General features: G+C 44.8%; 1 protein-coding gene across 1 annotated transcript; it reads left to right on the forward strand.

The window, feature by feature from the left end:
• The first annotated feature begins 8,279 nt into the window (after window positions 1-8,279).
• Ythdf2 (YTH N6-methyladenosine RNA binding protein 2) lies at window positions 8,280-33,772 on the forward strand. Its single transcript, XM_032896831.1, is given in 14 exon segments — window positions 8,280-8,634; window positions 9,071-9,095; window positions 9,702-9,781; window positions 14,762-15,043; window positions 15,046-15,330; window positions 15,332-15,432; window positions 15,434-15,456; window positions 15,459-15,526; window positions 15,529-15,793; window positions 15,796-15,837; window positions 15,840-15,860; window positions 15,863-15,886; window positions 15,889-16,340; window positions 32,884-33,772. Coding segments are annotated over 14 exon segments (1,719 nt in total). The 5' UTR covers window positions 8,280-8,607; the 3' UTR covers window positions 32,908-33,772.
• The last annotated feature ends 38,317 nt before the right edge of the window (window positions 33,773-72,089 follow it).

The raw sequence follows: 72,089 nt of genomic DNA on the forward strand, positions 1-72,089 counted from the left end.
CACACTTCTGCATCATCTTTTCTCCTCAGCTCCTAAAAAGCCATAGTTTGATTCTTGTGCTTTGCCACATTAGTAACTCTGCCTGCCCACCTTGGTTTATTAATATATTTTTTAAGATTCATGTATTCCTATATTTTATGTATATAGGTTTTTATCTGCCTATGCATCTGCACACCAGAAGAAGGCATTGGCTCACATGTGCCTAAAGTTATTGATGGCTGTGAGCCACCATGTGGGTGCTGGGAATTGAACTCAGAACCCCTGGAAGAGCAGCCAGTGCTCTTAACCACTGAACCATCTCTCCGGCCCCTTTTCTTTTCTTTTTTTAATTATTACTTTTATTTTACGCGTGTGAGTGTTTTGTTTGCCTGCATATGGGCATACTCACTTTGCAAGTGCCTGATGCCCTCACAAGTCAAAACACAGTGCCTTAACTCCTGGGACTGAAGTTAAGGACTGTTGTAAGCTGGCGTACGGGTGCTGGAAACTAAACCTGGGTCTTAGATTTGAGCAAGTGCTCTAAACCGTTGAGCCATCTCTTCAGCTCCACTTGTCCACTTTATTATTTATTATTTTTTTAAAATATTTTTGCCAGGTGGTGATGGTGCACACCTTTTTTTTTTTTTCTTGGTTCTTTTTTTTGGAGCTGGGGACCGAACCCAGGGCCTTAGTGCTTCCTAGGCAAGCGCTCTACCACTGAGCTAAATCACCAACCCCGATGGTGCACACCTCCTTTAATCCCAGCACTTGGGAAGCAGAGGCAGGAGGATCTCTCTGAGTTAGAGACCTGGTTTACAGAGTGAGCTCCAGGACAGCCAAGACTACACAGAGAAACCCTGTCTCAAAACAAACAAACAAACAAGCAAAAACAAAGTGAGAGAGAGAGAGAGAGAGAGAGAGAGAGAGGTTTTTTTTTTTTTTTTTGGTTTTTTTTTTTTGAGCTGGGGACCAAACCCAGGTCCTTGCGCTTGCTAGGCAAACGCTCTACCACTAAGCTAAATCCCCAACCCCGAGAGATTTATTTTAAGATAATGTATTTAATGCATACGAGAGATTTATTTTTTGTGTATGAGTTTTCTGTCTGCATGTGTAGATTATACTCACTTTGTGAGTACCTGGCACCCTCAGAGGCCAAAAAAGAACATCAGGTCCCCTGGATCTTCAGGTACAGACAGGTATGAGTGTAGGTGCTAGGGATTGAACCTGCGCCCTCTAAAACAGTAGTCAATGCTCCTACACTGATAGCTGTCTCCCCAGCCTGCATATTTGACATTTTGAAGCAATCTTTTTTTTTTCTTTTTTTTTTTAAACTTAAGGCACTGTCAGGACTCCAACATATCAGTATACATTCACACAGTATCAGCTTCACTGGCTGAAAGGCAGTCTAACGCCACTGGTCACTGAACTAAGTGCGTTGTTGTTGTTGTTGTTGTTGTTGTTGTTGTTGTTGTTGTTATATGGTGCAGTATTTGGGGATTGAACCTAGGGCCTGGAATGTGATAGGGTAAACCATTTACTACTGCGCTATAGCCCCAGGTCTCTGGTCTCTTTTTATGCATCTTTTTTCCTTTGTGTGTGTGTGTGTGTGTGTGTGTGTAGAAGGAGCACAGCACATTAGTGACATTAGAGGACAACTTCTGGATGTCTATTCTTTGATAAGACAATGTGGTTTCTTTTCTTTTTTTTCTTTAAAGATTTATTTATTTATTATATGTGAATACACTGTAGCTGTCTTCAGACACACCAGAAGAGGGCATCGGATCCCATTACAGATGGTTGTGAGCCACCATGTGGTTGCTGGGATTTGAACTCAGGACCTTTGGAATAGCAATTAGTGCTCTTAACCGCTGAGCCATCTCTCCAGCCCCCTGCAATGTGGTTTCTAAGAATTGAACTCAGATTGTTATGGTTGACAAGAGCCATTTTACTGACTCCAGACCTCTTTTTGAGAGAGAGAGAGAGAGAGAGAGAGAGAGAGAGAGAGAGAGAGAGAGAGGGAGGCAGAGAGACAGAGACAGAGAGAGACAGAGAGAGAGCAATAGAAAGACAGAGACAGAGTCAGAGGCAGAGACAGAGACAGAGAGAAATCACTTAAGTTGTCCAGGCTGGTTTCGAACTTCCTTTCTCAGATTCCTAAGAAGCAGTGATGACCAGTCTGTACTACCAGATCTGAAACACCTTTTGTCATGTACTGTGTACACAACATTAGTTTTCCAGGATACACAGACTCTAAGAGCGTATCTGGGTCCAGGAGATGGCTCACTGGGTTAGAGTACTTTCTGTGTAAGCTCGAGGACTTCAGTTTGAATCCCAGCATCTGTGCCAAGAGCTTGATGTGTCCTTGTGCACACAGATAACCCACTGCTGTGTGGGCAGAACCGGAAGTGTTGGTAGCCTGTGAGTCTAGCTCCAGGTTCAGTGAGAGACCCAGTCTCAAGAAAATAAGGTGAGGAGGGATAGAACAGAACACCTGACATCTTCCTCAGACTTCCATACGTGCATGTGATATGCATACCTGCATATACATGTGTCCCTGCATACATAAATGTGTGTATCTTTATATACATGTATGCTTGCATATATATCCATATATATGTATACCTACACATATACAAATATGGATCACACACACACACACACACACACACCTATAAAGCCTATCTTTTACACCTGCTTCCTTCTCTACCTAGGATCACAATTACCTGAAATTCCTATTATGTCTGGTAAGCTGCTCAACTGTAATAGAGCTCTGCCTTGGAGAATTGCCCTGGGTTCTCACACATCTCTAGTCTCCCGATAGCTACAGCTTAGCACATGTTGTGCGTGGCTCTGTCACTAGTGTGAGAACCGGAAGGCCAATGCGTTTGAATATGTATAAACTAATAAAGGTAGCTGGCAATGGTGGCCTACACCTGCAATCCCGACTAAGACCCGTTCCCAGAAATCCAAACTGAAAGTCAGCTGCAGATCCAGCACTCAGGTGGCCAAGGAGGGACCTGAACCTCAAAGATAGTGCTGGCTACATACGGAGTCGGAGGCTAGCCAGGTCTGTGTGAGCCCCTGCTTCAAACAGAAACAAACGCAACTGCTACCAGAAGTTCTGATAACAGTGTTTCCTCACAGAGCCCTTGAGACATGACTTACCTGGCCTCTTCATAGACCTCAGCTGCCTATAGCCAACCGTATCTCCTGATGTTGGCACTGTATGGTTTTGCTTCCGCAGTCTCTTACGTCACCCCACAGATAGCCGCCCAGCTCCTCTCCTCACTCTTTTCAGTCTCTGCTCACATGTTGTCTCGTTAGAGAAGACAACCTGCCCTATGACAAATGGCCACTTCCTCCTGCCCCTTGTTCTCTGCTTCCTGTTCTCATTCATTCTGCTTCGCTTTATTTCTCTGTTTGTTGTTGTTTTGTTTTGAGACAGGTCTCTCTATGTAGCTCTGGCTGTCCTAGAACTGGCTATAGAGACCTGGGGGCCTTCAACTCAGAGATGTGCCTGCCCCTACCTCCCATGTAACCCTAGATCTGACCCAGGCTACACTAAAAAGAGAGAGAGAGAATGGACCATGAGCCGGGCATGATGGTGCATAGCTTTAATCCCAGCTTGGCAGCAGGGCTGGGTGTATTTAAGCCAACCTGGGTGGTATAGCAAAACCTTGGCTATAAATAAATGTTTTCCTCAGTATAAAGGTGCGTACCTTTATTTCCAGCACTCGAGCAATAGAGACTGGTGGATGAGTAAGTCAAAGCCAGCTATAGCTGCATAGGAAGTTTTACCAGCCAGGGCTACATAGTGAGATACTTCCTTAAAGGAAACTAAAAGAAACGAAATGATAAAGTAAAATAAACTTTGAGATTAGGTTGACCTTGCCTCTCCCTTAATCTTGGTTCTGTCTCCCAAGTCCTCAGACTATGCCCACGCACCGCCACAGGCCGCTATGAAGATTGGTTCCTCTCTTTTACTTCCTTCTTCCAGATTCCTTTTTTGGATCCAAGACTTTTCTTTTTAAGATTTATTTATTGGAGTTGAGGATTTAGCTCAGTGGTAGAGCGCTTGCCTAGTAAGCGCAAGGCCCTGGGTTCGGTCCCCAGCTCCGAAAAAAAAAATAAAATAAAAAAAAAGATTTATTTATTATATGTAGGTGAGTTCACTGTCTCTGTCTTCAGACACACCAGAAGAGGGCATCAGATCCCATTACAGATGGTTGTGAGCCACCATGTGGTTGCTGGGAATTGAACTCAGGACCTCTGGAAGAGCAGTCGGACCTCTTAACCACTGAGCCATCTCCCCAGCCCCCAAAAAAAAATCTTAAAAAAAAAAAAAAAAAAAGAACTGGGGATGTGACTGTGGTAGAACACTGCCTACCATGTGTTGGTCCCTGGGATTCTATCCCCAACAGCACTGAAGGAAAACAACATAGAGAAGCAAGTCAGATATAAACGGCCTGTAACTCTGTCTGTTTGGGAGCCTGAGGCAAGAGGATCATAAAGTCAAGGTCTACTTGGGCTACTGAATAAATTCAATGGCTAGGCACAGTATCGCACACCTTTGATCCTAGCGCTTCAGAGGCAGAGGCAGGCAGATCTCCGGGAGTTCAAGGCCAGCCTGATCTTCAGAGTAAAGATCCAGGATAGTCATATGTTCCAGGACAACATACATATGTTCCAAAAAACAAACCAAAGGAATTAATAAATTAGTTAAAATGTACTTCATTTTTAGCAGAGTGTGGTGGTGCAGGCCTTTTAATCCCAGCACTCAGGAGGCCGCAGAGGCAGATGTATCTTTATGAATTTGAGGCCAGCCTGGTCTACATAGAGTGAGCCTCTCTCGAAAAACAAAGAGGTTTTATGTATTTGAGTGTTTTATATGTATATATGTAAATAAATACACCAGAAGCCATACACACACACACCATAGCCCCTGGATTTAGAGTTAACAGATGGTTGTAGCCTCTGTATGGTGCTGGAGGTCAAACCTAGGGCTTTGTAAGAGCAACAAATGCTCTTAAAGGCTGAGCCATCTTTCTACCTCCAACTGAGGTTTTTTTTAAAAAATAGTTTATTATTTTAAAGTTTATTTATTTCTTCTTTTTGTTTTTTGTTTTGTTTTTCTAGACGGGGTTTCTCTACATAGTCCTGGCTGTCCTAGAACTCACTGTGTAGATCAGGCTGTCCTTGAACTCACAGATTTAAGGATATGGTGGTGTGCCACCACACTTGGCAAATTTTATTTTGTTTTTATTTGTGTATGTGTGTGTATGGAGACCAGATTCTCTCCAGTCACTGTGGATTTTAGAGAGACTCTCATGCAGGCAAGGCTGCCCCTGAAGGATCCTGCCTCTCCCTCCTGAGGACGGTGTTATAGGCATGGCCCACCATGGCTGGTTAGATTTCTACTGTGCCTACAAGTTAGTCTACACTGAATTTGCTGCCGTTATTTTTGGCCTAGATTTAGTGTCATGATCTTTTAATCCCTAATCCCTCTTTTCCCACAGTGCACTGGGACTTAGTATACTTTTAACCTCTTACTGGCTAATCAAAATTCGTAGCAAAAGAATGAGGTCCTTGTGGCTTTTCTGCTTAAATTCTCCACCCACCCTCTCGTGATGAGCCAGCCATGGCAACCTCCTATCAGCCCTGCTGCTGCCTGCCTCTTCCTCATTTAGGGTCTTTGCACATCGTGTCTCCTTGCTAGTTTCCTTCCTTGTCTGGCCAATAACTCTTGGTCCTTCAAGTCTGCCTTATAGCTCACTCCTCGGTGAGAACTTCCATGCTCTTCTCAAGAGGCCATTTGCCTGCACTTCCTCATTGCACTTTGCACAGCTATAATTGAGTCACTTTGAATAACTATTTGCATGGTCTCAATGTCCTTAACTAGTCTATAAACGCCAAGGGAAAGTGAATCGTAAGCCTTTCTCCCTAGCACGTTGCTTAGCGCTCAGTGGATGCTGTTAAAACGCTTCAGTGGGGAGCCTGCACTAGAACCTAAACTCAGTTCCCGTGTCATAGTCTCCAAGCCCTAAAAATACTACCAACCACTCCAGCCTTCCCTTCCTGCTTCTCAGGGATTAAACATATCGGTTTGGTATGTTTATTTAGGAGTCTGAGAAACCAATCTGCTAAACAAACCCAGGGTTAGCATTACTCTACCCACAAGGAGGTTTTAGCGTTTAACCCAGGAGCTCCTGCAGAAGAGGTGCTCTCACAGGAGCTAATCAAGGTTCCCTGTACCCGAAGAAGCTGTCAGAAGCACTCCCACCCCCACACAAAAGGAACCTACAGCATACCTGACATTTTCAAATGTTTTCAACTTATTCATTTACTTTTGCTTTCAATTTTTTTTAACCTTTATTTTTTTGGGACAAACTTGGTGGGCAGGAGGTATTATCTTCTTTCTTAAAGGGGGGAATCTGGGACAGGTGTAATAATTTTCCTAGTGTTGTAGTGTCGGGAGACCAGTGTTTACACTCTCTCTTGCTCTCAGGGGATGATTTCCAGTCTAATTCTCTTTTTGCAAAACCATGCTGCCTCCAAGCGTAAGCTATTGCTGATACAGTTTATATACAAATCTGGGCCGGGAGGTGACCCGCTACTTATCGTTCATAAAAAGCATTAGGCTTCTCTCATTCAATTAGCGGGATCTCCACTCTGAGATGGGACATTTTACTAAGAGTTCTTCAACTTCGGTGCCTGATGGAGTTCACTTAAGCCGTAAATGTGAGTATCAGCAGAAAAGAAATGCTTTTGCACTCTGAGTGACTTATGAAGTAAAATCCAAGAATCTTGGCCTTTTCCTCCTGAGTCTGTCAAATCAAAACCTTCTCTATCTAGCGAGCAGATGGTGTTAGGTTAACAATATCGCATTGCTCAGGTGTCTGCTATTTGCAATAACAAAACCTACTATTAAATATCCCTGTACAGTGATGATGATGATGATGATGATGATGATGATGATGATTAAGAGTTCATTTAGGGGGCTGGAGAGATGGTTCAGTGGTTAAGAGCACTGACTGCTCTTCCAGAGGTCCTGAGTCAATTCCCAGCAACCACATGGTGGCTCACAATCATCTGTAATGAGATCCGATGCCCTCTTCTGGTGTGTCTGAAGACAGCTACAGTGTTCTCATATAAATAAAATAAATGTTTGTTTTTTTTTTTTTTTTAAAGTGCATTTGGATGGTGCATGCCTTTGATAACAGCATTTCGGAGGCAAGGGCAGGCAGAAATATGAGTTCAAGGCTAGCCTGGTCTATCTAGTGAGTTCGAGGACACCTAGAGGCACCCTGTCTCAAAAAACAAACCAAAACCCCCTACAAACAAAAAATCTTTGCTCATCCTTTGGATCTCTTCTGGATCTTAGTTCACGAATAGATGATTTCTTTTTGAACTGTTGTACGGTGACATTATGTTCTTCTTCGCGTCAAAAGCAGGGATCTATTTAATAGCTTGGTAACTTCCACAGCATGCTTAATCTCGATCTCCCCAGCTCTAACACCGGTTGGTAGCCACTTTGAACTTGTTGAGAGTCTCTAAGTTTAATGTGTCAGAAAGCACTTAATGGCAAAGCCCTGCACACAGCACGTCCTGGAATAGTGTTCATTTTCCTGTCCTCAGATCAAGAATATTTCCTTAGGGTCCGACAAACTCCGTGGAAGTATGTGCAACATTGTGTGCACACGTGTGAGGTGTCTTTTTCTTGGAAATAAAGTCCAGAGTTTACTAGATTATTTTGGGGTCACTGACTGCTCTGCAAAGGGACTATTTTTTTTCCCCTCAAATGCCAAAGGAGTAAATATCTTGTGTACAGGGCAATGACGGCGGGCTTTTTAATATTTAGTGGAAGTGCTGCTCCTGGGTGCTTTTTTCAAGTCCCTGAGGAAGAAAGGTGACAAAAGTCCTAAGGAAGGGCGCTGGTGTCTTCTGAGCGGACCTCCGTGAAGTTTTCTCGGTGAGCTCTTAGGATCTCCCTCCTGGTTCCTTTTCAAATTGGGGGAGAGTTAGCAAATGCAGTTATGAATTAGGGCTCAAGTCTCGAAAGTAGCAGAAGCCTCTGCAACATTAAGAAACGCGCTTCTGCGTGTTTTCTTAAGACAAAGCAATTTTCCTCTGCACGTTTCTTAAAAAACTCCAGTCGCGACCCCGGCCACTCAGGGCTCATAGGCCCAAAACAGCGGCGGTGGGGGCGGGGAGACCGCGCGCGCCGCTTCCGCTCCTCCAGCCCACCAGAGGGCGTCACGGGCACGGTTCTACCTTCCCGAGATGCTCCGCGCCGGGCCCCTTCCGCGTGGGTTAGTGAATGTGAGAGTCAGCGCTCGCGCCGCGCGCGCCGCCCGTCTCTGCCGCTCGGCTCCCACATCCTGGCTGTGAGAGGCGGGCGCGCGCGCCAGAGCATAGAGACGGGCGTTGAGCTGTCCGGCTAGAGCGTCGCTGAATCGGAGCCGGAGCCCGAGCCGCGCGCTGTGTCTCCGCTGCGTCCGCCGAGGCTCCGAGTGTCAGGGACAAAAGCCGCCGCCGCGCCCTCTGCTCCTGCCGCCGGGGCTCATCCGCCGCCGCCGCCGTGCTGACGAGGAGTCCGCCACCGACGTTACCAGTGAGGATCCGAGAGCCATGTCGGCCAGCAGCCTCTTGGAGCAGGTACAGGCCCAGCCCGCATGTCTCGGCCATTGTGTGAGGCGAGATGGGGCCCGACTAGGCCCGGGCCCGCCGCTCCGGGCCGAGCCGCGGCGTCGCCTCTCGCGGGTCGGGATTCGGGCCTCAGGCCGGCCGCGCCCTGAGCCTCCCCGCCTGGCCCGCTCTTCCCGCTCCTCCCCAGGCCTCGCTCGCCGCGCCGCGCTCCGTCCCATTAGCGGCCAGGGCTTCCCTTCCTCGTTTCCTTCTCCTTCCCTCGTGTCGCTGCCGGCGCTGCCCGGCTGACTTGCCGGGCCTAGCGCTCTTCCCCCGCCTTCCCTCACCACGCGTGCCCCCAGGCCTGTTCCTTTCTTCCCGGCTCGGGCCCTGCTTTCATTTGTCTTTCCCTTTCCGTTTTCTTCCCGGACGACTTGCTGCTCGGCGACGTCCCCTCCTCTCGCAGAGACCAAAAGGTCAAGGAAACAAAGGTAAGCCCCGCTCCGCCGGTGACCGCCGGCCGGGATGGTGGGGGGGGTACGCCGGGCAGTGGGGGCGGTGTCTCGGGGACGCGCCCCGGGGAAAGGACCATTCCGAAGCCGCTCAGTTCGCAGGTGCCTCGCGCGGGTTGTTCGACCCTTTTGGTGTGTTCCTGCAGCTGGCGTGTAGCTTTTTCGTTAACAACGAGTAATTCATGAGCGGGTGGGGGTGGAATGCATTTTGAAAAGCACCAGGTCCTTAGTTTCCCGTAGGTCTTAGGAGGCCTTTGTTTTTCCTCCTTGTGGATCACTTTCTGGAAGTAACTCACATGTGAAAGGGGGTAGAGAAAGCCGGAGGGAATTGAAATTCGAAGGAGCCAATAAACTGACCTTTTAAAAAGATCGGCTTGCTCTGGGGTGGAGAGACTTTTTACTGTTGAGTCTTGCTTCAGCCTTGGCGCCCATCGTTATCTGTCCGTTCCCCCCCACTCCCCCGGAGCTTCAAACTAAGTGGCTCTCTGAACTAGCATAGTTTCTTCTTGGGGAGGATGTAAATTGATGGATTTGGAAGGGAGTTTGTCGGACCAGGGCATTACTAATTTGACTTTTCCCCTCTAGTACAAAATGGTTCTGTGCATCAAAAAGATGGTCTAAATGATGATGATTTCGAACCTTACTTGAGCCCACAGGCAAGGCCGGTGAGTAGTTGATCTTTATTATCTGAGGATCTGAGGGGACAGTGTACTGTTAGACATTCTCTGCCCTATCAGTAAGTCTCACTATTGTGTTGGGGGGTGGTTGACTCTCCTAATATAACTTACTAATTTGTTATATGGAACATTTATTGGAAGCATACGCTGTGTGGTCAAGAAAGCGTGTGCTCTGAAACCGTAGTACTGATAACATTCGTTGTATAAGAGTGATAACACTGGCATGAGTAATTGCCCCTAGTTTGCCAGGAATGGATCAGTGCAGAACTTAAGAATGTTGACCAGTGTTTAGCTTGAGCTCTAAAGAAAACAAAACCTTGTTTTTTTTTTTTTTTAGGAAAACTGGGATGATAATGGGAGGAAAATCTAGTGAATTATCACTTGAACTTCACCTATACAAAACTACCATCCCTTTGGTCTCTAATTAGGCTCTTTGTGTATTAAAACTATTTCATATGAGACAGTATGATGCTTGCTCGTTTGTTTGTTTGTTTGTTTTGTTATTTAGTGTCCATAGAGAACAACCTCGTTCCTAGCTCTCTTGGCTGATGTATTTAGGAAATGGAGTTCAAGGAGGTTAAAACACTGTCGAACTGTTGACACTTAGACCAATAATGATAGCAGTTGCAGGTAGGGGTCAATGGTAGAGGGTTTTTGCATCAGTGTGTCCTTTAGCATAGTCCCCATTGCCACCAAGAAAAGTTTGAGACACATTTATTATTTTTGATGGGAAGATTAGTTGCATATGTATTTAGATACTCCTGATATGAACTGTAGGTATTGAAATAGATTCACCAACTTTGTTTCTCCATCTCAAGACAGCCACAAAATTTTAGTTAACATTAAGTCTATAGATAAATGTATCCAAAAGAATTGAAGATTTTGATTTTAAGATGCTACAGCATAGATTAAGAAGTTCAAGGAGGGGTTGGGGATTTAGCTCAGTGGTAGAGCGCTTGCTAGACAAGCTCAAGGTCCTGAGTTCTGTCCTCAGCTCTGGAAAAAAAAGTTCAAGGAGTGGAACGTTTACATACAAATTTTAACCTATTCTGTAGGAAAGAAATGTAGCTGGTTTTTAGTAACTTGACATTGTGTATGTGTTCAGATTTGGACCTGATTGTTTGGTAAGATTTTTGAGCCTATCTAAGATTTTCACGTTGAGAGTACAAAAACTATCTAGGAAGTGATTGGCAAGAGTTTCCACACTGGCCAAACAGCCAGTCAAAAAAAGCAGAGACAGAAGTAGAGGAATGAAATATTAATAGTTGCTACTAATGGTGTAGTTTGCTTTCCTAATCATTGTTACTGAGTGGGAGCATTTAGAACCCATTCTAGGTAGTTCTTATAAAGTGTTGTGTAATTCAGATTTTTGAGCTCTGTGGCGTGTGTGAACTTGCTACTTTGGGTATAGCCATTCACCTATGTCTTGGCATAATCTGTGCTAGTAAGAACATTTTGTTTTTCTTAGAGAAGCTGAAGCTTAATGACTTTTTAAAAATTTAGTTTTAAAATAATGTGTGGTTATAGACCTTGAAGAAGTGTGGCTGTGTTTTGTGTTCTTGTGTTATATTATTAAGACTAATTCACATAGCTGGGTATTGTGCCTCATGCTTTTAATTCAAGGACTAGGGAGACAGAAATAAGTGGATCTTTTGAGTTTCAGGCCAGTTTGGTCTTAAGAATTCTACCAGTTCCTCTCTCTGCCCCAAGGCCAATTTCTCTCTTCCTCCCTAACTCTCCCTTCCCCATGGCTACTTCTCTGGCCTTGGTCCTTAGGGCCAGTGAACCTGCCCCCGGAAGAGCAGCTTCCCAATAAACCTGCCTTTAATATTAAAACATTCTGGGCCAGCTTGTGCATGGTGATGTAAATCTTTAGTCTCCCAGCATTTGGTGGGTAGAGGAAGGGGGTGGTCTCTAGTTTCAGGGCAGCTAGTACTGTTACACAGAGGTTTAAATTATGTCTTAAAACAAAACAAAACAAAAAAATATTCCAAAGAATTCTAGGCTAGCCATGACTATATTTGTAAAACCCTATCTCAAAATTAAAAAAGTAATTTATGAGGGTTTCTGTGTTTTTTAATTGAATATGTATACTGTGTCCAATATTTAGCCTCATGCTAAATATTTTCTTTTTTCTTTTTTTTTTTGAGAGTCTCTATGTAGACTAGCCTCATACTGAGATCTGTTTGCCTCTGTCTCCTGAATCCTAGGACTAAAGGTATAAGGCACTATACTTGGCCTTATCACTCCATTAGTTGAAAATTTTTTTATGTAGATGTATTTAGAGCTAAATAATACAGTTTATATTGTTTCCTGGCCTTGGTAACACAAGTTTAAGTACTAAAGTATTTAGTTTTCCAAGTTTCTTCAGGTCATATCTGCCTGTTGGTAGCTAATGGATTGGTAAAGAATGAGTGCCTTACATTACTGGAACTATTACAACTAAGGCAGACTACTTTGAAGATATACTTTGAAATACTATGTATTATGGGGATCAAGGTTATATACCTCTTGGTTTTCACTTGATTATTCTGTACACTGTAGGTTTGTTGAGTTTTCAGATAGGGTTTTAGCAGTCTTGCCCGGGCTGACTTGGAACTATGTCAATGTAGGCCAAGTTGTCTTCCAATTGCTAGACATTTACCTGCCTCTGCCTCTGCCTCTCCAGTGCTGTTCTGTAGGAAGTTTTTTGCAATGCAGAACAAAACAAAACAAAAAACCCCAAAACAAAATTATCACAAACTAAGATCAAAAATGATTAAGGCTTTCAAAGAATAATAATCTGTATCCCTGATATGGAGAGCAATTGTACATAATGGGAGTCTGAATTTCAGATGGTAGCCATTTATTTTATAAGTGAAATGAAATGGGAGTTACACTCCTCTGAATTTTAAGTCCTTTGGAAGCCACTATTTCCCTTCCAGATTATTGTACAGTTTACTTAGTGAACAGTGTTAGTTTATGGGGGAAGAATGCTTAAACTAGACATTTGGACTAGAACTTCAAATTTCTAGTTCTTTTTGTTTTGTTTTTTTTTCTCCAAAATTTTCTTACATGCATATATGTATATATATGCGTGCTCGCGTGCACACACACACACACACACACACACACACACACACACGAAACTTGGCATGCATGTGCCACCTACAGATATGAAGGGCAGAGAACAGTTGGCAGAAGTTGGCTTTCTCTGTTCACAATGTGGGTTCCAGGGATCAAACTCAGGTCCTTGAGCCTGGCTACTACTGAGCCATCTCAGCAAGCTTTGTTTCTTACTTATCTCCTCATGTGGGTGTGGGCCTGCTGTGACATGTGTGTACAAGTCAGAGGACAACTTGACAGTGCCAGTTCTCAGCACCATATGAGTGCTGGTGATGGAACTCCAGATATCAAGCGTGACAGCAGATATCTTGATTGACCCTTGGAGCCATCTTTTGACTTTCATTTTTAGGATTTATTAGTTTTATGTTTTAAGTGTTTTGCCTGTGTATATGTATGTGCAGCACATGTGTGCCTGGTGCATGTGGAGGTCAGAAGGGGACATCAGGTTCTTGTTGGACATATTATCTGGTTTTATTATGTTTTAAACTTACTGTATAACAAAGAAAGACCTTGAATTCTACCTTCATGCTTGTACCCCTTCCCCACTTCCCCTAACTGCTAGGATTATAGGCATGTGCCATGAAGTCTGGCTCTTTCCTAGAAATCTTGAACACTGATCTTCCATACCCCCCCCCCTTTTGTTGTTGTTTTTGTTTTTCCAGATAGGATTTTTCTGTGTAGCCTTGGGTGTTCTTGTGTGGTTCTGTAGACCAGGCTGGCCTAACTCATAAAGATCTGCCTGCTTCTACCTCTCAAGTGCTGAGATCAAAGGTGTATGCCACCACCATCCAGCAAAATTCCCACTTTTTAAATCCAAAACTAAGTAGTTTCCATAAAGACATCATCTCCACTGGACCTGGATTAGCAGGAGTTAGAAGATGCCCCACCTCTTTGGGATATAGAGTAAAATCCTATTAGGGAAATTAAAAGCCGGGCATGGTGATACAAGCCTTTAATTCTAGCTCTTGGGAGGCAGAGGCTAGAAGATCTCTGGGGGCATAGGGCCAGCCTGGTTTGCCAGCTACATAGTGAGAACTTACCTAAGCAACAACTTAAGCAACAGCTGGCAGGCGTGGTGGCACATTTTATATATATATATATATATATATATATATATATATATATGTATGTATGTATGTATGTATGTATGTATATGTATGTATGTATATGTATATGCATGTATGTATGTATCTATTTGTATGGATGATTTGTTTGCAGGTATGTCATGTACCTACCACATATGTGCATTGCTTACAGAAGGGACCATCAAATCCCTTGGGACTGGAGTAACATATGTTTGTTAGCTGCCATGGGTGTGCTGGGAACCAAACCTGGATCTTCTGGAAGTACTGAAATGCTATTAACTGTTGAGCCATCTGTCTGGTCCCAGTGGCACACTCCTTTAATCCCACCCTGGTCTATACAGAAATTTTTAGAATAGCCAAAACTACATAGTTAGACTGTCTAACCCCCAAAATTTATATTTACTATATGTGTCATATGTGTCAGCTTGACTTATGTTTACGCAGAATCTCAGATGTGGTGTGACACACATATAATCCCAACACTTAGAGCTGAGGCAGGAGGCTTGCCTTAATATTAAAGTTTGAGGCCAGTTAGACTACATAGCATGTGAAAACCAGCAGCCAAAAGGGTTAAGCAGTTCAGTTATCACATCAAATTCCATATAGTTGAAAATGCTAGAAAGTTTACAGAAAGATCACGTGAATGGGCTACTCCCTTTTGTAGTGATGGCTCAAATCTTTGAGTTGTGATTGATGTGGAAGGAAAAGTCCTGCTATTTACATATATTATTTATATATATATGTTGTTTTGATGTATCTGCCTTTTTTCCTTCCACAGAATAATGCATATACTGCCATGTCAGACTCCTACTTACCCAGTTACTACAGCCCCTCTATTGGCTTTTCCTATTCTTTGGGTGAAGCTGCTTGGTCTACTGGAGGTGACACAGCCATGCCCTATCTAACTTCTTATGGACAACTGAGCAAACGGAGAGCCCACTTTCTACCAGATGCAATGTTTGGGCAACCAGGAGCCCTAGGTAGCACTCCATTTCTTGGTCAGCATGGTTTTAATTTTTTTTTTCCCAGTGGGATTGACTTCTCAGCATGGGGAAATAATACAGTTCTCAGGGACAGTCTACTCAAAGCTCTGGATATAGTAGCAATTATGCTTATGCACCCAGCTCCTTAGGTGGAGCCATGATTGATGGACAGTCAGCTTTTGCCAATGAGACCCTCAATAAAGCTCCTGGCATGAATACTATAGACCAAGGGATGGCAGCACTGAAACTAGGTAGCACAGAAGTTGCAAGCAGTGTTCCCAAAGTTGTAGGCTCTGCTGTTGGTAGTGGGTCCATCACTAGTAACATTGTGGCTTCTAGCAGTTTGCCTCCAGCTACTATTGCTCCCTCCAAAACCAGCATCTTGGGCTGATATTGCTAGCAAACCTGCAAAACAACAACCTAAGCTGAAGACCAAGAATGGCATTGCAGGATCAAGTCTTCCACCTTCCAATAAAGCATAACATGGATATTGAACTTGGGATAACAAGGGTCCTGTGGCAAAAAGCCCCTCACAGGCTTTGGTTCAAAATATAGGTCAGCCAACCAGGGATCTCCTCAGCCTGTGGGACAGCAGGCCAATAATAGCCCACCAGTGGCTCAGACATCAGTAGGGCAACAGACACAGCCATTGCCTCCACCTCCACCACAGCCTGCTCAGCTCTCAGTCCAGCAGCAGGCAGCTCAGCTAACTGGCTGGGTAGCACCTCGGAACCGTGGCAGTGGGTTCGGTCATAATGGGGTGGATGGTAATGGAGTAGGACAGTCTCAGGCGGGTTCTGGATCTACTCCTTCAGAGCCTCACCCAGTGTTGAGAAACTTCGGTCCATTAATAACTATAACCCTAAAGATTTCACTGGAATCTGAAACACGGCCGGTTTTCATCATTAAGAGCTACTCTGAGGCGATATCCACCGCTCCATTAAGTATAATATCTGGTGCAGCACAGAGCATGGTAACAAGAGACTGGATGCTTATCGTTCCATGAACAGGAAGGGTCCCGTGTACTTACTTTTCAGTGTCACCGGCAGTGGACACTTCTGTGGAGTTGCAGAGATGAAATCTGCTGTGGACTACAACACATGTGCAGGTGTGTGGTCCCAGGACAAATGGAAGGGTCGTTTTTACGCAGATGGATTTTTGTGAAGGACGTTCCCCCAATAGCCAACTGGACACATTAGCCTAGAGAACAACGAGAATAAACCAGTGACCAACTCTAGGGACACTCAGGAAGTGCCTCTGGAAAAAGCTAAGCAGGTGTTGAAAATCATAGCCAGCTACAAGCACACCACTTCCATTTTTGATGACTTCTCACACTATGAGAAACGCCAAGAGGAAGAAGAAAGTGTTAAAAAGGTAAAGGGGGGACGTTAGAAAGGATAAGAAAGGCATTGTAGTGACTTGAATGGTTAATAAAAGCTGGGTAAATAATGGTGTCACTTAGCAGCTTAAGGCTTTATGGGAGTATAATTGGTCTTTTGAACCCTAGTGTGAAGGAATGTGAGCATTAGTGGAGAGCAGAAACAATACAGTGTGAACTTAACTGGTGTGGACAGGTAATTGTAAAGATACAACGGGGTAATTGAAGTGATGGTGTGATGGAAAGGGGATGTAATTACAGAAAAGAATGAAAGTTCTGTGTTGGAGTTTGTGTCTTTGGTCTTTTTTTTTTTTTCTTTCAAGAATTGGTGTGTTTCTGCCCTGAAATCAGCCTGCTTCTGACAGTTGACAATATTATCTGTCAGAACTTTATTTTCCTCTTTGTAATCCTCATTTTATTTTCTCTTTTCCTTTTTAGTTATAGGAAATGAACCAAGTATACACTAGGTGAGCCCTCTGTCAATGAAGCACACCCCCAGCTGTAAGAAAGTTACTGTTTGTTATGTAAAACCTTAAAAGCAGCATTAGAGAGGCTGGAGAGATGGCGCAGCAGTTAAAAAGCACTAGCTGTTCTTGCAGAGCATCAGTTCAGTTCCTGTCACCCACATGGTGGCTCCTAAACACCTATAACCACAGTTCCAGGGGAACCAGCAGGCTCGCATGTGCGCCACATCCATTCTTAACAAAAATCCATACACATAAAAATCTTTAAAAACCCAAAAAAACTGAATGTTAGAAAAGCTATCTATTGGCTTTAACATTTTATTACACAGTCACTTTCTCTTGCTTTTTCTTTACCAAGTGGAAAGAGTGATAGAAAATGGATCCCAACTAGACTAATTTATTTGAAACAGATAGGCTCGCTCTGGGAGTAGTAGGTATCTGTAAATTTTAGGGCTACAGTGGGGGTGTTTGTCTTGTGTTTTTTTGTTTGTTTGGTATCTTAGTTAGGGTTTTACTACTGTGAACAGACATTATGACCAAGACAACTCTTAAGTTATAAACAACATTTTATTGGGACCAGCTTACAGATTCAGAGTTCATTATCAAGGTGGGAACCTGGCAGTGTCCAGACAGGCCTGGTGCAGGCAGAGCTGAGAGTTCTGCATCTTCATCTGAACACTGCTAGACGAGGGTATTAAAGCCCATACACACAGTGACACACCTACTCCAACGAGGCTACACCTAATATTGCCACTCCTGGGCCAAACATTCAAACTATCACAGTTGACTTTTCAAGGGTTTCTCTGGCTGTGTATCCTTGGCTGTCCTAGAACTCAATCTGTAGACCAGGTTGGCCTCCAACTCACAGAGATCTGCCTGTCTCTGGCTTCTTTTTTTTTTTTTTTTTTTTTTTTTTTGGTTCTTTTTTTGAGCTGGGACCCGAACCACTGTCTCTGGCTTCTTAAGTGCTAGGATTAAAGACGTGCCCCACCCCGCCTTCAGTCATTTGTTTTTAAGATTTATTTTTTACTTCATGTGTATGGGCCTGCATTTATGCATGTGCAACACATGCATACTTGCCGAGTCCAGAAGAGGTATTAGGTGTCCTAGAAATTGAAGTTACAGGTAGTTGTAAGCTCTGCCTTGTAGGTCTTGAAGTTGAACCCAGTTTCCAAGCACAGGCAGCAAGTGATCTTAACAACTGACTCATCTTTCCAGCTTGTTTGCTACTTACTCATATTTTATTAACTTTTATGTGTACAGGTGTTTTGCGTGTATGTATGTATACATACTACACAGGGTCTCGCTGTGTAGTCCTCTGTGGTCAGGAATTTACTTTGTAGACCAGGCTGGCCTTGAACTCACAGAGATCTATTTGCCTCTGCTGGGATTAAAGACATTCAGCAACATACCCAGTGCTAAAATTAATATATTTTTTAATATATTAGTTTATTTAAAAAAATTTTTTAGATTTATGTATAAGTATTTTGCTCCTATGCATGTCTGTGTACCACAGTGTTATAACAGTTGTGAGCTGCCTTCTGAGTGCAGGGACTTGAACCCTGATCCTTTGCAAAACCAAAGCTCTTAACTGCTGGGCTCTCTCTCTAGCCCCATAAATAACATAGCCCAGGCTGGCCTTGAACTTGTGATCCTCCTGCCTGTTTATCCTTCAGCAGATAGTACCAGTATGAGCTACCACAACCGTCTTTTTAAGGCTTGATTGTGTGTATGTGTGTGTGGTGTGTCTGGGTCTACATGGGCTTAGGGTATACAGAACACAGTTCTTTCTCACTCTCTACCTTTACTTCATATGTGTTCGTGGGCTCAAACTAGGTATTCTGTTTTTTTTGTGGCCAGAACCTTTACCCATTGAACTAGAGTTTCTAATACTCGTATCTCCACTTTCCAAGTGCTGGTATTTTAGATACCACCATTTTAGATGTCACCATGTCCTGTTTACATTGCTTGGGATTGAACTAAAGACTTTATTCACACTGAGTTAGAGCTCTACTGAGTCAGGCTTAGTTCTGATAATAACCTCATAATATAGTTAGATGTAGGATTCTTATCTTAGAATTGGCCAGCCTTTTCCTAGAATGAATATTGAAAGCTGTTAAATAGTTCCTATTTAACTCTGGTAGAATGTTTGAGGAGCATGAACCAAACCTTGGGTTCTATCCCCAGCAACCTCCTCCTTTAAATAAAGAGGTAATGGTTCATCTCCAACACTGTTTGTAAAGACAGAGATCGATTGAGTATCCTGATTGTTCTTAGACTGGTGAACAGAACACCTGGTTATACTTGTGTCCCGTTGCCCTTTGATGTTCTGTGGGAAGAGACTGTGGACTTTGAAGAAGACTCACTGCCAGCTGTCAGCGTTGCCTGCTCTATTGGTTGCTTCTCCTGTCCATGCATAACTGGCTGTAATCTCTTAATAGTTTATTAGGCTTCCAAGAAGGTTTCATGAGAATGGAACTCAGCTCATCGAGGCTCTTGTTTAGGGGTGTGCCTGTGTTAGTTACCGAGTGGCTGAAGACTTGATGACAAGGAAGGCAGGAATGCAGTACTCAGGAAGCACTCAAACTCACGGGGAGGATCTGTCAGAGCTGCTGTAAAGGCCCACGGTCAGATTTGTACCTGGCAGACCACACCGAGTATAGATCGCTGTTATCGCCAGTCATTGTAGAGTCATTCTGTCACCTGAGGTAATTCAGTACTCTGAAACCTTCAAACATTGCATCTGTCTAGCTTATATCTCCAGTAATTTTTAGTGAATCTTTGCATCTTTTGGGTTTCTCACTCCACCTAACCCCTGCAACCCCCTTGTCTCTAGCCCAGCTGGCCTTGAACTTCTGATCCTCTTCCCTACACCTGAATGCTGGGATTACAGGCCAGCTATGTCTTGGTTTGTAACTTTTTTTTTAACTTTGTATTTAGAACATTTTTAATTGTGTGTGTGAGAGAGAGTTGAATGAGAGAGAGCAAGCACACCCCAATGTATGAAAGTGGAGGCTAGAGGCAACTTTTAGGGGTTGATTCTCTACTGTGTAGGTAGGTCTCTGGGTTGCCTTTACCCATTGAGCCATCTCACTGGCTTGGTTTAGAACAACTCTTTCAGTGGCTTTGTAATCTGTTAAAACATTGATTTTACTCTTTGAGTCAGCCTGACTGTAGCTCAGGCTGGTCTCAAACCCTCATAAGTTTTTCTAGTGAATCCTCTCAGGTGTTAGGATCGCAGGTGAGAGATATTGCATACAGGTTCTATATTCATTCTTATTAAATGATTAGGGTAGAAATAACCATACTTGCCCAGCATGGTGGCAAATGCCTTTACACAGAGGCAGGTGGATCGAGTGAGTTTGAGGCCAGCCTGGTCTCCTTGGTGACTTCCAGGGCTACACAATGAAGCTTTGTCTTAAAAAAAGAAAAGAGGAGTTGGGGATTTAGCTCAGTGGTAGAGCACTTGCCTAGCAAGCGCAAGGCCCTGGGTTCAGTCCCCAGCTCCAAAAAAAAGAAAAAAGAAAAAAAAAAAGAAAAGAGAAAAACCATACTTATTGTTGTATTCCTTCAACACTTTGAAGTTCCCTCTTCAGACCCACTGTGAGTGTATTTGTATCCTCAACATGTGTGGAAGTCAAAAAACAGCTTGTGGGAGCTGGTTCTCTTTTTCCACTGTCTAGGAGTATAGCTCTGTTGGTAAAATGCTTGCTCAGACTGCACAAAATCTGGGTTCAGCTCCTAGCCCTGCATAACGGAGTGGCCCATACCTCTAATTCCAGCATTGGACGGGTGGAGGCAGGAGGATTAGAAGTTCAGAGTTACCTCAGGCTATCCAGGGAGGGAAAGGAGGAATGCGAGTGAAAATTCTGCAGGTTCAGCATCTTTGTTACTTTTGTTGGGTTGTTTCGTGGGGGTTGGGCAGAGGTCTAGATGTCCTTGTCAAGGGACTGTGTGATAAAGGACTTTCCTATAGCTCTTTTATTTTGTTGTCCTTTATTTTGTGTTTGTGTACACATGTTGTTTGCGTGAGCCACAGTGCGCATGTGTAGATCAGGGCAGTCTGCTGTAGTTCTCTGATACTGTTGTGGTTCCCTGGGATCATACTCAAGTCAGTAGGCTTGATGGCAAGCACCTTTACTTGCTGAGCCATTGTTGTTGATCTGATTTGTCACTCAAAAAAAAAAAAAACTAGTGACAAGGCAAGTAGAGCCGATGCCTCTCTTTTTTTAACCCCGTATTCACTGTTGACCCCAAAGTTTGCAGACTGAGCCAAGAAGCACACTGAGTGTGGCAGTTTAGATGGTTCCTTTGCCAGAGGTTGACAGTAAAGTTGTTGCTGCCCCCTTCTGGACATAATTATAGCGCCAAGAGAGGTAGTGCAAGTGTCTGGGTAAAGTCTGCACCCTGCTGAGTAAACAAGTCTCAACAGACCTGATGTTAAAGGATAATTAGAACATGAGGTCACCTGCAATGCTACAGAATAGCGTATGCTAAAATGCTGACACTGGGCCAACAAGATGGCACGGTGGGTAAAGTGCTGTGTGGGCCTGGCAACTTGAGTTCAATCCCTAGATCCCATGTTTGTGGTGGTGTTTTTTTTTAAAGGGTGGAACAGAATAACTGCGGGGATGGCTCGGCAGTTAAGAGCATGTCCTGCACTGTCCTGTACTATACTGCACAGCCAAGGACCTGAGTTCACGCTGGGGGGCTGGCAAATGCCAATAACTTCAGCTCAAGGAGATCAGTGCCTCTGGTCTCTGAGGGCACCTGCACTCACTTGCATAGACACACACATAATTAAAAATAATCTTTTATTAAAAAGTGGAGTGTGAGGGGGCAGGAGAGATGGCTCAATGGTAATGAGCGCTGACTGCTCTTCCAGAGCAATTCCCAACAACCACATGGTGGCTCACAACCATCTGTTATGAGATCTGATGCCCTCTTCTGGTGTGTCTGAGGACAGCTACAGTGACTCATAAACATAAAATAAAAGTGCAGTGTGGTAGAGGAAGACACTTGATGTCAACCTCCAGCAGAGACAAGCACACGTACAACACACTCAGCTGTTCATGGGCATAAAACAAAAAACGAGGGAACTAACTACCTTTAAAATTTTCCCCTGAGGGACTAGAAAGATGGCTCAGGGCTTAAGTTCAATTCTGAGTTCAATTCCCAGTACCCACATGGTAGCTCACAACTATTAGATCTGTAATGGGATCTGATGGCTTCTTCTGGTGTATCTGAAGGCAGCAACAGTGTACTCACATATATTAAAAATACTTTTTTAAAAAAGTCTAATCCAGGGGTTGGGGATTTAGCTCAGTGGTAGAGCGCTTGCCTAGGAAGCGCAAGGCCCCTGGGTTCAGTCCCCAGCTCTGAAAAAAAAAAAAAGAAAAAAAAAAAAAAAAAGTCTAATCCAAATTTGAGTTGTTGGTAGAGGAAACTGTTCTTTTCAACTTATTTGCACTTAGTCTGCTCTCTAGCTGTGGTTTCTGCCTGTGTCCATTCAGCTGACAGATTAGAAATATGTAAGGTTTGTAGTCTAACTCTAGAGTACTTAGTACAGAGAAGGCCTGAGGTAAGTTTCCTTCACTTACATATAAACAGTATAGTATAGCAGTTACTTAGAAGGCATTTACACTTGATAATATATGATTTAGGAGTGATTTAAAGTGTATCAGGGTACATTGCTTAGTGGTAAATGTTGGCAGAGAATTTTCCAAGTCTACTGTTCTATCTTCAGCATCACACAAGAAAAATTGTGTTGGTTGTATGCAAACACTACCGTTTTCTTTATTATTATTGGCTATTATACTGTGTTATTTTCTGTGAAGTACTGAGTATCTCTGGATTTTTTTTTTTTTTTTTTTTTTAAGACAATGGACCTACCCTATGGACTTTCAGGCTTTAATTTTTATTTAATTTTTGAGATAGGCTCTCATATATCCCAGAACTTGATAATATGGGCAAGGATGACCTTGAACCTGTTGTGCTTCTGTGTTCTGGATGCTGGGATTGTAGGCCTCTGCTACGGTATCTGATTCTATATGGTGTTGGAGCTTGAACCCAGCACTGTGTGCATACACAGTGAATCCCACCAGCATGGTTTACATCCCCAGTCCTCTTGTGGGCCTTAACAAACATCAGAAACTGCTTGCTAAATATACAAATTCAATCCTTTCACTTTTTTCATATAAGATTTGACTTTATATGAATTTATTCATTTATCTATTTTGGAGACAGTCTCACTATTTAGCTAAAACTCTGTGTAAATCAGGCCCTCTTCAAACTCACAGGGCTGCCTCATTAGCGCTGGGTTAAAGGTGTGGGCCACTGCGTCCTACATGAACTTTAAAGAAAATATGAAACTGGAAAGATGGCCCAAAAGATTTAAGAGCAGGCAAGCCAGGTTCAATTCCCATCATTTCCACGGGACATGGCACAAAAGTAAAGAGTACTTTAAAGAGACTTAGTTTTATGTGTATGTGAGCCTGGATGTGACTGCTTCATGTATGTGGGAACCTGAAGCAGTCAGAAGAGGGGTCAGAGCTCTTGGAATTAGTCCATTTGATGAGGGTTTCAAGGTTTGTGATTTAATAGGCAGCAAGAATAAAAAAGAATAAGCCTGAGTGGGAGGCTGTAATTAGATCACAGACAAGTTCTTGGGTAATTTATATCAAAAAATTACTTAAGGTCCATCCAGCAGAGGTGGGCACTGGGTAGATGTCAAGAGAGCATCACAGTATAAATCCTTCCCATCCCCTACAGATACTGACTTAAGATTTTTTTTTTTCTTTTTTTTCGGAGCTGGGGACCGAACCCAGGGCCTTGCGCTTGCTAGGCAAGCGCTCTACCACTGAGCTAAATCCCCAACCCAAGATTTTTTTTTAATTTGAAAAAAACATGGATGTGGGTGTGGGAGGAATATACTACAGCACAGGTACAGGTCGGAGAACAAGCTTTTGAAGTTGCCTCTTCCTCCACTTTGACGTAGGCTTTGGAGATTGAATTTGCTTGTCAGGCTTTGTTTTGTTTTTCTGTGTAAATCATCAGGCTGAACTGGGATTTAGAGGTTCACCTGCCTCTGCCTCCCGAGTGCTGAGATTAAAGGTGTGTGCCACCATGCCCAGCAGTTCTCAGAGGTTTCTGAAGCATGGACCTTCACTTACGGGTCCTCTTCTGTGCGCTTAACCTTTATTTCTATTTTATGTGTATGAATGTGCTGCCTGTGTGTACGTCTGTGCACCAAGTATGTGCGGTGCCTGTAGAGAATAGAAGAGGGTTTTAGTCTCCTATGGTTGTGAGCTGCTATGTGTCGAACCCAGGTCCTCTGGAAGAGTAGCCATAGCCAGTGTTCTTATCTGCTGAGGAATATCCGCCCCCCACACACCTCGGGGTTAGATTATGTAGTCCTGGAACTCACTGGCCAGATCCCTCTGCCTCTTGAGCTCTGGGAAAAGGTGTGTCTTTCACCATAACTGACTCTTGTTACCTTTGAGACTGTTTTTTATTTATTTATTTATTTTTTAGGATAACCTATGCTGGAATTACAACCCAGGATAACATTTGAGTTGTTTGAAAGGGTTTAAAGCTATTTCTATAGCTAGGTTCTACCCCGAGTTCTTTAAGTTTTATCAGAGAAGCATTCTAGGCATTTCTTATATAAATGAAGAGCCATGTGCAGTGATCTATACCTGTAGTTCCTTTTACTTCAGTGACTGAGATGCAGGTAGAAGGCCTGGGGTCAGTGTTTGAGGCAAGCATGGAGAGAGTTAATTGTCTTTCCTCTCTCTCTCCCATTGTGTTGTCTAGGCTGGTCTCAGATCATCCTGCTTCAGTCTCCAGAACAATTGAGGCTATTTGTGGGTGGTGCCATTGCCTCTGGCTCTGAACTGTCTTTTAACTAAAAATTTTTATTTTTTTTCTTTTCTTTTTTTCGGAGCTGGGGACCGAACCCAGGGCCTTGCGCTTGCTAGGCAAGCGCTCTACCACTGAGCTAAATCCCCAACCCCTAAAATTTTTTTAAGATTTATTTATTTCATGTTTATGACTACACTGTTACTGTCTTCAAACACACTAGAAGAAGGCATTGGATCCCATTACAAATGGTTGTAAGCTACCATATGGTTGCTGGGATTTGAACTCAGAACCTCTGGGAGAGCAGTCAATGCTCTTAACTGCTGAGCCATCTCTCTCTCCAGCCCCTTAATTGTTTTCCTTTTTTAAAAATATTTATTATACATATATCGTATAGCTTTCTGCCAGCATGTATGCCTGCAGGCCAGAAGAGGGCACCAGATCTGATTATAGATGGTTGTGAGCCACCGTGTGGTTGCTGGGATTTGAACTCAGGACCTCTGGAAGAGCAGTCAGTGATCTTAACCTCTGAGCCATCTCTCCAGCCCTTCTTTAAAGTGTGTCTGTGTGAGAGATTATATGCCACATGTGTATGAGTGCCTGAAGAAGCCAAAGGAAGTGTTAGATCTGGAACTGGATTTATAAACAGTTGTAAGCCACCTTATAGATAGTCCCTCCCATTTGTAAGTTGTTTTTTTTTTTTTTTTTTTTTGTTTAAAGATTTATTTCTTATATATAAGTACACTGTAGCTGTCCTTAGACACACCAGAAGAGGGCATCAGATCTCATTACAGATGGCTGTGAGCCACCATGTGGTTGCTGGGATTTGAACTCAGAACCTCTGGAAGAGCAGTCAGTGCTCTTAACCACTAAGCCATCTCTCCAGCCCCATTTGTAAGTTTTAAACTTGAAAATTGAGTGCCCCTTGATACCCTGAATTCTCTATAAGTTACTTTAAATGTTGTAGGGGTGTTCCTTTGCTTGAGAAAGGGTTTACTCTAGCTCAGCCTAACTTTTAATTCACTTTATAGTTTAAGAACATAAATGATCTTGCCTCTACTTCCCAACTACTGGGATCACAGACTTGTGCCGTTGTACCTTGCCTGATAGAATGGTTTGTGAAATTGTTGTGGTTCACACGTAGCTCTTGTTGGTAGAGGATCATGTCACAATTCTGAGAGTAGTCAAGCGTGGCAAGCAGTTTTCTTCAGTTTAGAAACAGCACTAAATTTCTACCTTTTGTTCCACTTAAAAAGTTCCACTTTATCATACAGCTGAGAAATTGTTACGTTTACTCAGGGATGGGGACAGATTTTGGGCTTTTAAGCTGGTTCCAATTAATTGTATACAGGACTAGGCTACCAAATACTAGTCTTGGAAAATAATGAGCCAGTAGGAAAGTGAGGGAGTTTATGTGTATATTTTTGTTCTGGCTATGTTGTTTAGCACAGGCTGGCCTTGAACTCAGCATTTTTTTCTTGCCTTAGCCTCAGAATGCTGGGATTATAGGTTGAGCTAGCATGCTGTAAATGAAATTTATTAATGAATGTGTTTATTTCATCCTGGTGTTACCAGGACTTTAGCCAGTTACATGACTAAAGAGGGGATGGGAAGGTAAAAGGTATTTTTTTATAAGCTATTTCAGCCTTCTTTTAAAGCCGGAAACTGATAAAGTGGCACTCCTTGGCCTGTAGTAGTCTGGACATGCTGTTAGAGTCATCCAGTCAGCACTGTTTGGCTTCTTCATTCATAACACTTGAGTACAAATTGATTACTATTCATAACTATTCAGATTTTTTGTGGGGGGTGAATAATTACATTTTTAGCGTTAATAAAATTATATTCAATGGATGTGGATATGACTCAGTTGTGTTTTATGAACACTTAGCAGTAGAAAGAGGCCTGGGGAGTATAGATTAGTGGTAGAGCTTGTCTAGCATGCACAAAGCTTTGGGCTCAATCTCTAGTACCACAAAAAGAAAAAGAAAAAAGTAGAAGAAGAAAGAATAAACAAATACAGAATTTGGAAAGGTAGCACACTATCTAGGAGTTTGAAACTCTCAGCCTGTGTCACCAACACTGTCTTTAAAATAAAATCTGGGACTGGAGAGATGTCTTAGCATTAGCTTTTCTTGCAGATGACTGGAATTTGGTTACTAGTAAAAATGTCAGGCTGCTGACAACTGGTTGCCGGTAATTCTAATTTGTGGGATCATCCAATGTCCTTGGGCTCCAGGGGCACTTGCATGCATATTTAAAATAATATGAAAACTAAAAAGTGAGAAGAGAGCTTGGAGAGATGGCTCTGTGGTTAAGAGAACGACTGATCCAGGCTCAGCCAGCATCCACATGGCAGTTCATAATTCTGTGTAACTCTTCTTCCAGGTGATCCAGTGCTCTCTTCTGGGCTCTGAAGGCACATAACACACAGATAAGCAGGCAGATAAAACACCACACAAAGCAAAGACTAAAGGGTTTGCATGGGTTGGCTTGCTTGCATGTGTACGTTGTCAGGTGTCTACCTCTGTTGATCTGCAGCTTACTTTTGAGAATTCATTTCTCACTGGACCTGGAGTTTAACTGGCTGGTCAGTGAGAGCTTTCTGAGATTTGCTTGTCTGTCCTGACTTTTCTTTCCCTCTAGTATTATAGATTTGCACATCCTTGTTGGCTTTTACAATGAGTCTTCTGATTTGAGCTCAGATCTCCATGCTTGTAGATCTCCCTGCTTATACAGAACTCCATCTGTAGACCAGGCTGGCCTTGAACTCATAAATGCCCACCTGTCTTTGTCTCCCAAAGGCTGGAAAGGATTTTATTTTATTTTTTTATTTTTTTATTTATTTATTTATTTATTTTTTTCTTTTTTTCGGAGCTGGGGACTGAACCCAGGGCCTTGCACTTGCTAGGCAAGCGCTCTACCACTGAGCTAAATCCCCAACCCCAAGGATTTTATTTTTAAAGAATTATTTTATGTATATGAGTACACTGTAGCTGTCTTCAGACAGACCAGAAGAGGGCACTGGTTCCCATTACAGATGGTTGTGAGCCACCATGTGGTTGCCAGGATTGGAACTCAGGACTTCTGGAAAAGCAGTCAGTGTTCTTAACCGCTGAGCCGTCTCTCCAGCCTGTGGAAAGGATATCTTTAAAGAAGAAAGGGTACTAAATTAGAGGCAAAAGTGTTGGCCAATCGTCTAATCCCAGCCTTTAGGAAGCTAAGGCAAAGAGATTTCAGCCATTTTGATGCTAACCTAGATTGCAAATTATATTTGTGCAGGCAAAACGAGTGTGTGTCTGTGTCTGTCTGTCTGTGCCTGCCAGTGTCATAGTTGGGCCTGAGCTGCTATTTGAGGCATCTGTTGAGGGTAAGGAGCAGGAGAGTTGAGTCTATGTGTTTGTACTTTGAGATTTTTTTTTTTTTGGAGCTGGGGACCGAACCCAGGGCCTTGTGCTTGCTAGGCAAGCGCTCTACCACTGAGCTAAATCCCCAGCCCCGTACTTTGAGATTTTATAGAGTAGAGTCAAGCCACTTGGAGGTTTTTAGGATCCCTCCACTCAGGAGGCAGAGAGACAAAAGATTCCTGAAGCAAGCTGGCTTTTACATAGCCAGTGTTATCCAAATCAGGAAATTCTATATTGGTAATAGATTTATTACCTGCACACAGCTTTTTGCACTTGTCTGGCCTTACTTGGTTACCTTACTGTGGTTACCATGCTAGCTGAGAACACCTTGGTTCAAGTGCGCCCAACGAGTAAATGGCACCATAGATGCTTGCCACAGTGCCTGTTTCTTTTTTTTTTTTTTTTTTTTTTTTTGGTTCTTTTTTTCAGAGCTGGGGACCCAACCCAGGGCCTTGCGCTTCCTAGGTAAGCGCTCTACCACTGAGCTAAATCCCCAGCCCCTACAGTGCCTGTTTCTTACTGTCACATAGCAATCTTCTTTTGTCCAGGATTATTTGGTTTCATGTGCTTTAATTTTAGTGATTTCAAGAGAGTTTATGCCATTATTGGGAATGTTAATTTTGATCATTTCATATAAGGTATAACCTTCCAGGGTTTCCACTTTACTATTAGTACATGTGATGGTGTGCACCTGTAATTTTAGCACATGGGAGACCGAGGTGACAGTTGTAATTTCAAGGCACATTGGGTTACATAAAACCCTGTTACTATCTGTAAAACCCTATTGGAGAGATGGCTCAGCAGTTAAGAGAACTTGCTGAACTTTTTCAGAGGACCTGAGTTGAGTTCCCAGCACCTGTGTTGGGCAGGTCACAACATCCTATAGTTCTGGCTCCTGGAGATCTGACATCCTTTTCTGGTCTCCACAGGCATTCGAGCATGCGTGTGTGCGTGCGCGCGCGCGCGTGCGCGCACACACACACACACACGCACACACGCACACAAATTAAAATCTTAAAAATTGTATTAAAATCCTGGGGTTTTTGTTTTGTTTTCTATAAGCATTCGAGCACGCGCGTGCGCACGCACACACACACACACACACGCACACAAATTAAAATCTTAAAAATTGTATTAAAATCCTGGGGTTTTTGTTTTGTTTTCTATAAGCAAACTATGAATATTTTGTTCTTTATCAGAGTTTCACCTTTAAAAACTTATAAATCGGGCTGGAGAGATGGCTCAGCGGTTTAGAGCTCTTCCAGAGGTCATGAGTTCAATTCCCAGCAACCACATGGTGGCTCACAACCATCTGTAAAGAGATCCGATGCCCTCTTCTGGTGTATCTGAAGACAGCTACAGTGTGTACTTATATATAATAAATAAATAAATCTTTAAAAAAAAACTTATAAATCTTGCCTTGCTCAGATAATAATTAGCTTTGTTAATTTGCGTGTGTGTATGTGTTGCCTGGATGTGTTTGTGTGTACCATGTGTATATTCTGACCTACAGAGGTCAAAAGAGGATGTTGGGTTGGATCTCCTGGAACTAGAATTAGATTGTGTGAACTGCCTCATTGGTGCTGGGAATAGAACCCTAGTCCTCTAGTCCTCTGGGAAAGCAGCCAGTACTCTTTTTTTTTTTTTTTTTTGGTTTTTTTTTTTCGTCGCTGGGGAACGAACCCTGGGCCTTGCGCTTCCTAGGCAATCGCTCTACCACTGAGCTAAATCCCCAACCCCGCAGCCAGTACTCTTAACCACAGAGCTTTCTCTCTAGCACCTCAGCACTATTTTAAAACATAATTTAGTGTGTAAAATCCTGTGACTTATTTACTAGTTTCAAAATCACTTACTTTTTAAGATGCTTTGGTGTAAATGCTAAAGTGTCTTTATAAACTTTAAGGACTTTGTTGTTATTATAATCATTTTGGTGTGTGTGTGTGTGTGTGTAAATAAAATGTTTAAGATGTCTCCTTGAATTTTAACACTGAAATGCTAGCCTAGTACTTGAGATCCTACCGCTGAGTTCTGATTTTTTTCTTACTAACATATTTTTTTTAAATTTATTATATATAAGTACACTGTAGCTGTCCTTAGACACACCAGAAGAGGGCATCAGATCTCATTACAGATGGTTGTGAGCCACCATGTGGTTGCTGGGAATTGAACTCAGGACCTCTGGAAGAGCAGTCAGTGCTCTTAACCGCTGAGCCATCTCTCCAGCCCTCTTACTAATATTTTAAGTGATTTGTTTTTTGTTTGTATTTTGAAGCCATGTCTCTCTGTAGCCGTGGCTGTTCTGGAACTCACTATGTAAAGAAGGCTGGCCTCAAACTCACAGGATCCAACTGCCTCTGTCTCCCCAGTGCTGGGATTAGAAGCTTGTGTCACATGCTGAGCTTAATTTAAGTGTTATGACTAAACGTTTTGATAAAACTAGATGTATGTGTTAGGGTCTGATCTCTTACAGTATTTCTGGGTATATGTTAAGGTATAACAAGCACCATTTTATTTAATAGTTAATCACCTATTAGGTAAATGACATTTTTTTGTTTGCTTTTGGGTTGTTTTTTTTTTTTTTAAAGATTGTTATGGTACTTGGGGGTGAACTAGTAGACTAGTTTTTAAAATTCAGGCTGCCCTTGAACTCCTGTGTACCTCTGGCTGCTCCTGAGTTCCCGGTCCTGTCTCGGCCTCACAAGTGCTGAGGTTACAGATGGTGCCAGCTGATTTGTTGTTGTTAGTGCTGGAGACTGAGCCCAGAGCCCTGCCATGCGGCGAAGCATTCTACCACTGAGCCACCCTACTCTAAATAAAAGGTTAATAGAGGTGCTACTGGGAGATTATTTAACCTCAGGATTATTTACGATTTGAAGCAGGCTCACATTCTTCTAATACTCAAGTAGACCTAAACTCTTGGTGATGGTGCTCCAACTATAGCATCCTGAGTGCTGGGACGCTTGGTTTGTGCCATTCTGCCTGACAGTTTTGTTCGATTTTTTTTTAAACCAGTTTTCCTACTGTAAGCAATAAGTGTTTTCATTACTTTTCTTTGCTGTGATAAAACACCATGTCAAAGAAATTTCTAAAAGAAATTCATTTAATTTAGATTTCAGAGGGTTACAGTCAATGGCAGAACAAAGGCATAGTGGTAGGAACAACTGAGAGGGAATGTGTATGTGTGTGTGAGAGACGCACATACAAACTGGAAGGGAGCCTCAAAGCCTTCTCCCACAATTAACATCTCCAATAAAGCTAGCCTCCTATTCCTTTCCAAATACACCTACCATCTGGGGACCAAGATTTAAACATGAACTGTGGGGGCTGTTTTCATGCATACCCTCACAATATCCATTATTGAAATTTTAGGAGACTTTAATAGAAAATTTCTAGGAACATTAAAGCTTATTCTATTACATTGCTAGAACTTCTTTTCATTTTTGAATGGCAATTGATTTCTTAAGAGATTGGAATATATGGATTAGTTACAGTGTTTACTATTGTGATAAGTAGTGCCTCCTTGTGACATTTTCATACATGTACATAAGGTACTTGGTATTTAAACTTTCGGTGCACACAGTATGTAGAGGGCCAAAGGTGACATGGGTATCTTTGGTTGCTCTCTAATTTATGCATTGAAGCAGGCTCTCTTGCTGGACTGGAGTTTCCCAATTCTAGTTTGGCTCTCCAGTTTGCTCCTGGGAATCCCCTCTCTATCTCCTGAGTAATGTTGAGTAAAGTTGTTTATAGTTTTTCTCAAAGATAAACACGTAGGAAGAGAATCGTATAGTAGCTGCATAGTCCTCGTTATTAATTTTGGTTCTTTTTCATCTTGGGTAGATAGTCTCAGGCAGATGAGTAACCTTGAGGTTTAGTTTAAGATGAAAATAATGTTTTCGTGTGGTCTTCCCATCTGTAATAGTAACACACAGAGGGCTGCGGTAGGAGGGGAGATTCCAAGTTGGGGTCAGTTTGGATTGTGATTTTTTTTTTTTTTTTTTTAATGTATTTGAGTACACTGTATCTGTCTTCAGACACACCAGAAGAGGGCATCAGACCCCTCTACAGATGGTTGTGAGCCAACATGTGGTTGCTGAGAATTAAACTGGGAACCTCTGGGAGAGCAGTCAGTGCTCTTTAACTGCTGAGCCATCTCTCCAGCCCGGGTTGTGACTCTCTTAAAGCAACATAAGTCTCAGAAGTAATTATAGTTTTGGAGTAAAAATAGGAGATTGTTAATATTTACAGTACCTGGAATATGGAAATCCATTTGGGTTGTTATAGTTTTTAGAAGATTCATACTAACATCAGAACCGAAGTTGAAATGTCACTGGGAGAAAATAGGTGAGTTTAGGACTGTGCATTTCTTTATTGTTATATTTTGAGACAGTCTCTAAGTAGCTCTGGCTCTCTGAGAATTCACTTTGTAGACCCCTCCAGGCTGGCCTGGCGCTCACAGAGATCATCTGCCTTTGCCTCCTGAGAGCTGGGGTCAAAGATGGGCGCACCACAGCTGTATAGACAGCCCTTTTTTCCTCTTAAAACCTTGTAGTTCTGAGTTTGTGTGTTTATTGTTTCCTTTCAGACAAGGTCTTATTAGCTTCTAATTTATGATGATCCTCCTGTCTCAGCATTCCCAAATAATGGGATTGTAGGTTTGTGCAATCACACTGGCTATTCATTAAGTTTTGTAAAAATTGTGTACAAAATTACTCATTTTTATTTGGGATAAGAGGTTGGAGGTTCTGGTCTATAAAGTTTTAATTTAGATATTTTTTAGCTAACTATTTTAATTCTTTTTACCTTCTTAGGAACGTCAAGGCCGTGGGAAATAAAAAGCGGTTCTGCATAGACTGCAGCAACGGTTGCGTCTGCTTATCCTAAGAGGACACGATGACCTGCAAGAAAATTAGGACTTTTTTTCTTAATTTCATTGACTTCAGAGACAATTGCAAACTTGCAGTATAAGTATTGGAATTTCACAAAAGACATAGGACTTAACTGGAAAATGGGGAGAAAAAAAAAAGGAAAAAAGAAAAACCTAAACAAAAATTCCCTCTAGGTAGTTTAGGTAAAAAAAAAAAATGTCCCTTTTATTTTGGCTTTGGTTGTGATTCAGAGCATAATGCTTTGGGTTGTTTTTTTTTTTTTTGTTTTGTTTTTTTTTTTGTCTTTTTACTATATTTTTCGGATTTTTAAGTCCGTAAGTGCATACAATTTTCTCTAATTTTTAAACCCTTTCCTCCTCCCATTTTGACATTTGCACTTGGAGAACACTTGAGTTGCGCAGATTTTGGGTGTCCACCCCAGAAAGTGGGAATTTGATTTTTCCCTTCCGAACTGGAAGAAAATTTTTATGAAGAATTTTTGTCTAGGAAAGTTTAATAACAGTGTTAGCCAAGGTTGAGTCTGTAAGGGTGGTTCATTTCTCTGACCCTTTGTTACTCAAAGTAAAGTGCTCGGAGTCCTAAGAAATGTTCTGTTCTTGTGTATTATACTGATTAAGTCAGGATTAATTTGATTTCAAAGCTAAGAACAGTGGTAAAAACTTGTTTTCAGAAATGCATTTTGGAAGAGAAAATATTGTAAACATGTAGTGAATGTTTCTTCAGTTTCTTGTTCAGCCAATGAGGAAAGGGCATTGCCTTTCTTTTTACCATTAATCACTTCTCAATAAACGTGAGATCCTGTTGAGCATCATTCTAGTACCACTTAGTATTATTTGAGTCTGCTATATTTTGGGGAGAGGTTTTGGAGTATAAGGAGTTTTGAGAGGCGAAATAGCGATTCGTTTTAGGAAGTTTGTGCTAAAGGCCCTGCATGGTGTTGCATGCCTGTAGTCCTTGCACGCAGGAGACGGAGCAGGATGGGTAAGGTCAGAGATGATCCTCACTGCCTGGCAAATTTCAGGCCAGTTGGGCTGCATGAGATTGTCAACAGAAAGTTGTATTGGAAGGACATAGTTTGGGCTTGCTTTGTACCTAAGGACGAGAATCCCTGACTTCTGTAAACTAGGGTATGGCAATATTCATAGTGCTTTGTTTCTGCTTCTTCATAGAGAAACACAGCACTGCCAAACCAACAATATTTGTGTTTTATGGTGCCAGGTACTGTGCTGATTCCATAGGAACCTCACCCCTGTAAAAAGAGGTGTCCTAGTATGTAAGTGTCTGACCCAATATACGGCTAATTTAGACAGTATGCCCCAGAGGTGTAGGACCCAAAAGCGAATTCTAGTGGTTTGCTCTTTGCAAGCTTTGATCACAGAGGAATTTATCTTTCCCTCTAAGGTTTAAAAGCCTTTTCTGCTTTAGAGAGTCTTTGCTCTTAAGATGTCCTCATTCTAGAGAGTTAAATGTGCAAAAACTCTATACTAAGAGATTCTGGAAATAAAGTTTAGTACTGTGGACAGTGTTACACTGGAATGCAGGGCCTTGTTCCACACATCCAGGCTGCTAGGTAAGGGAGCTAGCTCAGGGATGCTCCCCAGGCGCTAGTGAGAGAAATCATTGTAGGTCTCTAGCATTGTATTTAGCACTGTATAGGAAAGGCACAGGAAAGTCTGTTGCATATTTTTTCTGCCAAACTTTGTTCTAAGATTTATTTATGCATATGAGCACTCTCTGTCTTCAGACACACCAGAAGAGGGCATCAGGTCCCATTACAGATGGTTGTGAGCCCCCATGAGGTCACTGGGAATTGAACTCAGGACCTCTGGAAGAACAGTTAAGCACTCCTAACCACTGGGCCATCTCTCCAGCCACCTCTGCCAGAATTTTTATTATAAAATATATCTTCCCCCATATTGGAATTCTCAGTGTTTTTGCTTGTTTGAATATACAAATTTGTCACATTTAATTTTTAAAAAGTCCTTTATGTGCATTGGTGTTTGACCTGCATGTATTTTTGTGCAAGAGTGTCAGATCCACTGGAACTTGAGTTATAGGCAATTATGAGCTGCCATGTGGATGCTGGGAATTGAACCCTGGTCCTCTGGAAGAACAGCCAATGCATTCAACCACTGAGCCATCTCTCCAGGTTTAACAGGATTCTCATAAGGTCACTTTGTTTAGTAATTTGCCTTTAAGTGGAAACATATCCAGAGAAAAGCAGGTTTACCTGTATTTTTGTTTGTTTGTTTGTTTTTGTACTTTATTTAGGTTGGACATGAGATTATTCAAAAAAAATTTTTGGCAATTTGAAACATTAGCACCATAGTGATTTAAGCTGTTTCTTCCCAACCTCTTCATATCACATAGAAATTGTTTCCTGGCTTTGAGAACAGACCAAAAGGATCTTCCTGGATATTGAGGGGTTCAGTATTGCTGAATGTTGGAGGCATTAATAATCTTGGATTTGGTTTGTTAAAAAAAAAAAAATTACACCCCCCCCCACACACACATTGGCCTTTTTTTTGAAGAAGTTAGACTCAAGATGGAGATGTAGCCCAGTTGGCGCAGTACTAGCCTAGCGTGCACAAAATCCTGCGGTTGATTCCTAATAGCACATAAAACAACACAGGAGCAACACCTTAATCCCTGTACTGGGAGTACTGGGGGTACTGGTGGCGGCGAGGGCAGTGAGGGCAGGGAGTTGGTCTTGGTCCCAAAGTGAGTTCAGGGCCAGCCTGGGCCATGTGAGACCCTAGGAGTAGGTGATGCTGCTTCCTGACTGAAGAGTGGTCTCAAAGCTAGTTCAGGCTGACCTCAGGCAGCAGCTAATCCCTCTCTCCTGCTCTGAGTAGGCCAACAGCTTGGCTCGTTTTGTCATTTGCGATTGTCGTAACATGGGAGAGCAATGCTTGCTTTCCTTCCCTTTGTTGAAATGAGGGGAAACAGTCTTAAATCGGTGTCAAGAGTTCAGAGAATTTCAAATTTTGAATATTAACAGTGCATGAATCTCTCAAATCTACTCACTTTATTTTTAGTTATATCTGATTGCTGTCTACTCTCAGCATGTCCTATTTTAAAAACTTATTTTTTCAAAAATAATAGAACTTCTATTCACTCAGCTTCCCTTTAAGTGTTAACATTCTGCATAACCATAATAAAGTTACCCAAACCAGTACATATCCATAAAGCACTGTCAGATAATCCGCAGACTCCAATTGTGCCTGTTGTCTTTTTTCTGGTTCGGCATACCGTCTAGAATCTCAAGGGGCATCCCCTTGTCTCTACATTGTAGAACACCTAGTTCCACAGAGTTTTGTCTCTGACCTTTATTAATTTGAGGTGGTTTGGCTGAATCTTGCAGCCTGACATTGAGTCTGTAACCCTGTCATGGCTTCCCCAGAAGCTGAGGTTACACAGATCAGTGCCGCCACACCTGGCTTTAGGCAATATTTCTCAGATTGACACCTAAGAGTGCCATGCTAGCCAGTCACAGAATGTCCTTTAGGTTGTGTCTATTCACCTCTAATTGGAGGTTATTCTTTGACAGACACACAATCCATTCTTTCATTGTATCGTATCCATTAGATGATGATAAGATTACCAATCCCAAGCCCACTAGGGTAGAGTGGTGTCTGCCAGACCTCTGCACTGTTCAGTTTTCCCTTTGTAGTCACTACAGGGAGGGATGTAATGAGGCTGTGTTCTCTGACCCTAATTTCTGCATGTATGGATTACTGACTGCAACAAATACTACTGTGGGTTTGGCCAAATGTTAAATTCACTACTTCTGTTCCTTCATTCTAATTTGAAAGATGTGGCATATCTCCCCTTTTATTCAGGAATATCATTATGGGTTATTTTTTTCTCCATCTTTATTAACTTGGGTATTTCTTATTTACATTTCGATTGTTATTCCCTTTCCTGGTTTCTGGGCCAACATCCCCTAACCCCTCCCCCTCCCCTTCTATATGGGTGTTCCCCTCCCCATCCTCCCCCATCATTATGGGTTATTATTTCTGTTGTTTATATTCTTGGTTGGATTGTCCCAGCTCTAACCTATAGAAACATAAGGTGACTCTGGAGTTTTTGTTTTTACCTCAGTGTTGGGGATTGAACTCAGAGCTTTATGCTACTATAGCCCTCTCCCACTGAGCCATGTCATGTGTGCCATGACCGTGTAATGGAGTACACTCCCCCCCACACCCCCCCACTGGGTTTCTTTGTAGCTCCTGGCAGTCCTGAAATTAGTTCTGTAGACCAGGCTGGTCTTGAAATCACAGAGATCCACCTGCCTCTGCCTCCCAAGTGCTGGGATTAAAGGTGACATGTACCACCACCCCTGCCGGCTAGTTTACACTTTTTTTTTTGTTGGTTTTTTTGTTTGTTTTGAGACAGGTTTTCTTTGTTTAGCCCTGGCTGTTTTAGAACTCTGTAGACCAGATGGGCCTTGCCCAGCCCATCTCTCTCTCTTTCTCTCCCTCTCCCCGATATCCCCTCTCTCTCTCAAACAAGGTGATTGATCTAGGTGGAGAGTTAACTTAGCCTAACAGAAACTTCGACATCTCACTTCTCCCCTTCCTAACTGGGTAAAGGGGTCTTTGAATTGAAGGGTACTTTTATTTGTCCTTATTCTAAAACAAAACGGGGTTTAAGAGACATGAATTGGTTTCCATCCTCAATTTTTTTACCTTTAGCAGGTTACAAGTTGTTCCCATTCCTCCCATGGAAAATGGCAGTGGACTAGAGTGTTCGGTTCCTTGGTGCTTAAAGAGCAGGGGAATACACTTTGGTTCTTCAGAAGTGCCCTGAAGATGAGAGTGTAGGTAACATAGGTCTCCAGATCTGAGGAGTCCATTCCAAGGTGTTTTCCCTGCGTTGGGAGCTGAATGACCACAGGCTGTGAAACTCCTTAATCCTGAGGCTTTAGGAGTAGCTGCTGGAGGCTTTGCAGGTGCAAAAGCGCTTTCCTGCAAAGGCTTAAGGGGGTGATGCTTCCGCCGGCCTGTGCCTGTATCTGGAGGCTGCTTCTGGATCAACTCTGGAACTCCTGCTGTATAATGATGGCCGCTTCACTGCTGGTCCAGTTCTCTCGTGCTCCGCAGACTGCTCTCAGCCGCTGTTCCAGTCCACTTAACCTCTAGCCAGGACGGTTCTGGGGCGTGCTCAACACGTTCTGCTTCGGTGCTGTTTCTGCGCTTGCGCAGCCTTACTAGCCAACTGACACCTTGTTTGGAAGGCAAAGATGCCTTTTGTCCCTTTGTTCATTTGTTTCTTGTATATGTAGGTTTGTGGAGTTGGATCTTTCCCTCACCATGTGAGTCCCGAGATTGACCTCAGGTCGTCAATCTTGGCACACCCTTTAACTCTTGCACCCCTAAGAATGAGAAGTCTCAATGCTGAAAGTTGGAAAGCCCCACCTGCTGGCCCAGTTGTCCTGTAAGCGAGCAGCACCCTCAGAAGACTCCCAGTTTTGCTTCTCTGTCTGGCGCAGCTGTCAACTGTTTGATTTCTTCCTGTACTGAGTCCTTCAGCCTGTACCCTGTGCACCCGTGTTGCTCCTGCTGGGCACGGGGAAAGAAGTAAGAGACGACGGTACTGAGTTTGGGGAGAGAATTCTGAATGAGCAGGAAGTGGTACAGGTCTGGAACCCGGCTGATTGGAAAATGGAGGCAAAGGTCAACATGGGCATCGCATGGATGCACCCGCTTCTCAAGTCTCAAAATGTTCAAAGTCCTCAGCGGTACAACGCTTGCCTAACTTTTCAGCAGACCAAGATTGAATGCCCAGTACTGTGCATGCGCTGCGCTGGCAAGTCGGATGGCGTCCTACCTACAACATTGTCACAGTTGGACTTCCCAGTGTGGCTTCTCTTTTGCTTTTTACTTTTCACAGCCTCACCTTTCCGGGTGTTCTGTTCCATCCTCACCCCATTGTGTAATCCTGGGTGAGCCTCAGTGTAAATCTCATTGTAAAGGAAAATGGCTGCCGAAGGCAGTGACATTCTTTTTTTTTTTTTTTTTTTTATTTATTTATTTATATATATGAGTACATTGTAGCTGCCTTCAGATACACCAGAATCTGTTATAGATGGTTGTGTGCCACCATGTGGTTGCTGGGAATTGAACTCAGGACCTCTGGAAGAGCAGTCAGTGCTCTTAACCGCTGAGCCATCTCCCTAGCCTGTGACATCCCCCCCCCCCGTCTTTATTAACTTGCGTGATTATTTACATTTCGATTGTTATTCCCTTCCGGTTTCCCCGCCAACATCCCCAAAACCCTCCCTCCCTTCTATATGGGTGTTCCTCCCCATCCTCCCCCCATTACCGCCCCCCCCCCAACAATCACATTCACTGGGGATTCAGTCTTGGCAGGACCAAGGGCTTCCCCTTCCACTGGTGCCCTTACTAGGCTATTCATTGCTACCTATAAAGTTGGAGCCCAGGGTCAGTCCATGTATAGTCTTTGGGTAGTGGCTTAGTCCCTGGAACCGTGACATTTTTTTTATAGAGCTTTAAATTAATTTTAGGGCCTGGAACGATGGCTTTAGTGAATTATTTGAGGTGCTGGTGTGAGGACCTGAATTAAGAGTCCTCAACACCTGTAAAAAGCTGGATCCCTGCTTTGGGGGATGAGAACAGGAAGATTCCTTGGGATTATCCTTTAAAACTTGCTTTTACGTGGGCTAGAGAGATGGCTTGCTGTCTAAGAGCACTGACTGCTCTTCCAGAGGACCTGGATTCCAGTCCTCGTAACCACTCTTAACTCCAGTTCCAAGGGATTCGGCAGCGCCCTCTTCTGGCTTCTGCGGATACTACATGCATATGGTACGTACGCATACAAACGGTCCAAAACTAGATTTGACAGCAGAGTGTTGGTGCCACATGCCTTTAATCTCAGCACTCAGAAGCAGGTAGATATCAGAGTGGTCTACCCAGTGAGTTTCAGAAAACCAGAAGTACCTGTAGAAACCCTGTCTTGAGAAGCCAAAATAAATAGATGGAGAAATTAAAAATAAATAAATAAAATTACATTTATTGACTTAGGATGTGTGCGTGCAGAGGACAACCTGCAAAAGTTGTTTCTTTTTTTTTTTCGGAGCTGGGGACCGAACCCAGGGCCTTGCGCTTCCTAGGCAAGCGCTCTACTACTGAGCTAAATCCCCAACCCCGCAAAAGTTGTTTCTATTCCTTCATGTATCCAACTCGGGTGGGCAGGCTTGCTGGCAAGCACCTTTACTCACCCATCTTGCCAGCCTGGGAGACCTTGTCTCAGGTGGTGTGCTGCAGAATCTCGTTTACTTATGTACCCTCCTCGTTCTTTGCTCTTATTCAGTGTCTCCTCTCCGGTTCTCGCTAACCCACTCAGTCAGTTCTCCAGCTCCTCCCAGTGCTGATTCCCAGTCGATTGGCTTGGCCTGGCAGGGCAGATGATGGTGCTGGTATGCTGATCTTTGTGTCCTTGAACCCTGGCAAAGCATCCTGACATGGAGGGCCACTGTAGGCTTAGTACTTGGGAGATGTGAGCAGGGGGATCATGGATTTGACTAAAGCCAACCTGGGCTACATAATGAAGACTTGTCTCAAAAAAAAAAAAGTCCCCCAAACCAGGGCAATGGTAAGATGGTTCAGTAGATAAGGGTGCTGGCTACCAAATTTCATGAACTAAGTGTTAGAGCCTACATGGTAGAAGAAAAGACCTGACTCCTGAAAGTTACCCTCTGACCTCCACACGCACACTGTGACACAATGTGTGTAGCACACACAATGGTAAACCACAGCACAAAGCAATTTCATCTAGTCTTGGGTCATGTCTTAGGGTTTTCCTGCTAGGAACAGACAACCTGATCAAGGCACATCTTATAAGGACAACATGTAATTGGGGCTGGCTTACAGGCTCAGAGGTTCAGTCCATTAGCATCAAGGCAGAAGCATGGCAGAGTCCAGGCAGGCAGGGTGCAGGAGGAGCTGAGAGTTCTACATCTTCATCTGAAGGCTGCTAGGAGAAGACTGGCTTCCAGGCAGCTAGGACAAGGGTCTTAAAGCCCATGCCCACAGTGACATCACCTACTCCAACAAGGCCACATCTCTTTTTTTTTTTTTTTTTCGGAGCTGGGGACCGAACCCAGGGCCTTGCGCTTGCTAGGCAAGCGCTCTACCGCTGAGCTAAATCCCCAGCCCCAAGGCCGCACCTCTTAATAGGGTCACTTTCCGGGCCAAGCATATACAAACTATCACAGGTCAATACATTTCAACAGACCAAATCTCTTCTGAACGATGCAGTGACCCACTGTTGGCTATGCCATTATCCATGTCTGTGGCCCAAACCCAAACTTTTCCCTCGTCTGTTCCACCTCATTAATAACCAATTTGTCCTTCCACGTCTACACTGCTGGTTTAATGTCAGCTCGACACAAGCCAGAGCCATCTGAGAACCTCGATTGGGAAAATGCTCCCCTAAGGTCAGGCTGTAGGCAAGCCTGTGAGGCATTTTTCTTAACTGGTGATTGATGGGGGAGGGCCCAGCTTATCATGGGCGATGCCATCCCTGGGCTGGTGGTCCTGGGTTCTATCCATCAGTTCCTGCCCTGACTTCCATCAATGGTGAATTGTGATGTGGAAGTGTAAGTTTCTCTGTCTTAGGGTTTTATTGCTGTGAAGAGACACCAGAACTGTGGCAACCCTTCTTAAGGCAAACATTTAATGGGGGCCGCCTTATAGCTGGAGAGGTTTAATGCGTACACTCAGGACAGGAAGGCAGACCTGGTGCTGGAGAAGTGGCTGAGAGTTCTATATCTGCATCCTGCAGCTGGGGGAGAGAGAGAGAGAGAGAGAGAGAGAGAGAGAGAGAGAGAGAGAGAGAGAGATTGATTCTGAGTCTGGTTTGAGCATCTGAAACCTCAAAGCCTTCCACCACCCCTTCCTCCAGTAAGGCCACACTTACTTCTACAAGGCCACACCTCCTAATAGTGCCACTCCCTATGGGCCTAGGAAGGTAATTTTTATTCAGACACCGCCACACTCCCCAAGTTGCTTTGGTCACATCATGTCAGGTCAGCAATAGCAACCCTGAGCAGGACAGCTTCCTTAGGACACATCTGGTGGCTGACGGGCTTTCTCCTATCCTGGACTATGTGACTTAGCACATTTTGGCTGGCTATAGCTGGCCATAGTTTTTGTATTCCCTTACCCTGGGGACTGCAGTAGCCTCTCGGGTAGTGTTCACTTCTCTCTTTGCCTGCTGTAGTCCCTCCACACAGCAGCAGAAGGGTCCTTTGAGTGTGGACATCAGAGGATGTCTTTTTTTCTTTTTTTTAAATTTACTTAATGAATATAAGTACACTGTCGCTGTCGTCAGACACACCAGAAGAGGGCATCAGATCCCCTTACAGATGGTTGTGAGCCACCATGTGGTTGCTGGGAGTTGAACTCAGGACCTCTTTCTCCAGCCCAGAGGATGTCTTTCATTCACATTGTCTCCATGCTCTCAGAAAAAGCCACAGCCTTAAATAGTGGCCACAAAGTTTTAAGTCATTCACCCTCATTCCCACTCTCCTCTCGGTATTTGGGAAATGAAAGCCTGAGGGTCGGAGTTCAAAGTTATCCTTAGCTACATAGCTCTTTCGAGGCCAACCTGGGCATTGTGAGAGTGTCTCAAAAGACAGGAAAAAGGATTAGGGTGGGGCCAGGATAGCTCAATTAGTAAATGTCTTACCTTCCTCACTGCTGCACTGAAACACCCGGCAGGAGCACTTTGAGGGGAATGTTATTGTGGTGCACAGTTTCAGAATACAATCCACCATGGTGGGAAGTCCGGGCCACAGGGACTTGAGGCAGCTGGCAGTGCAGGAAGCAGAGATAATGACTGCTTCTGGTTGGCCCCTCTCTCTTTTTTTATAGTCCTGGAGCCCAGCTCGAGGAATGGTGCCTCCACAATAGGTGGGTTTTTGATTACCGTGATCAGAGTAGTCCTGCATAGACATCCTAGAGGTCCCTAATCAAAATGGTGGTAGATCTCAACAAGTTAATTGGACATTATCCATCGTATTGTGCAAGCCTGGGGCTCTGAGTTCGAATTTCAGTGTAAAAGACCAGACGTGATCAAATGTGCTTTAATCTAGTGTTGGAGAGGCAGACACAGCTGACTGGCCCTCTCGATCTTGCTGGCCAGCCTTGCCAAATTGGCAAGCCATAGGCTCCAGTGAGAGATTGTCTTAAAAATCAAAGTGGGCCAGCAGTTTGGCTAAGGGTCCTTGTGGCCTGACATTGCAAGCCTGATGACCAGAGTTTAATTCCCAGAACCACATAAAGACATAAAGGTGGAAGGAGAGAATTTACTCTACGAAGGTTGTTCTCTGACTTCCATATGTGTGTTGTGGCACATGAGCGACCCAATTTATTACACAAACACACACATACACACACACACACACACACACACACACACACACACACACACACACACACCACACACACGATTTTGAGTTTCTTGAACTCAGAAACTGAGAACTGTCATACTCCACTGTGCCAGTAGGTGGCACTAAAGTAGCACTTCTGAGCCGGCCTCTCAGCCTAGGCTTTGCAGTCTGAGGTGTAGTAGCTTGACCAGTGAAGATGGCGTCGCTTAAGCAAATTTTCATTTATTGACGTCATTGTTGTGTATTGTGCCCGTGAGTGCAGGCATGAAATTTTCTCTGTGTGTGTGTGTGTGTGTGTGTGTGTATTGCGGGGGGAGGGGCGGGGCTCTCTCTTCCACCATGAGATCCAGGCATGTAATTCAGGTAGTCAAAGCTCCTGGCAAGTGTGTTTTATCCGCCGAATCATACGAATCCTCTGTGCCCTGTTCAGGCACTGTTTGTTCGTCGTTTGTGTTTTGAGACAGGGTTTCTCTTTGTAGCTCTGTCTGTCCAAGAACTCTCTCTCTCTGTAGACCAGGCTGACCTTGAACTCAGGGTGCCTGTCTCTGCCTCCTGAGTGCTGGGCCAGGAAGGCCGTAACCCCAAAGGGAGATCAACTCTATAAGAAAACAGGTGCTGGCCTGCCCCTGGGAGCTGGAGAAAGGCAGTTGGGGAAGGTTCACAGCGGTGACCTTATAATTGGACCTAGAAGTGGGCTCGGCACATACTTAAGGAACCTAGAATTTGGGAGGCCTTTTCTGGTTGGGGGGATATTGTAGGTCAAGGGAATATACTCATGAGAAACTGGGGGAATTGGCAAGAAGCTAGGTTCGGCCTGAATTTGTTGGCAGAGAAAGGAGAAAAGGCCCTGCTGCTGAGAATGTGTGTGTGTGTGTGTGTGTGTGTGTGTGTGTGTGTGTGTGTACGCACACGCCGAGTGCTTGAGTGATGTGCACACCTGTGTGTGCTCATGGACCGGAGTAGGGCACTGTGTGTCCTGCTCCATCGCAGTCCGTCTTCTCTCGCCTTATTTCTTTGAGACAGACTATCTCACTTGGAGCTAGTGAGCCCCAATGGTCCAAAAATGGCCGCCAAATCGGGCCATCTTCCTGCCCGGGTCCTGAGCACTGCGCTATACATAGCTCATCTTTATGGTACTCTAGACCAGACAGAAGCAGTCCATGGTGACAGAGGAGAAAAGATTGAGTCCAGCCAGACAATGAGTGGGGGGTGGGGCGGAGGAACCTCTCTGGGGTCTTGATGTGAGAGACAACACCTGAACACATGCAAAGCATGGGCAACTGAACCTAACATGTGCTTCAGGCCGTGAGTTCAAGCCCCGTCATTTGGAGGGAGGGGGGAGTTTGTTCAAGGTTTGTAATTTTCTGTTTGGAAATTATGTTGGGGGGGGAATGCTAGAGAAGTTTCTAGAAAGGGAAGATTTCTTCTAGCTCAAAAGCAGGAGTGACCGGATAGACCCTCAGTGGGGGAAGAAACTGCAGCGGAGAGACGGAGGTAGCAGCGCTAACGGTGTGCGTGCATGTTTAAATGCCCTGGAATGGAGTCAGGAGTCGTCAGTAAATGGCTTTGGGTATTTGCTGTCTGTTTACAATGCAAAAAAAAAAAAAAAAAAAAAAAACGACACTGGGATTACATAATGGCCCAGGTCGTGGTGAGCGAGGTGATTGGAAGTGTAGCATGAGTGTTCTATTTAGGGGTCTTACTGCTGGCTCTCCTGCCCTTCATCCCCTTCAGCTAATGGGATTGCGAGTGGTTTGGCTGGTTCTTTTCTGTGGGAGGTGGGTGGATGACGGGAGGGGGCGCCAACGGAGGAGATGTCGAGTGGAATGATGCACCGCTCTTCTGCTGGGCTACGGGGTTCACCCTGTGCACAGGACCTCACAGGGTAGCGTGGAGGAGGGAGGTGAGGCAGCCATCAGGGCCCCCAGTGTGATGGCTACGACATAAATGAATCACTAGCTGAGCCTGAGGAGAGAGGCTGTTACCTAGATCACAAAATCAAAGAGAAAACTTGAGCGATGTCCAAAAAGCAGGCTCCTCTAAGCCCCTGTACCAGAGGGGGTGTTTCTGCAGCTTACTGGTTTGATTGATTTGTTTATTTGTTTATTTATTTATGATCCAACACCCCACCTCCAAGGCATGGTTTCTCTGTGTAGCCTTGGCTGTCCAGGATTTGCTTTGTAGACCAGGCTGGCCTCAAACTCACAGAGATCCACCTGCCTCTTTCTCCCTATGTCTGGGATTAAGGGCATATGCCATCACTCTTGGCTAAGATTTGTTGGTTTTTTTTTTGTTTTTTTTTTTAAGATTTATTTATTTATTTATTTATATAAGTACACTGTAGCTGTCTTCAGACACACCAGAAGAGGGCATCAGATCCCATTACAGGTGGTTGTGAGCCACCATGTGGTTGCTGGGAATTGAACTCAGGACCTCTGGAAGAGCGGTCAGTGCTCTTAACCACTGAGCCATCTCTCCAGTCCTAAGCTTTGTTTGTTTTTTTTTTTTTTTTTTTTTTTGAGCTGGGGACTGAACCCAGGGCCTTGCGCTTCCTAGGTGGCGCTGTACCACTGAGCTAAATCCCCAGCCCCCTAAGCTTTGTTTTTTATTATTATATTTTATATGTATGTGTGCTGTGCATGCAGGAGCCTGCAGAAAGCCAGAAGAGGGTCTCCCATCCCCAGAACTGGAGTTACAGATGGTCGTGAGCCACTACATAGGTGCTGGGAACTGAGCCTGGGTTCTCTGAAAGAGCAGCCAGTGCTCTTCTTACCTTTAAGCCAAATCTCCAGCCTTGATTTTATTTTCTCTGATATTGTGGATGAAGCCTAGGGCCTCGTGTACGCTAAAGCTAGTGCTTTATTACTGTGCCCTGCTCCCACTCCCAAATTACCTTTTTACAGTTAGATTTGAGCATAATCATGACTTTTATTTTTTTTTAAAGATTTGTTTATTCCTATGAGTGTTTTGTCTGCCTGTACAACTATGAACCAGAAGAGGACATCAGATTTCATGGGACTCCAGTTATAGACTATTGTGAGCTGTCATGTAGGTGCTGGGAATTGAATCCAGGACCTCTAGAAGAATATCCATCAGATCTGTCTGTCTGTCTGTCTGTCTGTCTGTCTTTCTGTCTGTCTGTCTATCTATCTATCTATCTATCTATCTATCTATCTATCTATCTATCTATCTATCTACCTAGCTACCTACCTACCATCTCCTGGCACCATGCCTTAAGAGGCTCAGATGAGAGGCCACAGCAGTGTCCTAAACACAGCCACTTTTTAAAAAAAGATTTATTTCTTTATTTCATATATATGAGTACAGTCGCTGTCTTCAGATACCAGAAGAGGGCATCGTTTTCCCATTACAGATGGTTGTGAACCACCATGTGGTTGCTGGGAATTGAACTCAGGACCTCTGGAAGAGCAGTCAGTGCTCTTAACCGCTGAGCCATCTCTCCAGTCCTTTATAACTGAACCATCGATAGATAGAACATCTTCCTTCCTCCTTTTTTTTTTTTTTTTTGGACAGGGTTTCTCTGTGTAGCCCTGGCTGTCCTGGAATTCACTCTGTAGACCAGGCTGGCTGCAAACTCAGAGATCCACCTGCCTCTGCCCGCTTAGTGCTGGGATTAAGGCGTGTGCCACCATCATCTGGCCACATTACATGTTTTTAATCTCTGAGCCATTTCTCCAGCCCCAAATTTACTTTTTTTCTTTTGGATCTCATTCTGTAGCTGAGGTTGGCCAGGAGCTCAATAGCCCAGGCTAGCCTCGATCTTGACATCCTTTCGCCTCAGCCTCCGGAGTGATGGATCACAATTGTGTGTCACTGCCACCGAGTCATTCTTGGGAACTGATGATTCTGTAAGTGTAGGTTGCTCCCAAGAGACTCAGGAATAACAACTTTCAAGAGAGGGCTTTGGTGTCTGGGCCATCCCTGGAGGAAACTGCTATGGAGTGGTCCCTGGTCATCCCCGGAGGACTGTCCTCTGGCTGCAATCCATTTGCAAGTGCTAGCGACTGAGTGGGTGTCATAAAACAGTCCCAGGCATATGAGACCAAGGTGTCAAAGAGAAGCTCACCCTGTCCCCCATGGCTTGTCCCCCTTCTCCTTCTTGGCTCCCTGCCAATGGTGTGGATACCCTTCCTCAGAGCTGAATTCTACATGGGGAGCCATCTTCCCAAGCCTGCCCTTCAGCCTGACACTGCTGCTTAGCTCTGTAAAGACATTATTGTGAAGGAGGAAAACTGGAGAGATGGCTGTGTAGTTAGGAGCACTGGCTGCTCTTCCAAAGGGCACAGGTGCAATGCCCAGCACCACATGGCACCTCGAAGCCGTCTGTAACTCCAATTCCAGGGATTCCAACGCGTCCTTCTGGCCTTCAGGAGCACTAGGCATGCATGGTGCATGCATGCATACATACATACATACATACACACATGCATACATATACATACATAGCAGCCATACACATAACATCATCTATCTATCTATCTATCTATCTATCTATCTATCTATCTATCTATCTATCTATCTATCAAATCAGGGTTTCTCTGTGTAGCCCTGACTGTCCTGGAACTCACTCTGTAGACCAGGCTAGCCGCAAGCTCAGAGATCTGCCTGCCTCTGCCTCCAGAATGTGAAAGAGGAGGCTCCAGGCAGGAGAAGGGTTAACAAGGACCTACAGCCAGTAATGCTCAGTTCCCTCCTGATCCAGGGGATTTCATGGTGACCCTGGCTCAGCCCCTTTGTCGTTGATTTACATTGCCCCGTACACCTTGTGGCAGTTTTTTAATTCCTCAGTTGGAAGAGACCGGCAGAGTGCAGCCTTAGCCGGGGCATCTCCTCTGGAGCCTTTCACAGGGCTCTCTGATGGAGGGATTGCTCTGTCTGTGAAGGAGGCTGCGCCGAGCTTAACAGGAGCCTGGGGTGCTCCCCGTGGCTCTGCTGTCCCTAAAGATGGTCTTGTGACTCTGTGCTTGACCTCTAAGGTACCAGTGCTTACCCGGAGCCTGCTACTCTGGAAAAAGCACAGGCGTTAGTTTGTCCCCTTGGGCCCTCGCATCTCTCTGGGAGAATTCCACCTCAGCGGGCTGTGAATGCAGCCTCCGCCTAACCCCGCCCACTCCCAGGCTGCCTGACCAGCGAACCACACCTGAGAACTGGTTCTTGTTTGGAGGCTGAATTGATAAATTAGTAACTCGGAAAGTACTTGCCTTAGCACCTCTGGGGGGCACTGAGCACTGCCTGCCTCTGGCCTCAGCAATGCCTCTAGCCCCAGCCCTGGCTGGCGTTTATATCTGCTTAGACCTCAGAGTTCCTGTTTGTTCCACACTGTAGCGGGGAAGGAGCTGCGGTCTGGATATGGTTTGAGTGTGTCCCTCAAGGATTCATGAGTTGAAAATTAATCCCCATTGTGTGGGAGTAGAAATCAAATATGAATGTGGGCTTTAGAGCTGTGGCCTTGGGAGATGAGAGGGCTTACACGTGGCTGTGGGGGCGGGGCCTGCGATTAATCCTGATGAGCCTGGTAGAGGGACGAGAACACACACATACTCACACACGCACATGCATACACACACACACACACACACACACACACACACACACACACGTACGTTGTCTTTTCCATAATGCCTTGCGCTGCACACAGAGGCTGCAGGTAGGCTGGCAAGATGGAGTTTGATTCCCTAAAACCCTAGCAGAGCTGGAAGCAGCACAGGAGACATGGCGTCCAGAGTCCCAGGATTCCTATGGGAAGATGAGAGGCAGCTTGGGGACCAGGTAGCCTGGCATCCGGCAGTGGGGAAAAATCAAGCCTTCGGGGTCAGGCACAGGGTCATACGATGTGTCCCAAAGAAGGTCATTAGTGAGGACTGACACCTAAGGTTGTCTCCTGACTTCCATGTGCACACCCTGGCACGTGTGCAAGCTCAGGCACAGATGTAAAGATAAAAACGATGACAACGAACGAAGCCGGCGAACGCAAGGGCCAGCACCAGACGCGGCTTCTCAATCTCACACATTCAGAACTGTGAGGCAAAATAAACCTCTTCTCGAAGCTCACCCGTCTGCTCCTGCATTGTTGGCAACAGACAACCGGCTAATGCAGACAGGAAGAGCACGACTTTAAAAAGCTGCCAAAGTGGTGGATCTTACATATAGTCGACCTTTAGATAGACGCACCACGGGATGCTCAGATGGCTCAGAGGGTTAACTGGCTGCTCTTCCAGAGGACCCTGGTTCAATTCCCAGCACCTACATGGCAGCTCACAACTGTCTGTAACTCCAGATCTGACATCCTCGTGCAGGGAAAACACCAAGGTGCGTCAAATAAAAATATAAATTAGAAGAAGAGGAAGAAGAAGAGGAAGAAGAAGAAGAAGAAGAAGAAGAAGAAGAAGAAGAAGAAGAACAACAACAACAACAACAACAACAACAACAACAACAACAACAACAGGTATGGTGGCACAGCCTTGTAGACACACACACAGCACTTGGGAAGCAGAGGCCAGCCTGATCTACAGAGTTCCAGGACGGCTAGGACTACACAAAGAAACCCTGTCTCAAAAAACCAAAAAAAAGAAAAAAGAAAAAATAGAAGAAAATAAGAGAAAAAAGAAGAGGAGGAGGAAGAAGAGGAGGAGAAGGAATAGGGGGAGGGGAAAGGATGGGGGAGGGGAAGTGGAGGAGCCCTTTGCCAGCATCCCCTACAGTGAGTAGCTACTTATGCAGGGAGCCTGCCTTTCCCAAACCACACACCCACCCGGGCTCTGATTATGCAAAGCAAATGCAAAAAAGATCACTGGGGAGTGGACACCAGAAATTCTAGATCTCAGGACTGAAGAGGCGTCTGTGCACACAGTGAGAGGGCGTCTCAAGAACCTAACTGTGGCGGGGACTAAGTCAGACTGGTGTCCCCAGGAGGGAGGCTTCTCTGTCCTCCCTGAACTCAGGACCCAAGGTCAGCAAATATCACTGGAGGGGTAGGAGGAGCCCAGGCCTGGGCACGGAGCTGGGATCTTGTTAACTTGTCTGCCCTTGAGGGCAGGCTCTGAGCCTTGCAATGGAGTTAGCTTTGTGGAGGGGAGGACTGGGCAGTCTGTGATCCGTTCTCACTGGAGAGACAGAGGGAACAGATGAGCAATCGTTGAGCCTCCTTGGGAGCCTGCTTTTCTTTTTCAGAGAAGTCTGAAGACCGAAGTGAGTCACGCTTCCAAATGCAGGAATGACGGGAGCCCAGCCTCTGCTCAGCCCTTCTGCCATCTGCTCTTGGTGAGGAGGGACCAGCATCTCAGACTTGCTCCAAGATGCTGCCCTGTGAAGCTTTATGCATTTATATCTTTAAAAGATGAAAAGAACCAAGTTGGATTTTCCCCCTACTTATTTTAAAAGACTTAGATAGTTGCATTAAATTATAAAAAACAAACAAGTAACACACAGTCGCTCTGTCCGGAAGGAGCCTGCCGGCAGCTTAGTGGCAGCTCTCTACACTTCTTTCTCTTAGGGTTGGTCCTGGGGCTTCCAGGGTCACTGGGCCTTTTTAACACACTCTGCTGTTACCGCTGCTGCTCAGTAGGACTCTCCACAGGAAGGGGGGGAACTTGGGAGGCAGGAGGGGGTGGAACAAGAGAAGAAGGGGAAGTAACTCAGAGTTCTCTCTCACACTCGGATGGCTGTAGATTAAAAATAAAACACAAATAAGATCTGGGGATGCAGATCGGCTGGCCGAGACCTATGTAGCAAACGTGGAGTCCTGGGTTCCATCTCCAGCATCACACAAATTAGGAGAGTTTATAATCCCAGCATTTGGGAGGTGAAGGCAGGCAGTTCGAGATCATCCTTTCTGATTTAGCAAGCTTGAGGCCACCCAGGGCTGTGTGCGATCCTATTTTAAAGACACACATGCGCGCGCGCACACACACACACATACACACGCATGCATGCAGGTACGCGCACAGGGAGAGAGAGCTTGTAGGAGCGAAGGAAAGCATGCTAGAGAGATGGACGTGGGTTAAGAGTGCTTCTGTACAATCATGAGAACCAGAATTTAGAGCCCAACCTCCACACAACCACCACGTGTCTCAAAAACTCCTGTAACTCTGGCCCTGGGGAATCCCACATCTTCTTCTTGCCTCTGTAGGTGGGTCAGCATATACAGATGTATATACACTGGAGCACGCACATACACACATACTCAAGCACAAACACACACACACACGTACATATACTCAAGCGCATACATGCACATACACCCAAGCATATACAGGCACTTACTTGAAGCACACACACTCAAGCACATACCCTCAAGCACACACGTGCACACCCATGCACATATATGCAAGCACACATATGCCCAAATAGAAATATATTTTGATATAAATGAGAAAAGGCAAAGAAAAAATATAAATAAGACGTGAGAGGTTCCCAAGGAGGTTCAACGATTGCTCATCTGTTCCCTCTGTCTCTCCAGTGAGAACGGATCACAGACTGCCCAGTCCTCCCCTCCACAAAGCTAACTCCATTGCAAGGCTCAGAGCTGCCCGAGCCTACCTTCAAGGGCAGACAAGTTAACAAGATCCCAGCTCCGTGCCCAGGCCTGGGCTCCTCCCACCCCTCCCTTAGTTTTTGCTGACTCTGGGTCCTGAATTCCGGGAGAACAGAGAAACCTCCTTCCTGGGGTCACCAGCCTGACCCAGAGGGCAAAAGTGCATGCCGGACAGTCTGTCAACTTGAGTTCATTCCCAGAGACTCACGTGATAGAAGGAGAGAACTTCGGGGGAGTGTAGGCAAAAAAATTTGCAGCCTCTTTGAATTTTTTTTTTAAATTTTTTTTTTTAATTGGAGCTGAGGTTGCATAAATATTCAACCTCTCCTCTAGCCCACTACCCACCAGAGGTAGTGGAAGAGAAAAGTTACCAGGACACAGGGGAAGTAGACACGTTTAGAAATAGTTCTTTGGGGGCGAGTCCAATCTTTGTTGTCAGGATATCAGCAGTTCAGTCCCATAGCCAACACCAAGTATAAACCGGCAGCTGCAGTCCAGTCCTGAAGAAGCCACAGGGTTCTACAGACACCAGCCCAAGGCTGTGGAAGCTGCAGGGACCTCAGGAGGAGTTCTTTGTTGAGTTTCTCTCTGATGCCAACACAGGCGGAGCTCAGTAACACAATGTAAGGCGAACCGATACACATGGGTAGTTAGTGAAGATTAGCAAGGCAGAGCACAGCAAACCAGTGCTTGTCCCCCGTTGCCTGTGGAGTAGTAGTTATTTTCCTTCTGAGCATCAGGCGTCCTTTCACGTGTTTGCTATAGCGAAGCATCCTTTCACCTGTGCTTGCTCCAGGAAAACTTCATTTCGCAGAGCTGACTTGCCAAAGAAACCAGAAGTGTCCACACCAGGAGAGTTGTCCTTCGACCTCCACATGTGTACTGTGGCATGCTGGGAGGTTTAGGGAATATTGTACACATCCCTACCCCTCTACAATAAATGGATTTTAAAAAACGTAAATCCCCAGGTCCTTCCGACTCACTAGGCACACCCTTCACGTGCTTACTTGGTTTTCTGTGTTTATGCCAGTGCATGAAACTGACAGGAGGACCTTGAAATTGTGACCGTCCCTGCCTCTGCCTCCCAAGCTCTGGAATTCCTGGAGTGTGCCGCCAGACTCAGCTTCTGTGGTGCTTGGAATTGAACCCTGGGCTTTGTGCACGTGGTAAGCGCTCTAACAACTGAGCTAAACCTTTGGTCCTCCTCCCCACCCCTTTATTTTAAACAAAAATAGGCTCATCCTATGCTCTCTCTGTGACCGTGGAGGTCATATTCTTTCTCTCCATTTATTTATTTATTTATTTATTTATTTATTTATTTATTTATTTATTTAATGTATACGAGTACACTGTAGCTGTCTTCAGACACACCAGACCTCTTTACAGATGGTTGTGAGCCACCATGTGGTTGCTGGGAATTGAACTCAGGACCTCTGGAAGAGCAGTCGGAGCTCTTAACCGCTGAGCCATTTCTCCAGCCCTCTCCATTTTTTTAAGAAGGAGGAAACTGAGCCAGGCAGTGCTGGTGCAGGCCTTTAATCCCAGCATTTGGGAGGCAGAGACAGATGTGAGTTCAAAGTCAGCCTGGTCTACAGAGCAAGTTCCAGGACAGCCAAGACTACATAAGGAGAGCCTGTCTCCAGAGAAGAAAAAGGAGGGGGAGGGGGAGGAGGAGGAAGAGGAGGAGGAGGAAGAAGAGGAGGAAGAGGAGGAGGAAGAGGAGGAAGAGGAGGAAGAGGAAAAGGAGGTGGAGGAGGTGGAGGAGGAGGAGGAGGAGGAGGAGAAGAGGAGGAGGAGGAGGAGGAGGAGGAGGAGGAAACTGAACCAAAAGCCCTAGGTTTTCCTCAAGGCTTCCCAGCCCAGTTCCCCTTCCCCTGCTTCATTTCAGTCAAAGGCCCCGTCCCCAGCATGCCTGCAAACAGTCATCACTAGTGTGTTTGCTAAGGATCTCTCACATTTGTCATGCTTGCTGCCCTGTCTTGGGAATTGAGTGCATAGTAAATTCCATTAGGCATAGCTTCCCAGAGAAGCAGAGCTGCTCAGGGGGTGGGAAAGGTGGCTCAGTGGTTAAGAGCACTTGCCGTTCTTTCAGAGGACCTGGGTTCGGTTCCCAGCAACCACATGGAGGCTCATCTGTAACTCCAGGTTTACGGGATCTGACACCCTCTTCTGGCGCTCATGGACTCTTGTGGTGCACATATACCCATGTAAACACACATGTGCACATAGTAAGTCTTTTAAAAAATTGGCCCATGAGATTAAGGAGTTGGCCAAAACCCAAATATGTGAGGTAGACCAGCAGTTTACTGTATTTCCGGGATTCACATTATAGTGTTGGGGAAACAGTTGAAACTAGTGAGTGACCAGGGTCATCTCAGGGAGTGACTCATGTTGGGAAGGAAACCACACCACAGAAGACAGCTTAGAGCTCAGTGGGTGGGATTTAGTTTGGACCCAGGCCTGCTGAAGTGACTGATCAAATGCTCCCCTGCATATTTGTTGGCTAAACCATGTCCTGAACACCGACAGGATGTCTGATGTTCCAGTTTTTCAGGGCCTGAGAAGTTTCAGTGGGAACCCCAGGAAAGCCACCGGCAAAGATCTCGAGGGTTATCCTACCTCCTGAGTGAGGGCTGAACGGGAGGAAGGGCTTTGTGTTGTCAGATCCACCATTCATCACTCTGTCTGCAGTGCGGAGCGCAGACTGTGGAAAGGGTGTAGTGGATAGAACTGGAGGTTGGGCAGGTGAGTAGCAGGGAGCCTGCGTCTTGGACCCTTTTCTTTTCTTCTTTGTTCTGGGTCTGTATCCCTGCTGGCAATTCATAGACATCCCTGCTCCCTTACAATAAACACATCCCCTTTGTCTGTTTAGATTAGCTGCATGGATTTCTGGTTTCTGTAACCAGAGTCCCAGTTGACAATGGCCATAAATAACTGGAATCCAGGAAGCGTGTGCCTGCCCGGAGGCATCTGCAGTGGGGGCACAGCTGCGGCATAGGGATCAATTTCCTTCCCACTTGGCTCATCCCCAGGCAAACCTCCCTGAAAGTGTTTGACTCAATCCACGGAGTGCCTTAGTCTCTTGAGTTTCAGCAGCTTTCACAAGGGGTCGCCGAATACAATCGCCATATCGTGTCTTCCGGGTGACACAGATTCACGCAGGGTTCACTGGTGTCTAACATACCCTTTCTACAGGGAGTGCTAGGGTCAATTATTCTATACAGATAAAGGGTTCTTCACACTTTAGGGTAGTAAACTTCTTGCTAAGAAGCCTTTCAAAACCATTATCTTCAGAATTCAGATTTCAGTAACCATCATATCAGATTTTTTTTTTATCCATTTTTTTTCCGTGCTGGGCGAGGAAGGTGGGAGCTTTCTCGAGGTTCAGAGAAAGTGATTCGCTCAAGCTGCCCCGACAGTCTTAGTCCATCCTCTGGACCAGCCTGGGATCTATCCTGACACTCTAGCAGGAGGGCAGGCCGTGGGTGGTGACACGCTTTGTCAGTCTGGACAAGTCAGGCAAATTCAGCTCCCTGGAGTCGCTGTGGTTGCCATGGCACCTTCCTGGGCTCTTCTCCGCGTAAACCTGGGGGCGAGCTGTTTGGAAGCAAACTGGAAAACAGAAAAATTCTCCCACTGATGCTGGCTACCAGTGGTGCACAGACAGTTTCTTCTTAAATCTCTCCCAAAGCTTTGTGGATGGGCCTCGGGGGCTGGGGTCCAGATGCCGTCACACCCCCATACCCCACGTGAGGAAGATGAGGCCCGGGGGAGTCGACCTTTCTCCAAGTGGTTTATACCTTGGCCAAGAGGATCTATGGAGTTAGAGATCCTGAGTTCTAAAGATTTATTTATTTATTATTTTATGTATGTGAGCACACTGTCTTCAGACACACCAGAAGAGGGCGTCAGATACCATTACAGATGGTTGTGAGCCACCATGTGGTTGCTAGGATTTGAACTCAGGACCTCTGGAAGAGCAGTCAGTGCTCTTAACCACTGAGCCATCTCTCCAGCCCGAGATCCTGAGTTCTAATCCAGCCCTTGTAGGGATCATGTGACAAGCCCATTGGAAGCCCTCAGTTCAACTATTGTATGCTACACACACACACACACACACACACACACACACACACACACACACACACACACACACGTTCTTTAGGTGTATTGAGGACATTTTCACTCTTGTGTGGTGTTGCAAAGCAAAAAAAAAGTTTGAGACTCTCTGAGTCCAGGATTCCTCCTCTCTAACTGAGGACCGTGTTCTTTGCAGAGTACCTGCAGCTTTGGTAAAAATAATCAGTGGTCACTTCACCCGGTGTGAGGCCAAAGGCTATTGGACTCAGGGGACTTGGCTTCCATATTCCCCTAATCCCTGTGTACTGCGTCCCTCTACCAGCCTGGACCTCAGCCCTTTTTCTGTAGGTCGAAGGATATGGGGCTGGATGGTGCCTGAGCTTGCTTCCCGATGCTGCTGTCATTCCACGTGTCCGTGACAGCATGCAGATCCCATGGTTCCAAGCACTGTGGTTATTGACACCATTGTAACTTCAATTTTTTGAAATCTTATTTTTAACGATGGTTCTGAAATGCTTTAACCTCCCTATTACCCCACCACCCACCAGAAGTAGTGGGAAAGAAAGAAGTGGACCTGTTTAGAAGGGTTCTTTAGAACAACTCCCATCTGCGTTGTCTGGAATCAGCAATTCAGTTTACAGGTGAGCAGGCAGCAGCAGCTCGATCCACTCACAAACACCTCACGGATACACCAGCAGTCCAGTTCAGGTTAGCAACAGTGGTGACACAACCTAGCAGAGACAGCCAGGCCTCAGCCTCGGCACAAGTCAGCAGGAGCGACCCAGAGGGACACCAGAAGTTCTCAGCGGTGCCTCTCTCAGGGAAATGAAGATCAGCGAAGACTTGAGACCTACAAGCATTGCACAGCTAGCTGTACCAGCAAGCCAAGCTCTGTGTCCGTCACTCTTCAAACATCATGTGTCCTCCACATGTCTTGCCTCAGCACGGGGTCTTGCCTCCGTACATACATCCAATCAGGCTTGAGTCTGCAGAAGTGGCGAGAAACTGCAGCACGCCACCAGAAGTCTTTTGGTGCGTTTCTCTCTATGGAGTCCTGACAGATGCAGTTCAACTACGCAGTGTAAGGCGGACCAATACACACTTGTCATTAGCAAAGAATCCTTCATCACGTGTCCTTTCACGTGCTTGCTTTAGCAGAGCATCCTCTCTCCTGTGTCTGCTTCAGCGAAACGTTCCTTCACGTGTGTGCCCCAGCAAAACACCACTCACATGACTTTTCAAAGAATCCTTGGGTTGGGGATTTAGCTCAGTGGTAGAGCACTTGCCTAGCAAGCACAAGGCCCTGGGTTCGGTCCTCAGCTCCGGGCAAAAAAACAAAAAACAAAAAACAAACAAAAAAAAAACCAGAATCCTTAAGTTTCCACTTCATATCCCCCTTTCTGTTTAAGAATTGTCCTTTTCAAGTGCTCCAGGGCGGCGGAACAGGGTGATCCTGAGTATTGAGACCCCGCAGCGATGCTGTAGATACATAAGAATAACCACACCCGGGGCTGGAGAGATGGCTCAGTGGTTAAGAGCACTGTCTGCTCTTCCAGAGGTCCTGAGTTCAATTCCCAGCAACCACATGGTGGCTCACAACCATCTATAATCAGGTCTGGTGCTCTCTTCTGGCCTGTAGGCGCATACATGCAGGCAGAAAGCTGTATGATGTATATATACATAATACATAAATAAATGTTAAAAAAAAAGAATAACCACAGCCCCATCTTAAAACTATTGCAGGTTTCCATTCTAATGTCAACATATCCTTACAGTATATTGGTTGACCTAGTTCCTCAGTTTTTCCAATAACCCAGTGTCTCTCAGCTGCTACTGTTCCTTTTTTAAACCAACATTAAGAAAATTGAGATAATAATGCATTACTTAGTCTGTGCCTGGGGGTTTTCATTCTCTGTGTTTGTTTAATAGGCATCTCTTTTAAGGTGTGGTTGACTCTATAACTGCTTGTCCTGTGGGATTAAGTGGCACACCGGTAACATGTGTTATATTGTAATATGCAAAGAATTGCTCCATCTTATTGGATACATATGTGGGAGCATTGCCAGTTTTAATTTGTGCAACTAACCCCATAATTGCCATTATTTCCAATAAGTGTGTGATTACACAATCAGCCTGTTTAGAACTTAAAGCAGTTGCCCATGGGAATCCTGAGAATGTGTCAATGCTATGGTATGGCAGCCGTACCTTTGTTTTCCAAACTCTGCAAAATGGAAAACATCCATCTGCCAGATGTCATTTCTTTTGGTATTGCTAGGGTCACTACCACCAGCAGATAATGGAGTTTGGTTGTAGAGAGAACGCGTAGGACATTATTTTTTTTATTCTTTCTTGGGCTTTTTGCCAAGTGGTGGAAAATTTTTTCTTAAAACCTTTCCCATTGACATGATGTTTCCCATGAAATTTTGAGGCTTCTAGTACATTTCCTATTAGTAATTGGTCGATTTCATAATTTCCTTGAGCTAATGGACCGTGCAAACTTGTATGAGACCAATTATGGGTAAAATATAACGGGTGATTTCTACTCCTTATGACTTGTTGTAATTGTATAAATAGCAAAGTTAATCCTGAGTTATCAGGTACAAATCCAGCAGTTTCTATATGCAAATGACTCTTTCTGCATATCAAGATTCAGTAATTATGCTGAGGTTCAGGATACTCTAATAACACCATAACGATAGCATACAGTTCTGACTTTTGAACCGATGTGTATGGACTTTTGATCACTTTGCTTATTTTATCTGACTTATAACCTACTGCCCCATCTTGTTTGCATCCGTATAAAATGTTGGTGCCTCTTGAACTGGTGTTCTCTTTACTCTATGTGGAAGAATCCAATTTGTTCTTTTTATAAAATGTACATATTTACTTTTCAGATATTTCTTATTAATTTTACCCAAGAAGTTACTAAAGCCTTTTGCCAGTCCTCACAGATCACTTGTAACAACATAATCTCAGCATTGGTAAGACGTACTGAAATTTCAGCTGGGTCTGTTCCTGCCAGCTGATGTAATCCTAATCTACCTTTTATAATTAATTCAGAAATATTTTTAAAGATTTATTTTATGATTATGACTACACTGTAGCTGTCTTCAGACACACCAGAAGAAGGCATCAGATCCCATTACAGATGGTTGTGAGCCACCATGTGGTTGCTGGGAACTGAACTCAGGACCTCTGGAAGAGCAGTCAGTGCTCTTAACTGCTGAGCCAGCTCTCCAACCCCAGACATCTTTTCTATATTTCTTCAATTTTGTACTTTGTTTATGACCTAAGAAAATCCATTCCATAATACTATCTTCCCTGTGCATAATGAGCCCAGTAGGAGAATGAGATGAAGGTAAAATGACCAGAATATAATCACGTTTAGGATCAATTCTATCCACATATGCCTCTGTCAGTCTTCGATCTACAAGAGTTTACTCTTTTTCTGCTTTGGCTACTAGACGTCTTGGACTGTTTAAATCGGAATCTCCTTGTAATGTTTGAAACAAATTACTTAATTCATATGTACTTAATCCAATTGTAGGCCTCAGCCAGTTAATATCTCCCATTCATTTTTGAAAATCGTTAAGAGTTTACAATTGGTCCCTATGGATCTATACCTTTTGTGGTCAAGTTTTTTTTTTTTTTTTGACTGATTTTATAACCCAAGTAACTATGTGAATCTCCTCTTTGTATTTTTTTTTTTTATCTTTTTTTTTTTTTTTTTTTATATATATATATATAATATATATTTTTTAGGGCCTTGTGGTTGCTAGGCAAGCGCTCTACCACTGAGCCAAATCCCCAACCCCTCTTTGTATTTTTTCTGGAGCAATCTGCAACCCCCACTGTGGCATAGTTCTTTGTGTTACTTTAAACATATTCTCTGAAATATCTTTGTCAGAATCAGCCAACAGAATGCCACCCATGTAATGGTAGATGGAAGAAATTACTTACAAATAATTTGTAATGGTTGTTGCACAAAATGTTGACATATAGTCGGACTATTTAACATTCCCTGTGGATGTACCTTCCAGTGGTTATCTCTTTAGAGGATGTCTATTACTCAAAGTAGGTTCCGAGAAAACAAAGCTTTCTCTAGCTTTCTCATGCAAAGGTATTGAGAAAAAAATAATCTCTCAAGCCAATTATTATTATAGGCCATGATTTTGGTAACAAAGATGATAAAGGCAGTCCAGACAGGAAGACCCATTGGTTGAATTACCTTGTTAACTGCTCTTAAATCTGTTATCACCTCCATTTCCTGATTTCTTTTCAACAACAAACACAGGAGAACTCCATGGGCTGGTAGACTCTTCTATATGTTGAGCTTCCAGCTGCTCTTGCACCAGTTGTTCAAGTGCCTGCAATTTTCCTTTTGTGATGGGCCACTGCTCTACCCATACAGGTCTGTTTGATAACCAGTTTAGGGGCAAGGCTGTTGGTATGTCAGCAATGGACCCTTTTATAGATTTGGAAACTCAATCCCTGTGAGATCCTGGTTTTTTGACCATGGGCACAGCTCGCGATTGTTCTCCATCACCTGTATCACTACCTTCCCCAGGAGCATCTACCATCTCATCTCATCTCTAACTCTAACTGCCTCATATGCTGTCCCTAGAATTGCAGGGATGTAATCTGAGTACCCCCTGGTTGTAGAACATTCTTTCCCCATAAATTTACGGATATGTCAGCCACTTGAGGTCTCAACTTCCCTGTTTGCCCTTCTGGTCCCACACAGATAATCCATTGAATACTTTGTCTTATTCGTGATAATTTACTGATCCCTATAAATTGTGTGCAAACCTTCTGAAGTGGCCAGTCTGGATTCCAAGACGTTTGGAAAAATATACTAACATTAGCTTCTATACCCACCAAAACTTCTATGTCAACACCATTCATTTGTACCATTAATTTGGTTCTCTGATCATTCACCCTTGTTTGCCAGAACACATATTTTCCAGTACTCCCAAAAGCTCCTGTCCTTTCTACTGGAGCAGCCTTGCCCTTGACGTAAGGAAACAACCACAGTTGAGCAATTCTATCCCCTGCATCAATTTGCATGTCCTTTTTCACATATAATTTTTTTTCTTTTTTCTTTTTTCCCAGGGCTGGGGACTGAACCCAGGACCTTGCGCTTCCTAGGCAAGCACTCTACCACTGAGCCAAATCCCCAACCCCCACATATAATTTTTATTTCTTCCTTGCTATCCCCATCTACTATACCTGGATGTACAATAAATCCCAGAATTCTTTCCAAGATTATTCTCACTGTCCCTGAAGGTAAGGGACCATGCACACCAATGGTTAACTTGTAACATTCAACTTTTGGGGATCATGTAAGAGAGGTATCTGTAGCAAGATCCAAAGCTGCACTTCCTTCAGTAGCATGTATAAGACCAGAAATAACTAATTTTGATTTTCTTGCCCATTCAGTACCTCCTGCCTGACCAAAGGGACACCACTCGTATTATTTGCTGACAGGCCCCTCTCCCTCTGTTCATTTCTCTGTGGTAAGAGGTTATATCTCTCATAGATGAGCAATCTGTTGACCAATGTTTACCCTTTCCACAGTGGCTACAATAGCATGGAAGCCAGTGTAGTCACACTGACCAGAGCCTGATTGGTCTCTCCTATGATTACCATATTCTCTAGAGTCTTTGTACCTATTATTTTGAGTTCTGAATCTTTTATCCTTACAATTTCTTTGGAAATTACCAATTCACCACAGTTAAAACATTGTGTATTTTGATTTCTGATGCTTCTAGCTATGGTTTGCCCTGTGATATTGACATTATACTACTGAGAACCAATATCAGTTTCTCTCTTATCCTTCATCTATAGGGGCTCCACGTGCTTTCAATGGTCTGATTACTCTCTTACATTTGGTATTTACATTTTCAGATGCCCAAATTTCTATCAACGACTGGTTTCAGGATCTCTTATGGCTCTATTCACAACTGAACTCAACCCTTGTAAGAACTCTGTGAAGGCTTCTGCAGAACCCTGTATTATTTTAGTATATGAGGTGCATTTTTACCAAATCCCAAGCTCTTAAAATTGCAGTACAACATTGTTTAGTTACACCATCATCATTGGATTTGTTCTTGTAAGTCAACACAACGCCCTTTACCAAGTAGCTGGTCTTTGGTAACATTTATTCCCCTCACTAAATTGTGTTGTGTTAGTTTTGTGGCTTCGTGCCTCCACCATGACAACCACTGTTAATTGTTGACCAATCCCTTCCAATCTTGAGGGATCGCCTATGCTGTGTAGCCCAGTTACTTAGCATTTCTTTGACAGAGGAAGAATGTAAACCATACAAAACAATAGATTCTTTAAAATGCTTTAAACCTATCATTTCTATCTGTCACCAGGTCAGCTCATTATAGCCAGGAATACCGTAATTAGCAGGCATATGCTGCACAAATACTGGGAAGGCTGAAGGTACCTGTGTAAATCCAAGCAAATCCTCTGGTGATGCACTCGGCTGCACTTTGGACATGTGCCATTCCTGCTCTTTCAGGTCCCTAGAAGCAGGGCAGGGTGGCAGTTTACCTTCCAGCCTAGGTTGCTTCCTGATTTCATTGTGTGGTACATTCACGGAGCCTGAACATTTTTCTCCTCTTAGTGGCCCTTCTTGTTTTCCAAGCACTGCTACCTCTGTCCACAAACTCTCTAAATGCACAGCCTACTCTGCAATCTTCTCTAACAGAAGAGAATTATCTGGTTTCCATTAAAACCTTTTCGCAACAGTATACATGAAAACTACAAAGTAAAACTGAAAGACCCCTTCTGGGATCGAGGCAGGATACCTCCCAGCAGCAGTAGCTGCCATTTTGCCAATCTTCTTAAGCAACATCTGTCATAATCTGCCATTTTCTCTACATTGGAAGCAGAGTTACCCGTTATGCCTAAGCCACACTGGGCGCCACCTGTAACTTTAACTTTTTCAAATCTTACTTTTAATAATGGATTTTAATAATGGATTCTTAGAGCAACTCCCATCTGTGTTGTCTGGAAATTGGTAGTCCAGTTCACAGGTTAGCAGGCAGAAGCTCAATCCACTTGCAAACACTTCACACATACACCAACAGTTCAGCAACAATGGTGATGTGATCTAGCAGACACAGCCAGGCCTCAGCCTTAGCACAAGTCATCAGGAGGGACCCAGAGGGACACCAGAAGTTCTCAGCTGTGCCTCTCTCATGGAAGTGAAGATCAGTGAAGAAGTGAGACCCACAGGCATTGCTCAGCTAGCTGCACCAGCAAGCCAAGCTCTGTCTCTGTCACTCTGTGGAGTCCTATTTATACCCTCCAAACATCACGTGTCCTCCATGTGCCTTGAAGGTGCATTTCTCTCTATGGAGTCCTGACAAATGCAGCTCAACTACAAAATATAAGGTGGACGGACACATTCAAATTATTAGCAAAGAATTCTTCGTCACATGTTCTTTCATGTGCAGAACATCCTCTCTCCTGTGCCTGCTTCAGTGAAACGCTCCTTCACAATTCTACCTTAGCCTTTCACACCTGTGTCCACCTTAACGAAATGTTCCTTTACGTGTTTGCCCCAGCAAAACACCATCCAACCAACATTCCAAAGAATCCTTAAGTTTCCACTTCAACAGACCACCCTGGCTCACTGCCTGACTGCCCTTTTGAAGGACAGGAGAAACTGACCAAGGGCAGGAGCTTAACCTGGGGTATCATCGAGCTCTTTGGTGTTTGCTTCGGGCTTCTGTCCCTGAGCATGCTCTGTTGGAGGGGATGAGACAGGAAGGAAAGAAGGGAAGAAGAGTGCCTTGGGAGCGCCTTGGCTGATGAGGTCAACAGCCAGAACTTTCTGTGCACCTCGGGCATGAGAGGGTGGACATCAGATTGAGCACATCTTACTCTCTACTCTGGTTGGAAGAAGGAAAGAAAGAGGGAAGTGGCTTGCCTGTAGGAATCCAACAGAGGAGACAGGAATCCCAAGTATGCCAGAGAGGGTTGTGAAGCCAAAGGGGAACAAAAAAAGAAGAAAGAGTCCAGAGAGGGAAAGTGTTGAAGTTTGGTCTTTTGCTATGTACCCTAATGATAAATACGGGCCCCTAAGGCCTGGTCACATACACAGAGGGATGCTTTGTGACCTCCATCCTTAACTTAAAACTGTTGGTTGAACGGAGATGCAGACAGTTGATAGCTGGGCAGAAGAGAGGTAGATTTTGGTTCCCAGGCTTGGGGTCTGAGGCAGGACTACAAGGGAGAGAGAGAAGAAGGTGGAGAGAGAGAAGATGCCATGGGGTAAGAATCTTGAAAACATGGCCACAATGGCTGGCCAATTGGAGTTAAGAACGGCCCAGATGGAACATGGCAAGTTATAACTCGGGGTTATTAATTGAGAAGTAGAGACTAATAGCTTAGAAGGTGGGTATCTGCCTAGGTCTAGCACTTTAAAGGTTTATTATAAATATAAAAGTTTCATATCTTTCATCTGGGAACTGAATGATTGGAGGGGTAGAAAGCCCCTACTGAGATTAAATTTAGTAGAGGACTGATTTCTGTTGAAAGAAAAACAACAACTTGGTCAAAAAGCCCAATGGATGGCTAGAGAGATGGCTCAGCGGTTAAGAGCACTGACTGCTCTTCCAGAGGTCCTGAGTTCAAATCCTAGCAACCACATGGTGGCTCACAACCATTTGTAATGAGATCTGATGCTTCTTCTGGTGTGTCTACAGTGTACTTATATATGATAAATAAATAAATCTTTAAAAAAAAAAACAGCCCGATGGAGGTTGTCTAACTGCTTCCCTCAGATTGCTGCCTCGGGGGTTGGGGGGCTGTTAGCTGCAGGGCTGTTAGCAGGGCTTGGTTTACCGTGTTCGTGGAGGAAGCTAGAGAAGGCTCTTCTCCCCACACCTGGCAGCCTGCGTTGCTGGGCTCAAGCTCAGGGTTCCTTACCTTCTGTACACAGCACCCAGGCCTCAACCCCTAGAGCCCCAGTGAGTCAGGGCTGGCAGGTCTGAGACTGACTGACTGTCCCACCCCAGACTGTCCCTTCCTTTGCAAGTCCTAACACCCCTGCCCTAAACAAGTGAGCCACCAATCTTAAACTTGCTGCCAAGCCTAATGATAGGACTCTGATTCCTGGGACCCACAGGAACTCCGGCATCTCATCTCCACACTCTCCATGGCAACTCCTTCTCCAAGGTTATATAAGCAGTTGAACTGGAGACCAGCGCCTTGGGAGATGCTCTCCGACCCATGGAGCTGTCTGAAGTCATACAGAGAGCTCCAGCAATCGGGCTGTTACTCACGGCTGGGCTGCCTCTCAGTGATGCATCTGCCTCAGAGTTATCCGTGCTCCTGCAAGGAACCCTTCAGCCATATTCCTAACACTCACCCCAATAGACTGACTGGTCCATCCAGATGGGCTTCCGTTATATGGTTACTTTGTCTGCTGTCGGTTGCCAAGCTGGGGTGAGTAGATGGTTGTTTAACATTGTCCTCCGGGAAAGTGTCACACATTAAGGAGCTGAAACCCTGGGGGCCCCTGTGGCCAGATGACTGACTACAGGCTGCAAGCCTCAGGGCTGCATGTAGGGGCAACAGGGGCAACAGATTCAGCAAGAAATGAAGGTTAGAGGAGACCACTATGGAATTGGCAGCTGCCGGGAGGCAGAAACAGGCCCAGCAAGATGGCTCAGCAGGAAAAGCCACTAAGCCTGACGGCCTGAGTTTGAAACCTGGGACTCGAATGGTGGAAGGAGAGAACCAGCTCCCACAAATTGTCCTCTGACCTGAGATATACAAGCCCTATACATAAACACACACACACACACACACACACACACACACACACACACACACACACACACATACACCATATACTACACACATACATACACACACGCCACATGCCACACACACACCCCATACCACCAGACAAACACACCACACTCCACACACCCACACACACACACACACTATATACACACAACACACACAAAACACACCCCATCCACAACACACACCATACACAATCCACACATACACACACACACATACACCATACAAACACATACACCACACACAAACACACACACACACCACACACACACATACACACATTACATACACACACACACACACACACACACACACACCATACAAACACATACACCCCACACAAACACATACACACACCACACACACACATACACACATTACATACAGACACACACACACACACACACACACCACAAACATATACATACCACACATACACATACTACATACAGACACACCATACACATATACAAACACACACACTAAGATATTAGTAAAACATTTTTTCTAAGATAGAAAAAGAGAGTAGTCAAGAATTAATCTCGGGGTTGGGGATTTAGCTCAGTGGTAGGGCACTTGCCTAGCAAGCGCAAGGCCCTGGGTTCGGTCCCCAGTTTTGAAAGAAAGAAAATAAAAAAAAAAAAAAAGAATTAATCTCAGGGGTTTCAAAGGTGGCACAATGGTCAAGACCACTGGTTGCTTTTCCAGAGGACCCGGGTTCAATCCCCAGCACCCACATGGCAGCTCACAGTTTGAGTCACATGTCTGTAACTCAAGTTTCAGGGGATCTGATGCCCTCCTTTGGCCTCCACTGGGCACCAGGGACACACATGGTGCATAGAAACACATACAGGCAGAAAAGAAAGAATGAGCCTCTGTTTTGCATTTTGTTTTGTTTCTAATTTTCCTGAGACAGGGTCTCTGTGTAGCTTTGCCTGTCCTGGAATTCACCCTGCAGACCAGGCTGCCCTCCAACTCTCAAAGATCTGTCTATCTCTGCCTCCCCAGGTGCTTGGATTAAAGCCGTGCACCACCACCGCCCAGCTAGTATTTTGTTGTTCTTTTTTTTTTTTTTTTAAAGATTTATTTATTTTTATTTATATAAGCACACTGTCGCTGTCTTCAGACACACCAGAAGAGGGCATGGGATCCCACTACAGATGGTTGTGAGCCTCCACGTGGTTGCTGGGAATTGAACCCAGGACCTCTGGAAGAACAGTCAGTGCTCTTAACCACTGAGCCGTCTCTCCAGCCCCGCTAGTTTTGTTTTTAGTGTAGTATGATTCTTTAAGGATTTCATATACACATACAGTGGATCTTGATCATATTCTCTCCCTGAGTCTCAAATCCTACCGTCAGCAACCAGATGGCGTGTGCCAATCTTATAGTTTTCCGCTCACTTGTTGGACGCTCTCCAGATCTCACCCAGGCTCTGAAGATGTCCGCCTTTCTGGCTATGAGATGAAATATGGAACTCTGACCTCGGTAGCAGGGAGGGTATCGGGAGGAGTTGCTAATGCGCGAGTGCTCTGGGAAGCCAAAAGTGCTTTGCAAGTGAAAGTGGTTATTATTTTATGGTCATCTTCACGTTCCTCCTCCCTCCGGGGGCTCACAGATGGAGCTGGACTGAAAGGCGCCCAGGGGAGCTGCCAAGAGGCAAGCCAGCTGCTGTATTTTGCACCAGGCAGATCTGTCTTTCTAGCAGGTGGGAGCCACATTCCCACGTACTAAATTGCTAATAGCTTCCCCGGGGAATTTCCTTTTCAGCTCTGACTCTTTCGTGATTTCTGTTACTGAGGCGGCTGATGCCTTCTGATGCCCTGGGCTGGCCCCGGATTTCCCATCCAGTTTCAGGTTTTGCCCCTGACGCCAGGGATAGTGTTAAACACCAGCCCCGGCCCCAAAGTTTTCAGTTAGATTTGGAGGGCTTTTGTCCGCTCTGTACTATAGCAGTGGTGGAGGTGTGATGTTCATGCCTAAAATCCCAGCGCTTAGGAGACAAAGGCAGGGGCATTGTGAGTTCGAGGCCAGCCTTGGCTACTTAGCCAGACATTCTCTCACCTCCCCATCCCAAAACAAAAGAGTGGGAATAAGCACAGGGATTTTTCTGAATTCCAAGGGAGTGATCCCCTAGATACTGGGGAGAGAGGGTGGTCCGAGGCAACTGGCTTTGCTCTGGGAGATAGGAGCCTAGGTGTTGGGTCACACACATCTGGCACCTCTGCCAAGAGCTGAGCTGAGATTCCAGTCAACCTGATAAGGCCAAAATCCTCAAAGCCATTCAGGTAAACCTGGAGATGAGAAGAATTCACTCTCTCATTTCCCCCCCTCCTCCTCTTCCTCCTTCCCTCTTTCTCCTCCCCTTTCTCCTCTTCTTCCTCCTTTTCTTTCTCTTCCTCCTTTTCCTTTCTCCTTCTCCACCTCCTCTTCCTCCTTTTCCTTTTTCTCCTCCTCTTCCTCCTCTTCTTCTTTCTCCTCCTCCTCCTCTTCTTCCTCCTCATTTTGGTACAAAGAATTGAACTCAGGGCCTGATGTAAGCTAGGCAGGTTCTATGTCACTGAATATATCCATGACTCAGGAGCAAGATGTCTATAGAAGTTGGCTTGGGCAGGCAGGAGACGCAACCTCGGCCAAAAGGAATGATCGTAGCAGACGCTCGTGCCTACAGGACCGGCTTCAATCCCACACCTGGTGGGAAAGGTTTGCTTATTTCAGCTTCTGGTTTCAGAAGGTTCTATGACCTGTGACAGAGCATGATGGTGGGTGGTATGTGGGGAGCAAGGCTGCTCACCTCACGGTAGCCGGGGTGCAGAAAGAAAGAAGCTAAGTAGGCTGGGGCAAAAATTTCTCCTTTGCTGGGCAGTGGGGTACACCTTTAATCCCAGCCCTGCTGGGGCCCAGCCCAGGAGGACAGAGGTGCCTGATCCCCCTGAGCTGAACCTACAAGCAGTTGTGAAGTTCCCAATATGGATGCTAGGAACCAAATTTGGGTCTTTTGCAAGAACAATGCTGGCTTTTGACTGCTGAGCCATCTCTCCAGCCCCTGGCTCTGTTCTTTCTGGGAGAAAATAAATGTCTTGATAAATGACTCATGCTGGGGGGTCGGGAGGGAATTCTCCTTGCTAGCCTACTCTCAGAACCCAGGCCATTACCCGAGAGCACAGAACTGAGGAGTACCAATATGGTCTCATTCCAATCTGCCTTGGGATCCTTATTCTTTAAAAGGACACGCCCTGAGCATCCAGTGTGACCAGGCCTCTCCTGGCTTCTTTTTTTTTTTTTTTTTTTTTTTTTCAGAGCTGGGGACCGAACCCAGGGCCTTTTGCTTGCTAGGCAAGCGATCTACCACTGAGCTAAATCCCCAACCCCTCTCTTGGCTTCAAGGATCAGTCAGACCTGGTCTCTTTAAGATAATGAAAAGATTATATCAGAATAGCTACCATGTGGGATAATTTAGGGTCAACCCTCAGTTTTCTTGTCTGTAAAGTGGGACAATAATAAGGCTATGCTGTTAAGTGGTTGTCCATGGATTAAAATACTCATCACAGTGCCTGGGGCACAGCTTCTGTTGTGTCTTAGTCACTGTTCCGTCACTGTGAGGGGACACCATGACCACAGTAGCTCTTATGAAGGAAAGCATGTAATTGGGGCTGGCTTACAGTTCAGGGGTTTAGTCCATTGTTATCATGGCGGAAAACATGGTGGCATGCTGGCAGACACGATCATGGGGAAATAGCTTGAAGTTCTACATCTGGATCCGCAGGCAGTAGGAAGAGAGAGAGAGCCACTGGGCCTGGCTTGGCCTTCTAAAACCTCAAAGCCCACCCCTAGTGATACACTTCCTCCAACAAGGCCACACCTACTCCAACAGAAAGGCCACACCTCCTAATCCTTCCAAGTAGTGCCACTCCCTCATGACTGAAGGATCACACGTTGAGCCTGTGAGGGCCTGTGAGGGCCATTCTCGTTCATCCACCACAGGTTAACATATCTGTTTCCTCCTTCAAACATCCCATTGACTGCCAGGCATGGTGGCTCCTGTCTGTAATTCCAGCACTCGGGAGGGAGGCACAGTCAAGAGGATCACCACAGGATTGAGGCTAACCTGGTCTACATAGTGAGTCCCAGGGTTGTACAGTGGGACCTTATTTAGAAAGAAAAAAAGACCCTTTGGAGGGGCTGAGTGGAAGGCTCGTGGACTCAGAAGAAATAATTCATTAGGGAGCTCAGCAAACACCACAGACTCGGAGCTTCTTGGCTCAGGCCACATGAAGAGCAAAGAGTTCGCTGGGGAGAGGAGAATTTCCAGTGTGGAGATTCCTGTAAGTTGTGCCAGGGATTTTCCACTAAATTGTCTCCCATGTGGGAGGGGCTGTTTGGTGACGAAACTACCCTAGGCTTTCACACCCCAGTAGGCTACCCTACACCTGTAAATAAAGCAAACAATCAAACCAGACTTGGATAGATTTTTTTCCTTCGATCCTTGCCCTCTCTATCTGACTAGACATAGACTTCCCAGGCATGCAACAGCTCAATAGAATATTCTGGAACAGCTGGGGACCTTAACGAAAAGGATGGTTCAGGATCTTGGCTGGAGAATGAGTGTAAGAAGGGAAAGCCAGTTACATAACCTCTCTCTATCTGCTATTCTAACAGCACAGCTGGGCCATAAGGTGGCCTTGGCTTTTATTTTATTTTATTTAGGACAAGGTCTCGGGGGCTGGAGAGATGGCTCAATGGTTAAGAGCACTGACTGCTCTTCCAGAGGTCCTGAGTTCAATTCCCAGTACCCACATGGTGGCTCCCAACCATCTGTAATGAGATCTGATGCCCTCTTCTGGTGTGTCCGAAGACAACTACAGTGTACTCACATACATAAAATAAATAATTAAAAAAAAAAAAAAAAAAGGGGGGCTGGGGATTTAGCTCAGTGGTAGAGCGCTTACCTAGGAAGCGCAAGGCCCTGGGTTCGGTCCCCAGCTCCGAAAAAAAAGAACAAAAAAAAAAAAAAAAAAAAAAAGACAAGGTCTCACTGTGCAGGCCTGGCTGGCTTGGAACTGGCTCTGTAGACCAGGCTGGCTTTGAACTCACAGAGTTCCACCTGTCTCTGCCTCCCAAGAGCTAGGATCAAAGGTGTGTGCCACCATACCCTGGTGTTGTTAAATTTTCATTTTATGTGTGTTTGCCTGCATGAATGTCTGTGTACCATGTGTATGCAGTGTCCATGGAGGCCAGGAGAGGGCGTCAGAGCCCCTAGAACCAGAGTACAGTTGATAGCCAGCCACCACGTGGGTGCTGGGAGCTGACCTCCAGTCCTCTGCAAGAGCAGCAAGTACTCTTAACCATGGAGCCATCTCTCCAGCCCTGCTTAAGGTGCTAGTCTTAGGGTTTCTATTGCTGTGATAAAACACCAGGATCAAAAGCAACTCGGGAGGAAAGGGTTAATTTGGCTTACACTTCCACGTCACAGCCTGACCTCTCAGAAGCTCCAGGCAGGAACTGAAGCAGAAGTCGTGGAAGAACACAGCTTACAGGTCTGCTCAACTTGCTTTCTTATACAGCCCAGGCAGCCTGGTGCTGCCTAGGGGTGGCGCCGCCCACAGTGGGCTGGGTGCTCCTTCCCCATCAGTCATCGACCAAGAAAATGGCCCACAGACTTGCCTATGGGTAAATCTTATGGGGCATTTTTCTCAGTTAAGATTCCCTCTTCCCACATATGTTTAGTCAAGGTGAGGGAAACAAACCAACCCAGAACACTGGTCATTAATACCTGCCCACCGCGGAGTTCCCTACTGTCACCTCTGGCTGCCTTCAGTCCTTTTGACTTTGTAGAATGCGCTTCCTATTTCTTCCCTAAATTATTCCTCCCCACTCCTAAATACACACAACACCTCACGTGTCATTTCCTTTAGGAACGCTATCCTGACCCTACCTTGTCCCCGCATTCCTCGAATAGGACTTCATTGTGATTTTTAGAATCGATGTATCTCTTCCGGTCTGAGCTGTTATGTCCACCAGTGTACCTGGCGCTTATGTTAGGCATCCTCAGAGTGAATGTGGAGCTAATGAATGGGGCTCAGAGAAGCATGGATGTGTGTGGTTTTACTTATCGTTGAAGCAGCTTGCTAGCTCAGAGCATAGAGCCAGACAGGAAAGTTGTGTCTCTAGTAACACACATGCATCTGTCCAGATAGTTGTGACCTTCTCAGCTTGATGTGGTGAGATGGTTAGTGACCTTGATGG

This window comes from Rattus rattus, chromosome 1 (genome assembly GCF_011064425.1).
Source record: "Rattus rattus isolate New Zealand chromosome 1, Rrattus_CSIRO_v1, whole genome shotgun sequence".
Lineage (NCBI taxonomy): Eukaryota > Metazoa > Chordata > Mammalia > Rodentia > Muridae > Rattus > Rattus rattus.